The sequence below is a fragment of the Mustela putorius genome, unplaced genomic scaffold, assembly GCF_011764305.1.
Source record: "Mustela putorius furo isolate JIRA1106 unplaced genomic scaffold, ASM1176430v1.1 tig00000083_pilon_pilon_pilon, whole genome shotgun sequence".
Taxonomy (NCBI): domain Eukaryota; kingdom Metazoa; phylum Chordata; class Mammalia; order Carnivora; family Mustelidae; genus Mustela; species Mustela putorius.
The window spans coordinates 13,335,660-13,394,419 of NW_025421273.1; the positions used below are offsets into that span (position 1 = coordinate 13,335,660).

Genomic DNA, 58,760 nt, shown 5'->3' on the forward strand with positions numbered 1-58,760 from the left:
ATTTTATAGATGAGAAAACTGAGGAATGAGAAGTCACCTGGCCAGAAAGAAAGTCGTAAAGTGGAAATGCAGGTTGCAAATGCAGGTTGTCTGGTCCCAACTCCAAACCCAGTGTGCAGCATCACCTAAAAGGATTTCCAGAAAAAACAACCTGAGTGGGCAGCTGAAATGGCATCAGGGGGAAGTCCGACTTTCTAGCACATATATTGAAAAATGGGGGAGGTCAATGAAACCCAAAAAACAGAGTAGAAATTATAAGGGTAAGAGCAGAAATGAAATAGGAATTATAAGGGTAAGAGCAGAAATGAAATAGGAAACAAAACAAATACACAATGGAAAGGATCAACAAAACCAAATCTTGTCCTGTGTGTGTGTGTGTGTGTGTGTGTGTGTGTGTGTGTATGTTTTAAGTAATAAAATTTATAACCTCCTGGCAAGACTAAGCAAGAAAAAAAGAGAGAAGACACAAATAGTGATGTCAAGAATAAAAATGGGGACATAACTATAGAAACTGAAGATAGTCAAGAAATAAAAAGAGGAGGGGCACCTATCTGGCTCAGTTGGTGGAGCATGTGACCCTTGATCTTAGGGTCACAAGTTCGAGCCTCATGCTGGATTTAGAAACTACTAAAAAAATTTTAAAAATATAAAAAAATAAAAAAGAGGAAATTATGAATAATTTTATGCCAATACTTTGAAAATTTAGATGAAATGAACACACTTTCAGAGAAATACAACTTATCTTAGCTGACACAAGAAGAAATAGAAAATCAAAACAGTCCTATAGCTATTAAAGAAAATGAAACCATTATTTAAGCTTTCTCACAAATGTAACTCCAGGAATAGATTTTATCACCATTTAGGAGAGAAATGCCAATCTTACACAAAACTTTTCCAAAGAAGAGAAAGGGAGTAGGAACTGCCCAAGTCATAGAAGGCTGTTTTACGAGCAAAGTCCTTTGTGGACTTTAGGAAAAAGGGATTGCAGACCTAGTACATTTATGAACACAAAACCTCAAGCAAAATATTAGCAAGAATATAAAAAAGGATAAGATATCACAATAAAATTCTGTTTTGTCCAGTCATTCAAGGCTGGTAAAGTATTTCTAAATCAATGCATTTCTCCACATTAACAGAACAAGGGAGGAAATCATTTAATCATGTTAGTAGGAGCAGAAAAGTCTTGGTTAACATCAGCATTCATGCATAATAAATCCCTTAGCAAACTAGGAATAGAAGGGAACTTTATTAAGCTGACAAAGCATAACTACAACACACCTACAGCAAACATTATTTTTAATGGTGAAATGTCGAAAGATTTCCCATTGAGATCAGGAACAAGATTAAAATGTCCATTCTCATTATTTCTGCATGACATTGAACTAGAGGTTTAGCCAGCGCAGTGAGGCAAGAAGAAGTAAAAGGATTGAAAAGGATTAAATTTTGAAAAGGGTTGAAAAGGATTAGGATTGAAAAGGAGTAAATAAAATTTTTTTATTTCATTATTTGTATGTGATATGACTGAGTATGTAGAAAATCCAAAATAATCTACTGTGAGAATTAACAGGTGATTTTGGCTAGATCATTGTCTATAAGGCCAGCATAAAACATGATAAAAAATAAGAAATCTTAAAAACAAGCTGATACACCAGCAAAGTGGAAAATTAAAACAAAAATTAAAGGATACCATTCTTAATATCAAATGGAAGCTATTTACACAGAAAACTATACATCATCTGGAGAAATCAGTGAAAATGTAAATAAATGTGGGGGACCCACGTTCATGTATTAGAAGCCTGAAGCTCATGTCACCTTTCTCAGAACTGATGTATAGATTCAATGTCTTTCTAGCCAAGTTCACAAGGGGTGGGACTTGGTAAATTTATTCTAAAACGTATGCAGAAAAGCTAAGAATCAAGGATAGTGATGCACTCTTGAAGTACAGCATGGAAGCTTTATGGCACTGGATAAGAAATTCCATCATAAAGCTGAAATAACTAGGATGGGGTGGCATTGGGGCAAGGACACAGAAAAAGATCAGTCCAGACACACATCTACATGCATATGGGAGCTTGGTTATGGCAAAGGAGGAAGGACGTGCCTTTCAAGTAAATGGCTTATGGGATAGTTAGATATCCATAGATCCACATGGAACAAGTGAAACTTACCTCTCCTATGCTCGGCACCCTAGTGTCATCTTGTGTAAAACATGAAATAGTCAAGCGTCAGGAAGCTAACAGGAAGGTAGGGAGCTGGGCCAGGAAGACATTTTCTAGATCAGACATGAAGACATGAGCCATAAAGGAAAAGATTGGTCAGTCGGGCTATTGAAACCAACCTCTCTGTTCATCAAGGGACACCATTTGGAGAGAGCAATGCAAGCAGCAGAGAGGAGGAAGGCATTTTCAGGGCATAAAACAGAAAAAAGCTCATTTCCATGGTGTGTAAGAGAGCTAGCCAGCAATGAGGAAGAGGCAGGTATAGGGAACAACCTTGACTTGAAGGGTATGCCCAAGGACGGGTGCCTAGAGGTTGATGAGCACTTGGGAACTCGCCCGAGCTCTGAGGGGCCATGGAATTGCACACTGAAATCACCCTGCTCTGTACCCACAGACTCTCAACCTCCAGGCTGATCACACACCTTGTGGCCGCTTAGTAAAACCACTCTGAAAACCTTGTGTTTCCACCAAAGCTGGGTACCCACATACCCAATGACCGACAGCTTCGCTCCCAGGCACACGCCCAACAAACCCTCACACAAGACACTGGACCTGTACACAGAGTTGGGCATGTCTTCACAGCGTGGCCATGGTCCCCTGCTGGGGCAGCCCGGATGGCTGTCAACCAGAGGCCGGGGGGACGTGGGCTGGATGTCACCCAATGATGAAAAGCAACACTCCACCGTGACACACAGCAGTGTGGACAAATCTCAGGCTGAGAAGCCGAACCTCCGTGAGGACATGCTACGTGACTCCATTCACAGCTGTAAGAAACAGGCAAACCCCCCGCTCATGAGGAGTGTTGGGCACACCGGCCATGGAACACGAAGGGGCCTGAGGGGTGATTACCAACGAGCGGGGCTGCTGGGAGCCTCGGAGGGGGGGATGTGGCAGTGGGGAGGGTGCTGTCAGCACCACACCTCTCGACTTGGGGGTCATGATGAGCACGTTGGCTTTCTGATGACCCTTAACAACATGGGTCCGACTGCAAGGGTCTGCCTAGACACGGAGTTTCTTTGAAAGACACGGAGCAGCGCTGTAAATGTATTTTCTCCTCCCTGCGACTGTCTCAGTAATATTTTTTCCCTCTAGCTTATTTTATTATCCGGTATAAGACATGTGTAACGTACAAAATATGTGTTCATCTCTGTGTTCTGTTATTGTCAGGCTTCCGATCAACAGTAGACTATCAGTAGTTACGTTTTGGGGAATCGGCGCCTCTCACACCCACTATGTCCGAGGGTCAACTGTACATTCACAGGTTCGGTTTGGGCGCTTTTCTGTGCGTGGGTCACACTTCACAGTAAAAATGATTTTGAAGAAAACAAAAACGTTGTGCGCATGTCAGCCCTTCCCTCATCATCCCGCCCCCACGCTCCTTTGTGAAAACATTTCCTGGAGGAGACATTTCAACCCAAATGAAAAAGAAATGTATAAAAGAGGAGGAAATTGAATCCAGGAAACGTAGGTATCATCCTGATGTGCGGAGTGAAAAGAAATGTCCCCAGGTAGGTGTCACACCAAAAATGGGTACAGCTGAGAGCCGAACAGTTTTGTGGATATGTGTCATGTACGCGCAAATGTGCCACGTGCTGACGTCAGTTTTGGAAGGTTTGGCTCCTGCTGGAGGCTACAGGGCAGAACCCTTTCCTCCAGCTTCTAGAGGCTCCCTATGTTCCCCAGCCCCTTCCTCACATCCCGCCAGCTTCTGCTTCTGTCCCTACGTCTTCTGCTCTGACCATCCTGTCTCCCTCCAGTCGGGACCCTGTGACCCCGGGTCCTGCTTGGATCATCCAGGATAAGCTCCCGTGTCAGGAGCCTTCACTTGACCATGGTTGTAAGGTCTCCCTGGCTGTGGATTGTTATACAGACAGATGGTCAGTGAGAACAGAGCCTGGGAAGCGTCCAGGTAACGGCTGGAGAAAGCAGGTGGAGTGGAAGGAGAGAGTGCAGAGCTGGATTCCAGAAGACCTGAAGACTGTGGACCAAGAGCAGGGCAGCTGGGGGACAGGCGTGTCCACATAGACATGGGGCCAGAGCAGGTGTCCCCAGGCACTGTTCAAGCCAGGGTAACAGTGGCAGGTGTCCTGCTGTTTCCCTGGTTCTGACCCATTCCAGAGCTTCCATCTCTGTCATCCGTGTTCTGGATCCAGTAATCCCCTTGGGGGTGGGGAGGGGCCCTGGAAGGAGGAGGAGGCCGTGACCCTCAAGACCAGCCCCTCCTGGAGATCCTGGCCCAGCCCCACGCACTCAGGCAGCGGATGTTGTCCTGTGCAGCTGTGGCCACAGCTGTCTGCTCCAGCCCAGCCCTGGTCCCCCAGAGGCCAGCCGGGAGCTCACATGTGATCCCATGTCCTACTCTCTGGGGCTCAGTTCCCACCCCTGTCCAATGGGGCATTTGGAGCCAGGGACGTGTGATACTCCTTCTGGTCCTGTCCTTCCTGGGTTCCAGGTGTTTACAGGGGCCCCCGAAGCTGGAACGGTTGCTTCTCCCTGAGGGCCCTGCCCTTGTCAGCACCCCGTTTACAGCTCCCAGGACAGAGAGTGGAGGGGTGGCCTGTAAATCCAGCCACTGGGGCTTGCGTCAGGAGCCTGCAGGTTGCACAACATCTCTTGGCAGCTGGCAAGGTCTGGAAAAGTTGTTTTTAGCTGGGTGCAGCTGGAGGACCATCAGGGAAGTCGGCTTCTCCCAGCTGGGGGGTGGGGGCAGGGCTGGGTGGCTGGCGGAGGACAGAGGGCTTGAACACCACAGAGCCCAATTCCACTGCTGCAGGCCCCGCATCAGGGGAGGGCGCCTTCCTCCCCAGGGAGCGGCAGGCATAGGCCTCCCTGAGTGCAGCAGCCCAGAGCTGGAGTCCCCAACACGGGTTGGCCAGAAAGGGCAAAGCCAAGACCACAGCCCAGGCCTGGCTGACTCCTGAGCTCAGAGACCCCCACATCCCACTTCCCACTTCCCAGATGGATAATCTGAGACTAGGGGGGATGGCCCTGGTCATCCATGGGGCTGATGGCAGGGAGTGAGAGGGTGGGAAGTGACATTTTGGGACACCTTGAGTGTCCCTGACACTCAGACCCTGAGTCGGGAGCCTTGATGTGACTTTTAATTCAGTGTTAATTGCAGCAAAGCAAGTGCCTTCTGGCCGAGCCCCGTTCTTCTCTGGGCAGTGGCCACCCCCTTTCTGGGTCCTGCTCCTGCCCCCTTTCTTTCCTTCCCCTCCAGACTCAAGCGTTTCAGGGTGGCAGCAGTTGGGGAGGGGTGAGGCTGACAGTTTAATTGCCACTGAGGCCATTTTCAGGGAGCCCAGTCCATCCCAGGTGCAGACCTTGGGGCCAAGGTCCTGAAATGCCCGAGATCCCCAACAGCCAGGGATGTTGGTGCCCTGCCTGCAACCCACCCCTCTGCCACCTCTGAGGTCTCCTACAGCTGCAAGGGACAGTTGTGGGCTCGCTATCCGCGGTAGCTCATGTGCCCGGGGCTCTCTGCCCCCCAGCCTGAGGGTTTTCCTCAGCACAGCACAAGGTGGCTAAGCCTTGCACAGGCCAGCCGGGTGCAAGGACCTCACTCCCCCCACAGTAGACCCGCAGCCTCATGGTAGCCTGGGTGTGGAGAGAAGTGCTCAGTGCACATGGTAATTGGAGCCCAAGGATTGCGAAACTGGGGTGTTGAACCACAGCACAGTGTCCTCATTAAAAGCTGCTTGCGACAGTTCCTGGTCCTTTTCTGGGTGTGGATGCCACGTGCCCTTTGGTCTGATTCTCCCCATCTCACTGGCCCACCGCGGGGCACACACGCGCAGCCTCACAGATGCCTGGTATGCCCATCTCCAGGAATGTCCCATGAGCCCCTCTAGGTACCACACGGAATTCCCACTGCTGCCACGCTAGCTTAGGCCACCTTCCAAAACTTCCCTGTGGGGGGCCCATTTAAATCTGGACCTGTCAAGCCTCAGGCTCTCAAAGTGTGGAAGGGCATGAAGACTGGCAATTGTCCACCCCTCCCTAAGGGGAAGGTGGCCAGTGGTCACACGGCTCACTGGGGACAGACCCTGTCACCCTGTGAGGCTTAGATCAGGGAGTTCTCTATCTTCCTGGACTCGAGGGTCCAGAACCCAGGCCTGGGCCTCTCCCTCTCAGATCAGCTAGGTGCCCCTCACCCTCACCCTGGCACTCCCACTTGCTTCCCCGGGGGTGGGGGCAAGCGCTTGCCCTGGGCAAGTCAGAACTCTCAATGCCCCCTGCCCCTGGCTGGGTCCTGGGCAATCCACTTTGTCTCTTCCTGCCTTGTTTCCCCATCGCTGGGTGAGGTGACCTGTAGCAGACACAGAGAAGCTTTGGGGGACATGGAGCACGGCTTAGCTGGGGCTCGCTGCAAGCCGGGCACCTTTTCAAGCACCCCCCACCTCCCGCCTTGGGGGCGGTGCTATCTGCGTCCTGTCTACACCCGCAAGAGGATAAGGCCAGGGCAGGAAAGCATCTTGCCTGAGACCACAGACCAGGAGAAAGTTGGGGAGCTGGCCCGATGCCCCTGTGCTCAGCGTGGTTTCCCCTGGCCCTCAGCGGGCTGATGTGTCAGTTCTCCATTCAAGAGAAGCTGTGGCTGGTGGGGGTGGGCTTCCCGGAGCGCCCCTGCTGGCTAAGGGCCATGTGCTTGTAAACTTTAATTTCCATACAGTAGAGAAACATACAGTACAAGCAACACAGGGAATCCATTGTACAGCAAAGCTCACATGTACACCTCAACACACACATGCCCCCCTGCCGCTCTAGGGGTGATTCCGTGAGTCCATGCCCCTGCACAGAGCGGCACAGGGGAGGCGAAGCCGGCTCAGTCCTTGCAACCCCACCCCTGTCAGGAGGCATCCTCTGCCCAGCACCCTCTGGTCACCTCTGGCGGGGGACGAGCAGCCTTCCAGATGGTGTCAGACACTCTGCTCCTGGCCAGTCTCTGTTCCACCCCAGAAGGTGACATCATCACCAGCCACAGGGCTTGGCTTGGGAAGCCAGGGGACATGCCCTCGGGGCCTGCTCTGAGCCAGGTGCCCACATTTGATTCCCCAAGGTGGTCAGACATGGCCGCCCTCCAGGGCTTCCAGCTGGTGGATGCCACAGCCCTGGTCATTCAGTGTGATGGGCACCATGGGGTCTGGGGCAGGAGCTGGGAGGCCTTCCAAGGGGAGGATGGGTTGGGGCACTGACCTGAGCAGGAGACTCGGAGGGGAGGGTGGGGTAGGAGCAGGTTGGGCATTTAGACAGAGGTTGGACAGGTGTAAAGGCTGGGACTTGCGGGGAGCTCCAAAGGAATGTTCAAAATATCCTGGGCACTTGGAAGGTGGCCCTCAGGAGCATCTGTATGAGGGGGATATCCTGCTGCCCCATGGTACTGTGATCTGGAAGCCAACTTTCCCGAAGGCTGAGGTGGGTCCCTGGCCAAACCCTGCCTGTGACTCTGCCCCTGGACAGCCAGGAGGAGGCCAGCGGCTCTGTTGAGGACCATCCATGGTCCTTCGTCCTGACCCTGTGGGAGGCAGCAGCTCTGGATGGGACCTCTGGGTTAGCACCTGTCCTGGAATGCAGGCTCTGGCACTCAGCGACGTGGGCTCCCACACTCACAGGACCACCTCTGGCGCGATGCTGAACAGGAGGTCATCATTGCCCCTCCGCACCTCCAGCAGCAGAGGGGACTCAGTCAGGACGGCCTCCTGCAGCTCGCTCGAGTCTGACAGAGGGCGCCCGTTGACCTTGACAATGATGTCGCCATCTTGGATTCCCCCTCTGCCAATGGAGAGACACCCAGTCACTGCACATCCCTGCGAGGCCCAGACCCCGCTCAGGGGACAATCTGATCGAACAGGAGTGGTTTAAGAAAAATCACTTCAATGGGTAAGAATAACATCCTGACTGCAAGGTGTTTATACCAGCCGGAAACCCATGTCCTACCATAGGCTAGTGCTTTGTAAGCCTGCTTCTTCTCTACATTATGAGGGTTGGGTTCAAGTTCTGGCTGCAGTCTTTTTGGCTGGGCTGCCGCAGGGCAGGCCTTGGCCCCTTTGAGCCTTAGTTTCCACCTCTACAGTCCCACGTGGGAACACGCTGCAGATTCCAAGGTCCAGGCTGCAGTGAGGGCTGACTCATTAGGCAGCCTTGGTTGGCAGCGGCCACCCTTGCCACTGAGCCCACCGCTCTGGCTCTTAAGGAAGCCTCCCATGGTCCCTCCCCATAACTGCTGAAACCCTGAATAAGGGGACTGAGTTTGGTGGCTATTCATTGGTTCACAGACCTATGTTTCAACAACTCTACTACAGGCCAGCTGCGGACCGAGCACCTGTGCTCCAGGGTCCACCTCTCCCCATACAACCTCTGAAGCAGCACCACAGAAAACAGGAAGAGGGGTCCTGCTTGGTGGAGGGGGCCCTGTGAGGCTGGAGGCCGGCCTGCCTGGCTCCTCTCTACCCCACTCCCTGCCCTCGCCCTTCACGGACCCCCGAGCACGACCTCCAGCTCCGGGGATCTCTATGAAGACTGCTAACTGCAGCCCACCCACCATTCAGACACAGAGCTGGGGCCTGGATCAGCTGTACAAGCATGAAGTATCTGCACTCCATGGGCTGCCTCAGCTCATGGTGCTGCAGACAGTCAGCTGTTCTCTGGCAGTTTCAAAGAACATGGTACTTTGTCTCATTTGATCTTGACAAAGCCTCCTCAGTGGAGGAAGAGTAGGCCAACTGCCCATTTTGCAGATGGGGAAACAGGCATAGGAAGACCCAGGTGGGCCCACTGCGCTGGTGGAAGTTGGGCTGGATTGGGTTTGAGCTCTAGGAGGGGGGTGCTCTCCAGTACTCTGTCTCTCAAGACCCAAAGGAAAGGACATGCTGGGCTAAGGAAGGGCACTGCCAATTCTCTAAGGGGGTACATCATCTCTCCAGCCTGACTCTGGCTTAGGTGATAGACCAGAATCCCACCTGCCATTTCTGTGCCATGTCATGTGCTGGGACGGGGCTCAAGGTCATGCAAGGTCACCGAAGTGGGCCCACCCTAGGCCTCATGCCCACGAAACCCCACCCTCCTCCTGTCCAGTGTCCATGCTTCCCATAGGGAGGCCTACCTCTGGGAAGGTGAGTTTGGAACAACCTCTTGCACGTAAATCCCACTGCTGACTGATGGGAAGTCTGGATTGCTGGCCTTTAGTTCTTCCACCAAACTGAAAAAGAAGTTTCACAATGAATGCACTTTTTCTGAGCCTCTAAACTAACTCTGTGGCACAAAACTCTGCCGTTCTCCCCGCAACCACCCAGGCCAGAAGAGGCATCTCCTTTGGACCCTGACACTACTCTGTTTTACCACTGACCACTCTGGGTTGTCACTTGTTCTTCTCAGTGTTGCCCACTTGACATGGGCTCCTCAAGAGAAAGTCTACTGAAGGTGGTTGATTAGAAATGTGGATAGGGGAGGGTGTTGGATAGATGGGAGGGTGGGTGGAAGGAGGGATGAGAAAGAAGGAAAGGTAGAAGAATGGATGAACTAATGGATGGATGGATGGAGAGATGGGTGGATGGATGGATGGACGGACGGTGTGATGCATGCATAGACAGATGGTGTGATGGGTGAATGGATGAAAAGACAGAAAGAAAGAACACATTTAATAGAAAGTTTGGTATATTGGTCTGGATTACAAATGGCTGTCAAATTTAATTTCTAGATTAAGAGTTGATTAAATGGGAAGAATGATCATTTTAGGGACTGTATAGTTTTGAGGGTATAATCAATTGAGCATGCTTTAGTTCTCCCCACAGTGCACAATGCTCCTCCTCCTTCTCCAAATCCTTGGACTTGACTTGGCAAATTTTTCTCGCCTTGCTTCCCTTCCTTCTCCCTCTCACACTCCACCCTTTATTTTACTATCAGTGTTTCCAGCCACCCACTCTGCTACAGAGGTGATACCAATGAGTAGGACACAGTTCTCACTCCCAAGGAGTTCAGATTCAAAGTTGAGGGGAGCAGGGCACAACAGGTAATTCTGTCCCCTGGGACCAGTGCAATGCTTCGAAGGGAAGCACAGTTATACAGGGGGGAAAGGTGGTACTCCTCCCACTTGAGTTTCAAGGGGAGTAGAACAGTGTTCCCCCAAAATTCGTGTCCACTGAGAACCTCAGAATGTGACTTTGTGTAGAAATACGGTCTTTAAAGTTCTATTGGTTATGGATATCTAAGTAGTATCATCCTGACTTAGGGTGAGACCTAAATCCAAGAACTGGTGTTTTTATAAGAGAAAGAGGCCACGTGTGGATGATTGGGGTGGTGTGACTACAAGCCAAGAAACACCTGGAACCCCCAGAAGCAGTGAGAGGCAAGGAAGGACTCTCCCCACAGAGCCTCCAGTGGGAGCACTGACCTGCTGATGCCCTGATTTTGGACGACTAGCTTCCAGAATGTCAAAAGAATGGATTCCTATTGTCTAAAGCCACCAAGTCCATGGTAATTTGTTATGGTAGCCACAAAGGCTTGCTTCCTGGAGGAAGGGGCACCTGAATGGATTCCTGAGGGAACTGAAGGAACCTATTAGACAAAGTGGGGAAAGGTATTGCAGGCAGAGGGCTGGCCTGAGCAGAGGCTTGGGAATCTGAGTGTTCTGGCCCACAGAAACACCTGTAGGCAGCTGGACATAGCTGGGCGGGGTCTGGGAGGAGAGGGGAGGGATGAGGGTGGATGGGCAGCAAGGCTGCATCCTCAGACACTCACTTCGATGTGATGGTCCGCATCCGTATGCCGATGAATCGCTTCTTCCAATCTGGGAACAAAACATGACAGGACCCTGTTAGAGGTACTATTAAAGCCTCTGCCCTCCCTGAGGGGCCAGGTGGGATGGGAACCCCCCCCCCCAGGAGCAAAAAGCAGCAGGATCCATCCCATGTGGTCACAGGCATAGAACCGTCTTTGTCCTCCAGGCTGCTGTTGATGGGCTCAGAGATGTCCTGCCTAGTCTGGTGACTTCCTGCTCACCCTTGCCCACAGGCCCCATGCAACCACAGCAGCTCCCTCAGCTGCTCTGCCACTGAACCCCACACCCAAACCCCAGCAGCCATTGGAGGTCTCCTCTCCAGCCTCCATCTCGCAGGCTCCCCAAACTTGCCTGTTCAGATATGAACTTGTTACCTTCTCCTGCCTTCCCCATAAATGATAACATTAGCCAGTAATGCCCAGTGAGCACTGGCCATGTGCCAAGCCCTCCAGTTGGGAGACTTAAACACACAACTTCCTAAGCTGGCAGCTCTATCCCCTTGGCTCTGCCAGTCTGTGACTTAGGAGGTGTCTCAGCCCCAGAAATAACATTTTCATATTTGGAACCACAAAACAAGTCTCAACACAATTAAAATGGCTTATCATGAAAATCAGTAATAGAAGGGTATCTAGAAAATTTCCAATAACTTAGAAATGAAATAACACACTTCTGAATACCTCATCTTCAAAGAAGAAATCAAAAAGGAAATTAGAAAGTATTTAAAACTATATAAAAATGAGAAAACAACATATCAACATTTGTGAGGTGCAGGTAAAGCAGCACATGGCGGAAATTAATAGTACCAGAGCGCCAATATCAGAGAAGAAGAAAGGTCTCACATCAGTGATTTCAGCTTTCACCATAAGAACTAGAAAGAGAAGACTGAATGAACCCAGTGTAAGCAGAAGAAAGGGAATAATAAAGACTAGAAATCAATGAGATAGAAAACAAATTCAAAACAGAAAATAAATGAAAGGCAGAAGCTTATTCTTGGAGATCAATAAAATCAATAAGGATTCAACCAGACTGATTAGCCAAAAGAAGAAAAAATAAAAAGACAAGACAATTATCCATTTCAGGATCAGGCATGGGAGAAGAGACATCACCACAGAGGCTACAGTATTGCAAGGGTAAAAAGATGTAATTATGAAAAACTGGATGCCAACACATTTGACAACTCAGATAAAATGCACACATTTCTTGAATTTTCCAAACTGCCAAACCTCACTCAAGAAGAAGCAGATAACCGCAGAAGCCCCATCTCTATTTTGTAGTTAAAAATCTTCCCACAAAGAAAATGTCAGGGCCAGGTTGTCCCACGGGAGAACTCTACCTAATGTTTAGGAAAGAAATAGTATCAGCTTTGCAGAAACTCTTCTGGAAAACTGAAAATGAGTGAATACTTCTGTGATGCTGTGATTTATAATAAGAAATATATGTTTTGGTTTTCATTTATGGTTCCCAGCACATGGCCCCTAAAACTTCTGTAATTCCCTGTGACAAGCACTCTGGGGACATATGTTTGCTGCCAGCTCCTGAAATAGCCTCACGGTGATAAATGTGCAAAGGGTGTCTTCTGTTACTCATAACACAAGCCCCTTTCAACCACTCCCAAGTGTATGTTACTGAGGTGATTTTGAGAAGACCTTAAGGTTGGGGCTGGTTGCCAGGAAGCCTACAATGTGATTAGGGGGTTGAACTTTCAGCCCCAACCTCCATGCCACCTCTGGGGAGAGGTGAGGGACTGGAGGTGAACATAATCACAAATGGCAGTGATTGAACCAATCATGCCTACACAGTGAAGCCTCCATACAACCCCAAGAGGGAGAGTCAGAGAGCTTTCAGGTTGGTGGACATGGAGGAGCTCTTTGTCCTTTCCCAGACCTACCCTGTACACCTCTCCTATTGTTCTTGAATTCTACCTCTTTACACACAAACTGACAATGTAGCAAGTAAACTGTTTTCCTGAGCTGTGTGAACTACTCCAGCAAATGATCAAAACCAAGGAGGAGGCTGTGGGAACCCCACATCTCCAGCTGTTGGGCCAGAAGCACAGACGAAAGGCTGGACTTGTAATTGGCACCTGAAGTGGGGGTGGTTTTGTGCAACCTTAGCCACAGGTTCTGACACCCTCTCCACGTAGACAGTGCCAGACTTGGGTGAAATGGTAGGACAGACTGCTGGTGCAGGGGATCCTTTTGCATTTGGTCACCAGAATGTCAGAAGTGAAGCTGTGTTATAGCAGAGAACTGAGGACAGACAAGAGGCACAGGAGGGGTGTTCTTCCTAAAAACCACCCAACCATCATCCTGTACCCAAAACTGCGAAAGAATACTAGACCAACACCCCTCATGAAGATGGCTGCAAAAAACACTTAAACATTTTCAGCAAATCAAATCCAGCAATATATACTAATGACAATACATCAATATGGGGGAGCTTTATCGCAGAAATGCAAGGATGGTTTAACATTCAAAAATCAGCCAACGCAATTCACATTAACAGACTACAAAGGAAAGCCATCATCTCAAATGGCGCAGAAAAGTGTCTGACAAAATCTTCTAACCCCATCTGTTCCTAGGAAAAACTATGAATTCAAGGGGACTTTTTCCATCTGATGAAGGACACCTTCAAGAGACATTGAGTGAGCATCCTACTTGTGGGTAAGAGTCTCGAGACTTCTCCCCCAAGGGCAAGAAGGACGCCAGGCATCCACTCTCACCACCTTCCTATTCAATATCTTAGGAAGACTCCAGCCAGTCTAGAAAAGGCATCTAGACTGGAAAGAAAGATGCAAAACTCTTTCTGTGCGCAGACTGCAGAACCATCTGTGTGCAAAATCTGACGGAACCCACAGGAATTCCTACCAGCATAATCTGTCAACATCATGGGATCTCTTATGATTAACTGATATATGAAAATCAACTTTACTTGTATATCCTGGTAACGAACAATCGGAAATTGAACTTTAACATTGAACAACTAAAACAATTGAAATCGAAATCAGGAATTGATAAGCTGATTCTAAAATCCATTTGGAAATGCAAAACCAAAACAATGTTGGAGGCAGGACAAAGCGGGAGGACTGTTGTCGCCTGACCTGAAAACACAGCAGAGAGGTGATATTCAGGACAGACAGACAATTGGGACAGAAAGGGCTCATTCTACTTTCTACAAAGGAGCAAAAGCAATTCAGTGGAGAAAAACACATGATGTTGGAATTGACTCTCCAAGGCAGAAAAAAAAAAAAAAAAAGAAGGAGAACTTTGATTCATACTTCGCACTCTTAAAAAATTAGTTAAAAATGCATCATTGTCCTAATGTGAAGACCTCAGAAAGTAAACTGCTGGAAGAAAACGTAGAATATAGTCCTGACCTTTGGCTAGCCAAGAATTCTTAGATAGAATTCCACACACATTAAAAAAAATTGGCAATGGAGACTTCATAGAAATTGACAAAACACCCCTCTTTGAAGGCTCCATCAGGAGAATGAAAAGTTAAGCAGCAGGAGGAGACATTTCAGCTCATCTCTCTGACAAAGGCTCCCATCCAGAATGCATCCAGACCCTTCTCAAAACCTGGGAAAAACACAAACAACTCAACTTTTTAAAGTGGGCAAAATCTCAACTGACATTTTCGCACAGAAAATCGATGGTCGATGGTTGGGATCGATGGCCCCGAGTGAGAGGAGGCTAGGAGGTTTGGGGGTGGGGAGGGAGGGGAAGCTGCCAGCTGGCGGCTCTGCTGGATTGGTGGCTCTGGTGTTTACCCCCAGCAGGTACAGCCCCAGGACACTTCCCAGCAGAGATGGGCCCATGGTCTGCCCTATATTTTGAAAGGACCCCTTGGCTGGGAAGGGTCTTTGAAGCAAAGGCAGCTGCATAACCTGGTGTAACACTCCGCGATGGGGCCAGGCTGGAGATTGGAATCTGGGAGTCACTCCCTAAATGGCATTTTCATCCACAGTTAGGGTGAGGTCCTCAGAGGTAGGAAAAAGACCCGGGCAGAAGCCTTGGTGCTGGCCCCTGGTCAGCATTGCCCAGAGCCCCAAGGTCACGCTTCAGAACAGGAAGGAGCCTGAGCTTCCAGTGCTTGTGCGTGAGCAGCACCCTGGCCAGGCCAAGGTGCAGTCCTGCCCCCTGTGAGGCAGAAGCCATCCCATTAGGGCCTTTGTTTGGAAGCCCACTGCACACCCCGGAACCAGCAGGTTTGGCCAGATGTGGCTTCTCCAGAAACCCTGGGCAGTAGGGCTGGGGCACGGTGGCCTGATGGAGTTTCTGGGTCAGCAGACAACCTTGCATCTCCTCCTTCACAGGGAGATCACCCAAATGTGGAGGGTCCCGCATGCTGGGCTGGGAGCCTGGAGGTGGTGGGCTGGGGGGCCTGACTTTGTTTCCTGTTCCACATGCTAGGGACTGGTGTGTGGTTCACAAAGCCAGGGAACGCTTGCCACTGGTCCCGACTGCTGGGCTGGGGCGAGCCAAGCTCAGGAGAGCCTCCGGCACCTTGGAGAAGAGACAGTGGGCTTCCAAGCATGGGTGCTGTCCCCTCACACCCGTGCCTCTGGCTGCTGCCTCCTGGTCCAGGGGAAACAATCTCACCCGCAGGTGTCCCCAGTCTGCCCGATCCTGGAGGCCAGGGAATGTGCTTTCCAGTGCCTCCCCACAGCTCTCCCTGGGCACACATGCCACAGAGACCCCCAGGGCAGGAGACAAGTCATGTTTCCACTCCCCAGGTTGGATGAGACCCCACTGTTCACAGAGGGCCTGACATCCATAACCACCCAGCCCCACTGACCCAAACGCCCCCGGGGGTGAACCCCCAAACCCTCCTGGAGCCTGAAGCTGAGGTTCCCTTGGACCATCATGGTGTTCCCTCTCCCCTCCAGAGACCCCCGGAGCCCTCTGTGCTCCATAGCCCTACACAGGAACAAGAAACCCCCCTTAATGTCTCCTTGGTTTAACTTAAGCATGCCTTGTTTTAAAGAACTTTAGATTAACCTGGTTTAAGTATTTTGATGATTTTATTAAGACAAAACAGCAGAAGCGAACACCAACTTCAGAAGGGCTTTAAATTATAGATTCAGTCGTCCAGCTAAGATTTGTTGGGCTCTCTGACCAGTCCACATGTCCTGGGGGAGGAGACAGCTCTGGGAACAGGGGCTGAGTCTCCCAGGGTGTCTGGGGTGAGGTCAGCACTGACAGGGAGAGTCTCTGCCCAACAAAGGAATGGGCCCTGCTGGCCCCTGGTGGGTTCTAAGAGGGGAGAGGAAGTGAGGCAAGAAGCCAGGGGATGCTATCATCTGATTTCTAACAAATAGTCACCCAACATCTCAGTCTGTACAAAAGGCAGAGCCACCAATTTCCTGGAAGGGAGCCAAAGTCAAGGACACCCTTATGGGGGAGGATAATTACACTAGAAAAGCTCAGTTATTAGAGAAAGCACCAAGGCTATGACAGGTAGGAAGATGCAACCCTGGGTTAAGTTCTGAGCTTCCTAGCAGCCAAGGAGAAAAGATGTGGGGTTAGATGCCCCTCCCCCACCCGTCCAAGAGAAGAAACGTTCAGCTTCTGCAGGGAAGACTGGCTCTCCAGGCCATCTTCACATGAGGGACACCGATGAGCCCAATGGAGTTCTCAACAGGGGTTCTTCACGTGACCAGTCCTCACGGCACTGGTTTTGGCTGCACTGGGCTCCATGCGCTTGGCTGGTGGGATCCTGGAGGATCAGGCAAGCATGGGGAAGCCCCCTGCTCTCAGTGAACTGCTGGTGAAGGGGCTGGGAGAAGACATGGAAGCAATCTGAAGGTGGCACTAGTGGAGTGGCCCAGGTCTGGACGCTGGCCAGGTGGGCACGGGATACAAAATGGTGGGAGGGAGACATTCACTTGGGCTAGAATGAAAGGCAGGAAAGTGGAGGGCAACAGGACAGCTCCTGAGATCAGGAGACATAGGACCCTCCTCTGGAAGGCAGCTGTGACCACCAACCTTAAGAAGGTGATGGGCAGGCCCTCACTGGGGAGAGTCAGCCATGCCGGCCTAAGCCTCCCCTCAGGTGGGTGCTCACGGCCATCCAGGCCTGGCTAGGGAGAGCCGGACATCCCTACGTGGACAGGGAGATGGAGCTGAGTGGAAGATGCTTTCCAAGGACTGGGGGCTTGGGTTCCACTCCCCTGGAGGAGAGACTGTCCTCCTGGACAGGCTGTATGACCAGCAGGCGGAAAGGGGGAGTTCTTGGGGATGAGCAGAGTGTCGGGTGGTAGGAAGGAAGGAGGGAGGGGCGACGGGTGAGGGGCTGGTAGAAGGGTGGGAAAAAGGGCAGATGGGTAGGTGCATGCGTGGATAGAGGGAAGGGTGGGTTGATAGGTGGATGGATGGAAGGAAGGAAGGGAGGAGGGAGAGAGGGAGGAAGGACACACCAATTCTGTCTGCAGCAGCCCAGAGAAGTGGAGCCTGGTGGCCCAAGCCACTGGAGGTGGGAGGTGGGTGGGAGGTGGGTGGGAGACCCCTCCCTTCCCCGCTAGAAAGGGAGCATCGGGAGGGACAGGGGTGCCCGGGGCCAAGAGGTAAGGGGAGGAAGACAGAGGCCACAGCTGAGAGGTACGGGCTTCTGGGGACTTCAGGACGGGCATGGGGTGGGCAGGGAAGGAAGGGGTTCCCAGCCTCAGCAGCTCCCAGAGCACCACTCTACCTTTGACGTGCTTATCCTGGAACTCTGCGAGGAAGCGCGTGATGCGGTCGGAGGGGATGGCGAAGGAGATGCCGGCGGCCACCTTGAGCGTGTTGATGCCAATGACCTCGCCGTCCTGGGCGGGGAGGTCAGAGGAGCCGTCACCCCGGAGCCCGAGTACCGAGTACTGTGTCCACCCCCGGCTCCCAGGGCCGAGCCGGTCATCACTGCCCCTGGAGGAGGGGCTCCCAGGGCAGTGCTGAATCTGACCTGGAAAGGCCCTCTGGGGTTCACCTCACTTCTCTCTCCAAACCCGGCCCGTCCTCTCCCTGGCTCAGGGAGCTCATGGTCTGCCCCTCAAGTAGTGCCCACTGAGGAGGACACCCCCAACCCAGGGAGGGGGTGATGAGGCCCCTGGGACCGGAGCTTCTCTCATCCATCCTTCTAGAAGTGGGGCTAGGAGTGTGTGGCCAGGACAGCTCCCCAGTCCCCCACCCTCTCTGTCCCCCAGGAACTGGCCTCCCACTCCACACTTACCTTGCACCCCCTCAATGCCACAGCCTGGGTCACCAGACATAGCCTGGTGTGCACCCGTTTTCCGTCCTCCAGCATGAAGCCCAGGCACAGAGAACACCCATGCTGGGGCTGTGGTTCCCACTCAGCGCCTGCAGGCCGCTCGGGGACAGGGTGAAGCACCCTCTGAACCCTCCCACTCTGGCTATGCCTTCTCCCCAGACTTGCTTTCTCCTGCATGTCCCTTCTCCATGGCCCAAATGAGGTGTTCCCGCCTCCAGGAAGCCTTCCCTGCCTGGGTTCCTCCAGAATCCCCTCATTGTTCTGCATGTCATGTGGGCATGCTCACATCTGACACGCTGCAGCATGGACAGGAGCTCCCGGGGTGGGGATGGCACACGAGATTTTGGGGCCCCAGGAGCTGAATGGATTTCTGACCTGAACTCCTGGTATATTCTAGAAATCTCACCTGGGATGAGAATGAGCCTGACCTGGCACCCAGGGTGGGCATGGGATCATTGCGGGGGGGGGGGACCCAAGGGGACTGGGGAAGGACAAGGATACCCCTCAGCACACACGTAAATGCAAGAATGGGGGACCCAGAACAGTGAGCAAGCCTGACCTGTGTGTCCCCTGCCCCAGGTCCTTACTGAGCCCGTGGCCCTGCCTGGCCACAGTTCTGGGTCATCCTCCTTCCTTGGGCAGCCCAGCTGCTCTGGGGGCCTCAGGGGGCCAGGGCAGCATGTGCATGGGGACACATCCTCCTCCCGGGCCTCCAGCCCAGCCATTGGGTGTACAGATCCAAGGCCCCTCTTTAGGGTTCCATCCCTGCCTTGAGGCTGTGCTGTCATGTGAGCAGAGCCCCAGAAAAATAGAGGCTTCTGCCCTTGGGGACACTTACCAGGTTCACCAGTGGTCCCCCGGAGTTCCCGTACTGCAAGGGGAGGAAACTTGATGTGAGCTGATCCCTGAGCCCACCCGAGGGTGCCTGAAGTTCTGTCTTCTGATCCTCGTTCCAACCGGCACAGAGATGGGTCATCGAATTTCACCCCCAATGGCAGGGAAAGGCCTCACTTCACCCCCATTTCACAGGTAAGGGAGCTGAGGCCCTAGAGGCCACATGGATGGCTGTGGGGTGACCTGTGCGCCCCACACAGACTAACAGGCTCACTCCAGGCTCAGCCACGAGGGGCCTCTGCAAAGGCTCCCATTTCCAGAAGGGCCCAGAGCTCGGCAAACCCACAAGGCTTGGCACTCTGTGAGCTACAGTGACGATAATAACAGCAACAAAAGGAATGCTGGGGTTTTGGGGGTGACTTGGGCAGAGAATCTGCATCTCTGAATGTCTCAGCTCAGGGCAGCAGCTTCTAATGCCTCTGGCAAACCTGGCACCCCCGTGCAGAAGTCACAGGGAGCCCGAGATCTGCTGAACTTAAAGAAGGAGCGTGGTAGCAAGCGGAAGTGCCAAGTGATGGGTCAGTCTCTGGGGACAGGGACTCACGTTGATGATGGCGTCCGTCTGGATGTAGTCCATGTCTGAGTCCCGGAGGCCCAGCTCCTTGCCGTCCCGCTGGGCCGTGCTGACGATGCCTGTGGTCACGGTGTTCTGCAGGGCAAAGGGGCTGCCGATGGCCACCACGAACTCGCCGGGCCGCAGGTCTGCAGAACGGCCCAGCAGCAGTGCCGGCAGCTTTTTCTGGAGGGGAGACATGGGGAGGGAGGCTCAGCTGTCAGCCTTCACTGGGGCCAGAGCCAGATCGACGCCAGGCCCCCAGCAGGGTGGTCCCAGGATGGCGGGAGCAGCTGGACAGAGCTGTCAGGGGCCAAGGCCAAGGCAAGTTGCCAACTCAGAGAGAGGCCGGGCTGGCCTCCAGCTGACCCACAGTAGGAGAGACCCAGGCCAGGGTCCTTGCAATGGAGGCTCAGCTGCTCTGTGACTGACCATGGGTTCCCCAGGCAGCTGTAGGGGTCACACACAGGGAGGGTGCCCGGAGGGTCCAGCTGGGCATGGCCTCTGAGGTGATGGAGCCTAGTGGTTCGGTGGTCACAGGTCCCTCTGAAATCTGATGAGCTCTGTGAATACCATCCAAAACGTATCACACACAGATTGAAGCGTAAGACTGAAAGTCCGGCAGGAAGTCTGGAGCCCAGGTGAGGACATGGAACCCTACTGCTGGAATCCTTGATTCAACTCAACCTGATCTCTCAGGGGCCGAGAGGCAGATCCTGCTTCAAGAAGAAGTGTTAGCTGCTGATGGTGCCTGCGGGCACCAGGGTGCATGGGCCTTACTGATTCCACCGGAATCTGTGGCCCCCGAGGAAGGCCGGGGTGCACCCCGCCCTAGGATTCGGCCACAGCCCTGGGAACGGGAGAGACCTAGCAGCAGCCAGACCCAGGGTCCTCGGTGGGGGAAGGAGGGGGTATGCTGCATTCTGTGGCCCTTGGGGTGTTTTGTAAATAAAGTTTTATTGGCACACAACCCTGTGTTTGTATCACCTGTGGTTGCCACAGAGCTGGAAGGTGTCCACATAGCGCTCAGGCCCCACAAAGCCCAAGAGCATTTCCTACCTGGAGCCTCACTGCAAATACTGCCATGGCCTGTCCTTGAGCATACTGTCCCCCCCCCACACACACACAGCCTGACTACCCTTATCCCTAGAACAGGCATGGCGTCCCCCGGCTCAGTAACTACTGTCAAAGTGTCAAATGTGGGGAAGGGTCCATGCTGGGGTAAATCTCTTCTCCCTCCATCAGGTAAGAAGGAAACTCCTCATAAATGATTCATTATCACCAAAACTCTCTGGTTTCATTCAGAAAGAGCAGAAGCCAGATTCAAGGTCATGCCAAAGTCACCAGCACAGACGGCCTCACGGGTTGCCGACCTCGTGGCGGGGCTGGCCTGTAGCGGCCCTGTCCAATGGTCCTAAGTACGACACTGGACAAGCTCTGTCTCAGGTCAGCATGATCTTGGGAAGTGGCCTAACCTCTCTGAGCCTTTCCCTTCTGAAATTGAAGGACACTGACATCCCTTCTGCCAAGGGCTGTGGGACCTTCTGGAACAGCCGGTGGCATGGATGGGGGATGATGGTGGCCCCGCTGGGGGCTGCCTAGCCAGCTGGGGGGACTGGATATAGGGGGACCAGGGGCCTATGTCCCAGTGCTCTCCACAGCCTCTGGTGGCCATGCAGGGACAGTGGCATCTCCCGCAGTAGGCCCAGGAGGGACACTGGGAGTGTCCCTGGGCTTTGGAGGATGCCCATCCTTGTGAAAATGGTAGGAGCACGGCAGCCCAGCTCTGCCTGCACCTGGCAGCTCCGGGAAGCAGGGTGGGGGGCCTACACCCTGTTTCTGATCTGACTTGGGCCCCTTCTTCCCAGTGCCCCCCAGGAAGGCTGGGCTGACACAGCTCTGGGCCCTGGGGTCTGGGGAGGTGCCCCCCACACACTCACTTTTGGGTGGATCTTGATGGTGGCGATGTCCGACTTCTTGTCGATATCCTTGATGGTGGCCTCGTAGCTGTCACCGTTTTGGAGCTGCACCTTGAGCTGCTGCCGGCCAGAGACAGTGTTGGTGCTTGACACCACATGGGCGTTGGTGACGATCAAGCCAGCCTCTGACATGATGAAGCCCGAGCCACTGGACAGGGGCACGTTTCGGCCAAACAGAGGGTGTCTGTGGGGAGGTAAGCACATGCGGGCGGTCAGGGTGGGCGGGGGCCCGGACACAGGAATCTGCACACGGGGCCTGGACGCGGGGACCTGGATGCAGAAACCTAGGGGACCTAGACACAGGGCCAGCTGCAGCCATGCACCAGCTGCTGGGGAGCAGAGCCCAGCGTCGGGTGAAAGATCATGGCTTTGGAGTCTCCGGGCCTGGGGCCAACCCCAGCTCTGCCACCTCCAGCTGTGGCCTTGGCCAGCTCACTGACTCCTGGACTCATTTCACAGCCAGCCAGAGGGGATGACCATCTGTGACTTGCAATTTTCTGGGCGGAGATGGAGGCCCATGCGCATTAGGCCTGTTGGGACAGGCAGGCGTGCTCAGCCCTGACTGCTCAGCTCCGGAGCCAGACAGGCCAGGACTCTAATCTTGGACCCATCCCACTTACTATCTGCGTGGCTGGGGTCAGGCCTCAGTTTCCCAGCTAGGAAACGGGGACTGTACCCTGCTGAGTGTGATGCCTGGAGGCAGGAAGTCACTCAGCAAACAGGATGGCTATTGGCACTAATGGGCACATAGCTTTTGCGGGGGCTGTCCTGCGGCAGGTCCCCATGGGGGTGACTTCCCGGGCGGGAGGACGATCAGCCTACACAGGAAGAAGATGGCACAGGGCAGCGTGTGCCATCCCAGTGTGCTCCCCCAGTGCCTGTGGCAGGCTCCACTCCGTGAATTCTGCACCGGCACCGTCCTCCAGGGGACTCAGGGCAGGGAACACTGGACCGTGGCAGGCACGGTGCACGCTCAGACAGGCGTCTGCTTCCGTTCATGCGATCTAAAGGTCTGAGGTCAGAATTCATGGATGCAGGACAATGCCCGAGCCTCCCCAGAGCCGAGAGAACCCCGGGGCAAGGCCAGGATGCCAGGAAGGAGGGACACCAGGCACAGCTCGGGACCCTCTCCACCATTCCAGAGGGGCCTGGATGGAGCGGGTCCTTAGTGCCTGAGGCCGCTTAGCAGAGGTGAGGGAGAAAGGGTAGCCCAAAGGGCCCGGGACTGTGCAGGGGAGAAAGAACAAGAGATGGGGGGATGTCTCAGAAAAGTGAGGGAGTGCAGAAAGGCTGCCTCGTGGGCAGGACCAGTGGCAGGCTCACATTACCAACTGCTCCGGGCCAGACACAAGTGATTTAGTGCTCACGATCCCCCTATGTGGGAGCAGGCTGTGTGTTTACGTGTGCAGATGCCGTGGCCTGGGACACGAAGGACTGGGCTGGGTCAGGCAGCCGGGCCACTGGGCCCCGGGGGGACCATAGCCTCTGTGCATGCTTGAGCTCAGTTTCCACCCTTGCCCAGCCCTGGGCGGGGCTGCACCTGACCTCCTCCTGCGCCCACGGAGCTGTCACTGTCTGCAGGAGGGGCCCGAGGCAGCCAGCGGCCTCCTCCCCTCAGGTCAGGGGTCACAGTGGAGGCTCCCAGGCTCCGTGAACATCTCATCTGTGTCTAGGATCTGGCCCACTTGGTCTTGCCCACCCGCCCCCTGGGACATGGGCCTCCAAGTCTGATGTGGCAAAGGTATCACCATCTGACCAGGCTGGGCTGTAGTCAGCAATTAGCTGGCTCGGAGCCCGGTGCCCAGAGCCTTCTAGAAAGACACTGGCCCCATCTGAGCCACTGGCAAGGCCAGAGACGTGCCACTTAGTGTGTCCAGTTGTAATTTCCTCAATGACATGTCTCGGGGTCCGGAAAGGGCAGAAAGGGATCAGCTCTGGGGCCTGAGAGACCTGGGGTCAAATTCTAACTGGGCCCTCAGCAGCTCTGGGAGCCTGGAGAGGATCCCCGGCCCTGGGTCCCCACCCAGGAAATGGGAACCTCAAAGCCTAGCATGAGAACCTAGCCATGCATGAGAGTGGAAAGGGCCTTGGAGTGCAGGGTGTCAGTCAGTAAGGAGGGCTGGACCACCCCGGTCCTGACTTGGGGTGAGTCCTGCCTGTGCCTGGCTCTTTCCTCTAAGAGGTGGACACTCACTGAGGCTGTTGGGACACAGTTTGGCACAGCAGCCACCAGGGCTCGGAGCGCACAGTAGGTTCAAGGGCATTGCTGTTCTGACAGGGGACTTGGCTGATGGCCCCATGGAGCACCAGCAGGGGTGAAGACAGTTCCTGCCCTCCAGAGATGGGGGGCGGTGACGCCCCGTGACAAGGGCTCCCACTGCACAAATGCCATGCCCAGTGAGCAGGGAGCCCTGTGCTGGGGCCAGCGATCAGGGCTTGAGTGATTCTGCCCCGTTGCCCTGCACCGCCCCCCCAGGGACGCCCTTGGGCCTCAGTGTCAGCCTTTCAACACGAGCCCACCTCCACCACCCAGGGAAAGAGCTGTGCAAACACACAAGGCCCCAGCACCCTGTCCTGAGGCCGCTGGGTGACCGTCTACTCTGGGGCACGTGGGCCTGGCTCCCTCTGCTCCCCATCAGCGTGGAGGGGTTCAGACCCTGCACGCCTCATCAGGGTGGTTTGGCGGCTCCCTCCTCACACATAGGGGCCAACACGTGAGGTCAGCCAGAAGGAAGCAGCACTCTTAACTTGAGACGTCTTGCTGCCCGTGTCTTCTCTTTGGGGAGTAGATGTCGTGCTGGGAGGGAACTCCAGGATTCCACGGCCGATCGGGCTCCAGGGCAGTGGTGCTTCCCAGCTCAGACACGCACCCCCTCCCCTCCCCCATGGGACACCCTTGTTTAGCAAACCTGCAGCCCAGGGGGCCTCCCCTTGGTGAGCAGACCAGAGGCAGAGAGGGGCGTCCCTCCCCAGGGGGAGAGGGATATCCACAAGGCCCACCCGCACCACGTGCACCTGGCTTCGCCCACCCTAGGGCTAGAATGGGGGGCCGCTGGGAGGGGCTCATGCACCTCAGGAAGAGCTCTATGTGGACCACGGCCGGCGCGATCTTCTCCACCACGTCCGCGATGAAGTTGAACTTGTACCGCGGGCTGGTCAGCTGGTGGAGACCTGCACTAGCAGAAAGAACCAGGTACCTCACTGAGACACGGACACCGCCAACAGCACCCTGAACCCCCACCCTGGGGGGGCACTCCACCAGGGAATGACCCCACTGGACTCAGAACCCCTCAGGGACACCCCACACTCAGCAGCACAGTGACACCCGGACATTCAGGAGAGGCCTTCCTGCTGAGCTCCCTCTTGTTACCTCCCTGATGCCACCAGGAGGGCTGGGACACTCGCCCTCAGCTGCCAGCTGCGACCTGACATTCTGACATTGGAGCTAGATCTTGGCCAGCCCCTGGGGCCCTGCCCCTCCTTTCTCAGATAGACAGCAGTGCCGTGGCATGAGGCAACCATCCTCTCCCTCGTCCCCTGCGGCTCTGGCCGGTCCCTCTAGCCCTTGGGCTAGAGCAGTGATCGGGCAAGGGTCCAGCAGAGGCCCCTGGCTTGTCCCCCAGTCTGGCCACAGCGTGACCCCCTCCTGGGCCCTGCGGGACTCCGGATGTCTGAGTCGCCAGGGCCCCTCATCCAACTTGGCCATGCCCCAGTGCGACTTGCCGGGCGGTTCATGAACTCCCCTGGAACCCTCACGGGCTCAGATTTCTGCTGCTGTCAGCAGCAGGGGTAGCGCCTGCCAGGACCGCAGGCCTGAGAGATGTGGGTGGCACGGGGCCTACACCCCTTTGGTCTCCCTTGTTCGGGAATGTGCCGAGGACTCTTGGGTCCCCAGCGGAGACTGGTGCCCCCTGGAATCCACGCTGCCCAGCGCTGCTTGTGATTGGTCCCCGCATGAGTGGACGGCTGGAGGTGGACTGGGCTTGGCCGGGCACCCTGCCTCCAACTGTGTGGCTTTAGGCAAGCCACTCACCCTCTCTGAGCCTTGACTACTGGTCTACAAACAAGATGGAGGATGCCCCCCTCCCCAACCGCCCCCACTGACCCATGGGAACTGGGTATGAGTGTGACTTGCAGGGGTGAGGCTTCTGCCTGGGGGGGCCCACCATGCCCCCAGCACCCGTGTTGGGGAGCCAGCAAGGCTCAGCCTGCGAAGTCTATTTCTGCAGCTGAGGCTGTTCTCAGTCTCTGGGAGGCATGAGGATCTAGTGAGACTCTAGTTGTTGGTTTTGTCCAGAGGCTTGGTAGCATGCCCACCCCATGTGTCCCATAAACATGTGTGGGTACATGCAGGCCCCCCACATCCCGACCATTCTCCCCATATTGAGGGGGGCAGCCAGGGCGGGGGTCCATGCCTCCCCCTCACAGGTGGGGTGACTGTGTGGCTCACTGAGATGCATCCTCCTGCTCGAGGATGCAGGTCGAGTTGGAGAAGCATGTTGTGAACTCTGGCCAGAGGCTCTTCCCTTTAGGGGCCCCTCACCCATCCCCAGTGCCCACCCCCATGCCCGACTCCCCATTATGCCCAGACTGGGACTCTGGGTGGGTCAGGAGAGGGTTCCCCTTGGGCTCCAAGGTCAGGGGTGGAAAGGAGACCCCATCCACCTATTCTGTGACATCTGCCTCTCAGCTAGGGACTCACACACAGGGGCCCAGGCCACCGCGGTCAGCCTAAACCAAAGGTGGCCTGTGCGGGAGTGGCAGAATCCTGTCTGGGAGATGGGACCTGTTGTCAGCCAGCCCCTCGCCCACCCAACTGCAGGCGGCCAGGGGCTACTCTGCCTGGGAGCCTTCCCCCACAGTTGGCAAAACCCTTGGAGGGGCGGGATCTGCGCTTCAGGGCTCACAGTAACAAGGGCTCCAGGGGCTGTCCCACGCATTGATTTCCACGCAGGACTGCCAATCGTCCCCGAAACTCTGCAGGCGAAGCTACCCATCAGCTGTGGGGGCTAAGGCCAGCTCTGTCCCCCTACCCCGAGGCCCCTGGAAGCCCAAGTCCTGGTCTTGCTTCCAGGCAGAGGGAAGGAAACCAGCCGCAGAAACTGCTGGCTTGTCCGGGTTCTGGTCTCTGACGGGACCGGGACACTCCTCACCAGGTCATTCCTATGGCCTCAGGCACAGAGGATCCCTGCCCCGGGCCTTTCTCCCTTCCATGGGTGGGCGCTTGGCAGGGTCTGCATCTCTCCCGTGTGTGCTGGGCTCACCCTGGTGGAGGCGCGTGCCCACCATGCTGTGTTGGGGCGGGCAGTCCCCGAGGGCCACGTCAGATGTCACCCATCCCCTGCCCCTTCTGTGTAACCCGTTGAGCCATTTACTCTAAGTCTCTGCTCCATCACCTGCCTCCCTGTGCCTCACCCACACAGACCCTTCCCCATTGCTCCCTAGCAAGATGCTCCAGCTTGTCTGGGGGAACAACTCAAATCCCACCTCCTCCAGGCAGGCCCCCAGCACAATGAGTTTCTCCCTCCCAGAGGGTTTCCCAGCACAATGCCCTGCCCATGGCACGCCCTCTCATGTGGGGCATTCAAGTGACCAGCCAGGCACAGCCCAAGGGTGACCGAATGGGGCAGAGGGAAGCCCAGCGACGCCTTGAGCCAAGTTCCAGGGACTTCAGAGCCTGAGCCTGACCTGAGCCAGGGCCTGGGGCACCCCGGTGGGGCTCCAGGGTCAGCCAGCTGGGGACCTGGGCCCAGCCAGGTTCTGTCCCTTTAAGCAGACCTACCGTGGTGGGCGGTGGGGAGGGGGGTGGTGGGGCGGGGCCTGGCCTGTTTCCTGGTCCTCCTCAACACACGCAGATGAATCACCCCATGAATCAGTGGGCAGGGAGGACTCGGTTCCCACCGCTTCTTTCCACATGAAAACCTTAGGCCCCACGGCTGGAAAGCAGACTCTGTTTATTTGGGGTTTTGACAATCCCTCCCCCACCCCATCCTCCAGCCAAAGTTTTGAAGTCAACAGTCAGTCCCGACCAGATTCAGCTGTTAGCATTTTGTTTTGTTTTGTTTTCAAAAATAAACTGTAATTCACAGGCTTTGGAAGTTCTAGTCGGGAGGAATTTGACACAGGGTGAAGCAATCAAGGCCAGGTGTCCTGTGGCGCCTCTGGGGGAGAGGAAGGGGCACAGCCAGGATGGGAGAGAGCCTGGGACCAGGGGCGGCAGGGAGAGAAGCTGGGCTTCTGGGCTCCGCCCCAACATTCTTGCACCCGCAGAGCTCAGGGATAGGCTGTGCACTGCGCAAAACCATTCTTAACAAAGATCACAGTGTGACTGGCTTCCCTTGGAGTTGTGCAGTGCACAGCCTGCCCAACTGTATGCACTAGCCCTCCAGCTCATAATCCACAGCATGGACTAAGACCCAATTCTGTTACTCTAATTCTGAGGTAACTGCCCTTATTCTATCAGAAAAAGCCCCCACCTGTCTAACCAAGTAGTTAGCTATGAACTGGGATGGGAGGGCCGTCTGCAGATGACCGCAAAGCCCCACCTGTGCCCATCTGTCCATAATGCTAAACAGCCTGCACACCAGATGACAACATCTTATCAGTGTGTTGAGGGACCCAGGCATCTGGCTTCCATCTGCATCTGCAGCCTCCCCTGCTGCCCCTCTCCCCCAGACCCCCAACTCCGGTTCCCTCTGTCAGGAATGTCCCTTCCCTCATCCTTCAAGCCGGGGCCAGCACACCTTGTCTGGGGAGACTGCCCCGACTTGGCAGGCTCAGTGACCACTCTCACTCCTCTGGGTCTCACAGCCCCTCATGACCCCTCCCAAGGCGTGTCCCTCTGACGGTCCCCATGGCCTGGACACCCCCATTCCAAAGCACTGAGCAGGGAGCAGCAAGAGAACACATGAATAAGCAAGGAGTGCATGAAGGCTCTGTGGGAACAAATGCACCATCTCGGGGCCCCTCCATGGCCCCCAGCGCCCCCCGCAAAGGCCCTACTCGCCCACCAGGGGCAGGCTTTGAAGCCCCAGGAGCCGCCTCCCGGGTTTAACTAGTTCCCAGAACAGTTCCCTGTGTTTTTCTTGCTCTTGAAAACTTGCCTGGCCCAGGTGACAGTCTCCCCACCCAGCCAGGAACAGGGGCCTCAGATCCCACTGTGGCTCCCAGGGGGCAAGGTGCTGCTGTCTGTGGCCCTCGGCCCCAGGCTCTGGCCCTTGGATGCAGGGCTCCACCAGCATGAGTCCCACCCAGCAGCCACATACAGGGAGCTCCGGGCATTTATGAGACCAGTGAAGTCTCAAAGCACTTATGCGAGGCAGGATCTTTGCCCATTTCACAGACCAAGAGACCCACACCCTAAGGCCCAGAGCCAGGTCCTTTGATGCTGACCCCAGGTGCCTCCTCTGCTCCGGGCTGGTCCTCTTTAGTCAGTGATGGGTTGTCCTGCCCAGGGGCGCCCAGCTTGTCCAGACTTCGACTTGGGGTCGGTCTGGATCTTCTAATGTGCCAGCCGCATGGAGGAGGGGCTCTGCCACCAGCTTATCTGACCTTTATCGAAAGGGTACCCAGGACTCTGGGTAACCTGGAAGCCAAGGTGGGGTCAGCCTGTGGCTCTCCTCTAACAAGAAACCCTCCCTGCCCTAACTGGTCCAGTGGCTGACTCTACTGGGCCCAGGCTCCCCGGCTGGGTCGTGCACTGAACAAGGTCCGTGGAATTCCCTTGGACACAGGGCAGGGGCAGCCCTTCCACGAACACTGCCTTCCAGCACATTCCTTCCTCTGCTATTTCTCCTCTCCCACAAATTCCATTTATGTCAGAAACACCCACTCATCAGTATTGAGGTCTATTCGTACTCAAGTCTGTTAGCTTTAATGCCTCACCTCACTGATTGTCCAGTGACCCAGCCAGAAAGGTCCCATTTCACAGATGAATCTGAGGTGCAGAGAGCTTAGGAGACTTGCAGATGGGGTAGCTGGGACTCACTGCTGAGCACTTGGACATGAGAACAGAACTGAGTCTCAGTTCTGGCTCTGCCTACCATGCACTACAGGGGCTGAAGCATATAGTTGGGCACGCTGGGCACTACATAACTCCAAGGGTTCTCTGGCTCCTTCTCACACTAGACATGGTGTTCGGTTTAAGGCACATTCATGTATGTCCCAGCCACATCTTCACTGCGCTGAGGACAAGGTGTCTGTGACTTTATTCTCTTTCTTTCCATTTATCTAACACGGTTATCAAAATCAAACAGGAAAGCCACTTCCTCAAGGTGCTGGAGGTTGGCCCTGTGTACAGAGCCGCAGATGGAGACTCAGGGGGCCTGGGCTCCGGCAAAGCTGTCCCTCCCCACCTGGGGTAGGACTGGCCCCGGCTGAGCTTTTTCTTATAGAGGGCCATGACAACAAGACCTAAATAATGCACATGTAAGGTTTTGACGGCCCGAAGACAAGCCTGGTGTCTCCCCCTTGACCTTGGTAAACCTGACGGCTTTTCTTCCTCAAAGCAAGGCCCGGGAGGAGGTAATACTCAGACCCTAGGGCAGGACATGCCACCCACTTAACTAGGTGCCTGCCACGGACACGTGGACGTGGTCGCTCACCAGCCAGTCTGTTGCCACGGACCCCAGGGTGCCCCCCCGTATCTGATCAGCCCCCCGACCAGCCCCTGTCAGACATCCTCAGGTCTCATCAGCTCTCCCCCCCAGGGCACTGGCCTCCCTCCCACTGGCTGGGCCCATCTGTATTCTGCACACCTATTACCCATAAACCTTCAGTGGCTCTTCGCCCCCTGAGAATGGGTCACCCTCACAGCGTTTCCTGCCATCCTTCTCTGCACAGGTGCTCTTTGTACCCACCTCTAAATGGCTGTCTATATGCCACCTCCTCCAGGAAGCCCTTTCCCCTTCTGGAGGTGGTGTCTCCCTCAGTGAGGTTCTGCACATAGTCATCTGTCCCTCACAAGACAGGAGTGGGGATTTCATAGGGACCTGCTAACAGGGATGAAGCCAGGCAGGAAGGGGAGGCCAGGTGGCATCAGAAGTCTGTACCTGGTTGGTCTTGAAAGCAGTGGGAGCCATGGCTGGGCTTTGAGCAGGGAGATCTAAGTCTTACGACACTCCCCTTGGACTGCTGTGTGGAGGTGCAGGGCCCGGGAAGAAGTCTGAGCAGGCAGACCCCAGGGGTCATTGTGGGACCCTGGCCACCCCTCCAGGCTGATATCAGGAGCACAGAAGGTTGGGGTGCTCCCTGGGCCCCACCCCGGTCAGAGAATCCAGCTGCTCAGCACTGTGGTCTCCGCTCCCCTCTCTGATGGGGCTCCTGTCTCTGCCCTCCAGCATGTGGGCAGGCGGAGAAGGATGGGAAGCATCACACTGCCTGGTCCCCGTGGCTGAAATTCAAGACAAGTGTAGGAAGCTACGAAGGGGATTATAACACAAAAACTGTGCAAAGCTCTTAAATAAATAAAACAGGGAGAGACGCTGTCGGAACCTGCATTGGGCTTGCACAATCCAGGCAGATTATCGAACACCAGTTGTGAACTGCCCTCGGGCTCTAAGTTTTGAATTAATTGTGTGTGCGGAGACCTATGTGTCTGCAGTTGGGAGCAGGGAGGTTTTGTGGGTCACGGGGCTCTGCTTAGGGGAACAAGGAAGCCTCCTCTCCCTACAAACCCGTGGAGCACATTCGTCTCCATGTTTACCCAGCCAGTCGCCAAGCCACCTGTGGAAATGGGGCTCCACAGAGCTCCTGGAAGGGTAGTGAGCCCTCTTCCCTAGGGGGTAGGCAAGGAGGGCTGGAGGGTCGGAGGGTCATAAGGGATTCACCTGTCGCACAATGATCCATTCACTCCACAATCCCTACTGTGTGCCAGGTGCTGGAGCAGGCCTGGTAAAGAATCAAGGCCAGACCCCCACCCTGTGAGGGTCAGAGCTGGTGAGACAGTGATACGACAGAGATGCCTGGTCCCACTGGTGAAGAGAGGGTCTGCAGGGACCCTGGGGTGGGCTCATGGGGCTGAGGATGTGGTTGCCTGGGCATAGTGGTCAGGGAAGGTAGCTAGGGGGTAGTAGGACATCTAGGCCCAGAGAGATGAGGATGTGGTTCCATGAAGGTGAGGGAACAGGCATCTGAGGCTGCATGCACAGCATGTGCAAGGGCCCTGTGGCAGGGAGCAGCTGGGTGGGCAGGAGCACGGAGGGTGAGGTAGCCCTATGGGGTGGGAGGGGCCAGACAGCACAGGGCCTCGTGGGTCATTCAGCACTGGGGAGCTGCTGAGGGTGGTCCTGCTGGGGAATGGCAGAATGGATTGATCTAGGTTATTGGGGCCACTGTGTGGGAGGATGAGGGAGGTGGGGCAAGAACGGCTTGGCATCAGGTTCCAGGGGCAGCTGAGGGCTCGCCTGTGGGTGGAAGTAAGGAGCCAGGGAAAGGTGACATGACAAATACGTCTGGCCTAAACTTGCCGGCTGAGGACCACAGCCAGCAGAGAACAGGATTCCTGCCCAGAGACAAGCCAGGCACTGGGGACTGGACCCCCATCATCAGCGCCTGGACACCCAAAGGTAGGCCAAGGTGAAGGATGGTGAGCCGGTGGGAGTTCTATGCGGGAAACCCCTGGGATGGGCAGCCCCTGCTGGACACTACCTGTGATATGACCCACCGACCTCCGGCCAGACCCTCGGGAGGGCAGGGGCAGAGTGGACGATGCTGCCAGTGATACTTGATGGAGGTTGAACCCCATGGAGCCAGCGACCCCGGCCTAACCAGGACTCTGGAGCTTGGGGATCCTGCTGCCCCCATCTGCAGAAGAAAGCCTGGGCCCCGTGATAGTGCAGCTTTCAGAGCCAGCCAGAGCAGGGTCCTGGCCTAACTCGGTTGCTTCCTGGCCCGGTGACCTCACACCGATCACCTGACTGCTCTTTTCCTCCCTGAGTGCATCTGTGCTGTGCAAAGGGCCAGACTGGCAAAGGTAGGTAAACAGCGCAAGCCAGAGACCCCGGTGCAGCAACCATTCCCTACAGACTGGGTTTAGTGCAGGGAACTGGCAGAAACCTGGTATCTGTGGTCCTCGAGCATGGGTGATGCTGACAGCACAGGCCCCAGGAGTGAGGGTGGGCCCACAGAGACCAGAACGTGCCCCACCAGCCTCTCGCAGGCCCCAGATCCCTCCCAGGGCCCTTGCCCCTGGGGCTCTGGCCAGGTCAGGGCTGCGGCCTCCTATGCCTGTGAGGCTGGTCTTTCTGTCTCTGCTTTGCTCCGGTCCCTCCTATCCGCCCCATCCTCTGCCGGGAGAGCTCCAGCTCACCTTCCGCAGCTCAGCACAGAAGCCAACCTGGCTGGGTAGACCAGACACGGTGGGGGTCACAGATAAGTCATCTGCCAAGGGTGCTAATGTACCCACAGGGCTCATGGTCCCTGCCACGGTTCTCCCCGGCACCTGTCACTGCAGGAGAGGAAACCGGGGTGCACAGCGTGTCTAAGGCCCCACGTGAGAGCCCCAGCCCTTGACCTTGTGCTGTCAGCCCCCTCCTGCTTGCCGAATGACCTATGCACTTGTCTGGGGTCAGGCTCCTCCCGGCTTCTTACCGCCCCCACGTTGAGGTTGTCCCAGGCACGGATGGGGCCCTGTGTCGCCAGCTGGACACACAGACAAGGTGCTTTACAAATGGGGCCTCTATCTTTAAGAAATGTGGGTTCTGAAATGCTTGGGACCTTCCCTTCCCCAGCCCTGGAGCCTTATTCTAGTAGTGTCCCTCACATGAAGGAGTCAGGGTTGGGGGCCCCATGGACACAAGCAAGCTGTCTCTCGGAGCCACTTGCCTGAAGTGGGGCAGCCGGTGCCAAGCCCCTGGGCAGATGGGCCACAGCGGGCGCTCATTCAATGCCAACGCCCATCTCAGACACTCCGCAGGGCACCCCGCCTCCACCCCTCGCTCTCCAGGGCACAGTCTAAACACAGATCTGACCCTATCACCCTCAACTTCCTCAAAGCCCTTCACTGGCTCCCCCAAATAATCACACTTAATCCTACACAGTCTTCCCATACCGGGCTCCCCAGAACCCCAGGGTCCCCAGAGGAGGGCATACACGTTTTGCCAGCAAAACCCTGGGTTTTATGATTCTCTGTGTGTGTCTGTGTGTTTTCCTCACTGCAGGTTCTCTCAGAACTTCTGACAGACTCAAAGCTAGTGTGAATCAGTACCGCATGGATGGTGTTTATGCTCCCAAACTTTTCGGGCTGTGAGACACTCATTTTCAGAATACCAGACCCAACCCGGGGAATTCTGGCCTACTGGATGGAGTCTAAGCCAATGACAGGACACTCGTGGCCGCTCGTCCCCCCATCCCCACCAGCTTGCCCAGCCGTGGCTGTTGCCCCCCAACCCCCACCCCCACTCCACGCCAGCTGTTCCTGGCTCCATGCTCTCCACATGGGGCCTCACGCTCTCCCCCCTTCCTAGAGAACCGTTCCCTACCACTACCTGGAGGACCTGTCCCCCCTCATCCGTGGGATTCAGTTCAGATGTTCTTCACCCCCGAAGTCTTCTCAGCACCCCAGGCAGCTAGGCTCCCCACGGTGCTCCGGGGGCCCGGCAGAGCCAGGCCTCATAGTCAGCGTCTCCCCCCAGCGGCTGTAAACTGAGGGCACACACAGGGCTCTACTCATCTTCATGAACTTGGGTCCCTATTGAACTGACTTCCTAAGAGGTGCCCTCAACCAATAAAGGGGCAGCAGTGTTTTCTAGCATTTTCTTCCAGGCTCAGGGTCCAGCGGTGCGGCAAGAAGCAGTCCTGGGTGAGCTGTGGGTGGGGGGAGGCTGTCCCAGGGTCTGAAGGGAAAAAGGAAGTCCCCCCTCAGCAGCCTCAGTCCCAGGAGGCACGAAGCCACCCAGAGACCCCACACAGCCTTGCTCACCATTCCCAGGCAGCCCCCTGGAGACTTGAACTCTAAGTGCGCTAAAAAGAAAGGAAACACTGGATGCTGCTCAAGAGAACATCCGCTCTGGGTTAGATTCAAGCCCAGGAAAGATTTTTTCCCAGCCAGCACCCGGACAGAGCAGGAATATGGGACCAGCCAAAACCAGACACAAGACAGGTATGTTTTGACCAGGCCAGAGACACACAGGGAAGGAAGGAGCTAGACCAGACCCCTTGGGTGATCAGGAGGGCACCGGGTTTCACCCTTTAGGACTTCTGTGACTTTGGGCCTCAGTTTCCCCACTCGCAAGGCCAGGGATCTGGTTAGATAATTTCTGCCCATCCTGCACAGCCAGCGCGGACCTCGAGGTTCCTCCCCAGCTCTGCGCCTCAGTTTCCTCGGGGGGCACGTTTAGTCCCCCCCGCCCCCCCCCGCCCGTTTCCCCCCGCAGAGCGCTTACCCGATGGGCAGGCGCCCTTCTGCAGCTGGCGCACGGGGGTCCCCGAGAGCTCCAGCGCGCGCCGGCTGGCCGCCTGCAGCGCGCATACGTTGGCGTAGGTGTGCCCGTCGGTGCCACACACAGCGTGTGCCCAGCGGCAGCGGCACACGCCCCGCGTGCACTCCAGGCTCTCCCCGCAGGGCGAGTCGAGAGGGCGGCCACACGGCTCGCCCTCGCTGGCCGCACACACCAGGCAGCAGTTGCACAGATCGGGGACGTAGCCGCCGGGGCAGCGGGGACTCGGGCACCGCGACACGTCGCAGCGCGCAGGACACGGCGCCGCTGGGGGCTCCCGGGCCAGCGCCAGCGCAGCCAGCGCGGTCAGGAGCAGTGCGCGCGCCGGCATAGCGGCGGCACCGGGGGCGGGCGGCAGCACTGGGGACCGGTCGGGGCCGGGCGACAGCCGCTTGCGGAGGGGACAGGGCCGGGCGCGCGGCCACATGCGCGGGCGGCTCAGGCGGGCGGGCCGCGGGGCCACAGGGACATACCCGGCGCGCGGACCTCTGAGGCGCCCGCTCCTTCTCGGCAGCTCTCGGGCCCCAGCGCATTTAAAGGCGCGCGCGGCCCGCCCTCGCTGAGAGGGGCGGCTTGGCCCCTCCGCCAGCCACGCCCCGGGCCTTCCCGGCCTGGACCCACCCGCCCAGAGGCAGTGGCGGGACTGGCCTGCCTGGTCTGGGAAAGGCGGGATATAGGTCAGCTGGCGGGCCCTAGGGGCGCGGCGGCGGGGCTGAGGGGACCCCAAGGCACAGGCCTCGGCCCCTCCCAGAGTCCTTATGCCGCCCTTTCCGTGTCCAGGGTTCCAAGGACTGGAGCTACTCCACTCCCCAGGGACCTGGGCAAGTCAGTTCTCCCTGCTCCTCCTCCCCAGTGCGCTCTCCTCCCCCAGCACCAGCACTGGAGGGCAGATGTCACCCCTCCTGGCTTCCCACCTCCACTGGGGACAAAGTTTCCAGAAGGAACGACCTTGTGCCTGACTTTTGTCCTCACTCTTTACAGCTTGGAGGATGTGGCCGTCTGTCTGCCGTGTCTCACAGTTCTGTCTGCCTGGGGATTCTAGTTCCAGCTCTCTCTGCCCCTGGGAGTGGGTTGCAGCTCTGTGCCTCGGTTTCCCCCTGCACAGAAGGGCAATGAAGAGGGCTTAGCTCCTTCCCAGGATTGCTGGGAGGACCCCAGGGAAGGGGTGGGCGATGCAGGCAGCAATGAGGCTGGGGACTGGCAGAGGGCACCCCAGGAACTGGCCACCACCTGGTTAGAGGCTCCGAAAGCAGAGGCAAATCAGAGTGGCGACTCATTGCACGAGAGAAAACGTATATGTGCAGACCCTGGACTTGGGGGTCCTCACCCTGTAATGCCTGGGAAGACTGGCTCGCAGCATGCTTTTTATTTTTTAAATGCTTAAAACAAACTGCACAGCGTTAGAAGGGATACAATACTACCAGAACACGGGAATTAAGTACACAGAACAACAAATCAGTCCGTGATATATACACGGGCTTCTCGGTGAGTGTGTTCAGTGACAACATCTGGCCAGTGACGGGTCACCAGCCAAGATTTCCAGGCAGTGCTGAGCAGAAGGGATTCTTGGGGGGAGGGGGTGCTGCAGCAGCCAGCATGGCCTGGACATAAGCATTCTCTCGGTGACAGTCCCGGGTGGCTCTGTGGCTTGAGCCTCCTTTGCCAGTGAAGGAAATGAGATTCAGGGGGAGGCGTTGGTGAAAATAAGGACATGTGTTCTCATCCAGGTTATGGACACCCAGGTTAGGAACCTCCTCCCAAAGGAGGGACAGGCAGCAGGGGGACAGGGATGGGGCTGGGGGTGGGTCCCATCCCTAAGGACTGGGCACCGCAGACAGGTCAGGAGGGATGAGGCCCTGCCAGACAGGTGTGTTGGAGGGAGTGGCTCCGACTGTGAAGATCGTGGGGGCAAGAGCTGGGGGACCCAGGGCATGAGCACCCAAGGGGTCTGGAAGAGGCAGTGGCCTTAACCATGGAGGTGAAGGACAACAGGGCAGCGGGTGCGAAGGGAGGTGGGGCTTCTCCTAGTATAAGAGCAATACGACACATATATTCTGCTTCAAGAAACCTGGAAATGCATTTTGCCTTAAAGACGTGGAGCACCTCGGGCCCTTCCCTGGAATAAGCTAGAATGCCAGGGGTTGGGGACCCCAGGCTGGACTGGGCCCAGCTGGCCCCACCCCTGGCCAGGGCTCCTGGTTTGCATCTCCTGCAGGGTGGACTCAGGTCTCAGAGGTAGAAGGAGAGGCCCATACAAGGGAGACATCATGACCCAGAGTGCGCCCTTTGGGGAGTTGGGGGACATATCACACTGTAGACGCCCACCCCTCAGGGCAGGGCTCTTGGGTGCCTGGATACCACGGTGCCCAGAAGAGCAGAGACCTTCAGGTGGGGCCAAGAACTCATTTCTCCTCTCTCTTTTGTGTATAGATGGAGAAACCGAGTCTCCAGAGGGGCTCCAGGGCTGGCTACTGCTGCAGACTGGAGTTGTATGACCTCCCTGTGGCTTACAAGTGACAGCCACTGGTTCTTCTGGGCCCTGGAGGACCGTGCCTGCCTCCATTGATTCAATATTCACACACCTAGGAGACTGGTATTAAGGTCCTTTGGGAAGGCTGCAGAAGGTAAAGGTCACAGCAGGCTCGGACTCAGCTCTGGGCCTTTCTGCCAGTCGGGTCCAAGCTCTTCCCTCGAGACCACACTGCCCCCAATGGCCACCTATGTCCTTTACAACCACCTGGCCCATGGGCTATTACTTGTCCAGATGGGGAAACTGAAGGCCTGAGCTGAAGGACACATACAAACTTCCCTCCCGCACTTGGAAGCAGGATGTGGTCCCCGGGGTTGTCTTTATTCTCCCCTGATGTGGCTGGGCTCCCGGAGGCCACAGTGAGCAGGCGCTGGCGGGGGGCCCAGAGTGCTCTGCAGGCTTACAGCGGGAAGTCCATTTCCAGATGTCAGGGGCAGCTGCCAGGGAGACGGTGCGAGCAGCGCCCCCTGCTGCTCCCTCTGCTTCCCGCCTCCTGCTCCACAGACCAGGACTGTGGAGTGTCTGCGCTGTCTTGGGAACCCCCTCCCCAGAATTTGAGTCTCTCCCGGAGCCCTGTTCTCCTATGGGTGCATGTTTCTTGAAAGGGGACGCTCTGAGGGTTGGCGGAGGCTCTGCTGCCATCAGGACATACGTGGGACGGGAGGCTCCTTTCCTTAGCCCAGGTTTCTGGACTGTCGGGCCCGGGCACCCAGCCAGGCCCTCTGCTTCGCTCCGGCCGGCCCCTCCAACATCTCCTGCAAGGGCTGGGAGGCCATTTTTTCTGCGTAAATTTATCATCTGTTCATGTCTATTTATTCCTCCTTACCCATGCTTAAGGCTCTTTACAAACAGGGACAAATAAAAAGGAGAAGAGACACAAAGCAAAGCAAAGCAAACCAAAACCAAAACAAAAACAAAGGGTGGAAAAATAATGGAGAGCCAGAAGTGAGATTGTACAATTGATGCAAATTCTTACCATGAAATGATATTTTTTGGTGTGGGCGCATAAACGTGGCTCTGAGCTTCCTAGTAGCCAGGGCAAAGAGGGAAATATGGTGTCCATATGATTGAAAACAAGCCCATTGCTTCAAAGCAGCCCATCATTTCTCACCATTGGGAGGAGAGAAGGGTTTCCAGGGAGCCTCAGAAAGAAGATGTGCAGCCAGTGTCCTGACAGCAAGTCCTTTGTGGCTCCCCATAAAATACTCCTTGGAGGGGACCCAGGGTAAGATGGCCTGGGGCTTCCACAAGAAGCTCTGCTAGTCAGCAGGTGTGCGTTCGCTCTTCTGTCAGGTACGGGGCAGGGGAGCAACTGCTTCGGCACTAGTGCCTGAGCTTGGCAGAAAGTCCTGGAGCCTAATTCGGGAGCAGGGGCCGAGATACTGAAGTAGGTGGAGAGCTGCCTGACCCGCTCACTCGTGAGCGAGCCTGCCACACACCAGGCCTCCCCGGAGAGCATGACCACAGGCAGAGAGCTCAATGAACCTTTGAATCCAGTGACTGGGCTGGGGTCAGCCCATGTGACATGGGACACACAACACAGCAGGGCCAGAGGGTTATAGAAGGGGGGGGATAGGATCTGTGGGGACTGGAGGCCCTCAGAACCATGTAACGAGGACCCCAGACCCTGCCATGGGCGCCTCTAACAAAACATAGCCCAGGAACAGAGGCATGTCAGCTTCTCGAGGGAGGGGGGCCCGGCATCATGGCAGGCCAGGACAGCAAGAGCCAGCAGAGCGCATTCTGGTGCTGCACCCTGCCTTATCCATGCATTCAGCACCAGCACCTGCTGGGGGACACCCCAATATTCTGAAGCAAAGGGGATACTTTCCGTGGAGCTCCAGGTCCTGCACCTATGCGTGGGGCTCTGGCTGTGAATGGTGTCCTTGCTCTGGGTTATACTCTGACTGCCATCTAGGTCATGCCTGACCCGGCTCCAGATGGCAGCCCCTTGCCAAGAGGGGACAGTCTCATCTCCCCAGGGTTGGTGCACACTGGGTGTCAGACAATGTCATCTACAGGGATCTGAATGGAATTGAGTGCATCCGGGCCGGATCTGGGCTGGGCCGGGGTCGGCCTCCCCTGGGGTACCCCCACCCCACATCTTCACCTCTGCGGGGAGCCGAACGGTGACGCTGGGCCCTGGGCCTCAGGTCAAGCTGTTCAGACTCTGGGCAGGCTCTACCTTGTCACCTGACCCTTTTTCAGGCCCAGGCTTCCCATCGGATGAGGTCAGAACTGATGTCACCCGGGGACCTCAAAGACCATCCCTGGCCACACCTAAGCCTGCAATAAGGCTCATCGGCCCGCATCAGTGGGTGACTCAGAGGATGGGGTGTGAGGGGGCAGTGACGTGGGCCACATCTCTCTTCAGCCCCTTCCCCTGGGCATTCATCGCCCTTGGAGGCTGTGAGTCCCTCCAAGGGGGAGACTTCCCTCCTCACCCCTGCCCGCTTCCTTCTTCCTCCTGTGACATGTGGGGCCTCCTGGCCTCCATGGGGAGAAAGGGGATGGGCAGTGGCGGCCAGCACCCAATACTGCCCTTGGGGACCCTGTGACATCGGTGCCATTAGGATCCCATTTGGCAGGTGCAGCAGCCAAGTCACAGGGAGGTGGAGTAACATGTTCAAGGCCACACAGCCTGACTGAGGCAGGCCCATGGCAAGCGTGCTGGGCCATGAGAACAGTTACAACAGGGACGCCTGGGCAATGTGGGGACAGAGGGGAGCCTGGGTCCTAGCAGGGGGCCGCTCCAGGGCCCACGGAATGCAGGGCCTTCCCCTGTGGGGGCGTCCGAGAGCTGCTCTGACAGCTAGAAAAGGGTTTGCGGGACAGAGCAGAAGACAGAGAGCCCAAGGAGATGGTGCAGGGGTGCAGAGGGGCCTCTTCAGGCAAAGGAGGGCAGAACTTTTCCCCAACGAATGGGGTCAGCTGTGCTAAGACAGCTTGTGCTGACACACGAAGGCTGGGGCTAAGTGGAAGGGGTGCACAGAAGGTGGGGGACCCTGAGGGACGGCTGCTAGCATTCAGGAGCAAGACAGTGCCTCAGCTCCAGGTGCTTTGGCACAAGTGACAGAAAGCCCAGCTTATAATGTCCTCAGCAGCAGGGGGTTTCCCTCCCTGACTGGCACAGAGTCCTGGCATCAGGTGTGGCCTGATCCAGGGACCCTGATGTCCTCTGGCCCCACAAACCAGATGGACTGTGCTCCCATAGTGCTGGTTGTGGGATGGCCGCCAGCAGTACCAGGTGGCCCCCTTAGAGCGGATTCCTCCAGCAACCCAGCAAAGTCTAAGCGCATCTTACAGGCCCTGGTGGTTCTCACATCCATCCCAGACCCAGTCACGGAGGCCACGGAGTCAGGAGCTGCGTCTGGGCCAGCTCTGATCCCCTGCTGGGCTCCGCATTTTCCAGCAGGATGATATGACGGAAAGGCGTGTCTGAGAGACTGAGCTAAAAGAAGACTCATGGGGACTGGCACCAGCAGACCTGGGCTCCCCTTCACAGGCTTCCCAATGGGCCAGCCAGCCTTCACTCATACACCTCTGATGATGGGACGCTCACTACCCATCAGTGCAATCCCTTCAGTTGCTAGAATGTTCTTCCTTTGAGTTAAATTCTGCCTCTGTGACTCTCCACTGTGGACTCTGGTAGACCCCAGAAGGCTATAGAGAATACAGCAGTCCCCTCATCTATAAAAGAAGGCTGTGCACATCTGAGGCTGGCCCCCAGTTGTTTCTTCTCTAGGCATTTGCTGTGTGACCTGGAGCCCCAGTTTCCTATCTACTGGAGGGTGAGAAAGAGACTTCCTCCTGGGGCTCCCAAGGGCCCCAGGAGGCAGGATGCTAGGATGTCCCCCAAGATTCCTGACGCCCTGGTATGCACACTCCACATAATCCCTTCCTGAGTGTGGGTGGGCCTGGCCTAATCAAGTGAGCCCTTAACAGAGACTAGTCCCTTCCTGAAGTCAGATGCTTGAAGTGTAGAGAGCATGGAAGTGTGAAGGGCCCATGAAGTGGGGCCATGGGGCAAGAACTTGGGGCGATGTCTTGGAGTTGAGGGGCCCCCGCCTGACAGCCAGCAAGGAAATGGGAACCTTAGTCCTACAGCCATAAGAAGAGAATTCTTTTGACACCATAAGTGAATTCAGTGACACCCCTGTCACTGAACCTCCAGTCCGGGGTGCCGCCAGCCAACCCCCTGAGACTGTGCGTGAGGACCAGCCAAGTGTGCCACCCCTTGATCTGTGAGACAGTGAAACACTAATTGGGTGTTGTTTTAAGCCACGGGGTTTGTGACCATTTGTGACATGGCACAGAAGACCAACATGGGGTGAGGGCTGAGTGAGCATATGGTAACCCTACAGGCACAGGGGAGTGAGTTGGGGGAGGTATGGGGGGCAATGGCCCAGCAAGGGTGGGGACAAGGCCTGGAGGAGGGGAGGGGCCCCAATGCCATCAGGATGGGTCGATCCACTCATCCAGATCTGCCCTCTCTTGGGACATATCCTTAAATTCTGGGAACAACATCATAAGGGGTGCTGGTTATACCCATTTAGTGGATGCAGGAAACTGAGCTAGGAGAGTTTGAGCAGCTTTCCCAAGGCCCCTAAGCCCCTGGGTGATGGAGTCAGGACTAGAAAGCAGTTGAGTCTGACCCCAAAGTCCATGCTCTCTTCCCAGCGCTATACCCCTGCTCATACCCATTCTACAGAAGGGGAATCGAGGCTCAGGAAGGAGAGATGGGTTGCTAAGACAACCAGGTTTGTGGACAGGTCACCTTGACCGAGCCTCTGCCACATAGCAGCACAAACCATTACCAGGTCCTTTGAAGAGGCTGCTATTACTGACATGCTCATTTCACACATTTAGAAAACAGGGCACAGAGAGGTGCAGTGACTCACCCAGGGTCACACAGCAAGTGAGCCACAGAATCAGGATTAGAACTCAGGCAGCGGGACTTGTGCCTCCTATGCAAAAGCTGGTTTGGGACTCAGCTGGCTGGGAGGCTCGGTCGGGAGAGCTGAGACAAGATGGGTGGGGAAGGGGTCTGGCTGATTGAAATGATGAGATCAGGACTGCCGGGACAGCAGGGCTTGGTTTCTGTTAAGACAACAACCTTCAGCTTTGACTGTCTGCAGCCCAGGATCTTCTTGGAAATCGCTGCACCCCACCCCATCTCCGATGGGGGAAGTTGGACGTGACTTCTCTCTTGGGAGGGGACATCCTGTCTGCTCAGTCTCAGGATGGCCAGCCCTACCCACTCAGCTGGCCGCACCACAGCTCGGAGAAGCAGCCAGTCCTTCAGTCCCCGAGGCCCTGTCCCATCTTCACAGGACCTGGGGGCCAGTTGATGTCCCCAAATGGTTGCTCTGGCCATCCAGGCTGTGAAGCATAAGCCAGCTTGTCAGGAACAATGGGCAGGGGTCCGGAGCCCCTTTCTTCTTGCCATGGGCCAAGCTGTCCTTCGGGTCCCCTAAGCGGTGTCCTCAGGGTCCCAGGTACCTGCTGTGCCTCAGATCTGAGGGTGATGAGGGCACTAATGGCTATCTGGGGCTCCCCTCCAAGACTTCATGCTGTGAGGGGACACAGGTGTCCCCAGGCCTGGCCCCCCACAACGGTCCCAGAGCCAGGACATGTCTGGGCACCTGCCATGTCTCCTGTAGTTTGAGTCCTCATGTACCCCCTTGGAGGATTTCTCACCAGCCCCATGTCACAGGGAAGAACATGGAGGTTCAGAGAGATGAAGTGACTTGCCCCAGGTCACACAGCGGGCCCTGGTTTGGGGGGTGGTGTGGGCTGGGAATGTGAAAGATGTCCATTTGGAGGTTTTGGCCACACAGTCAGGAGGAGCCAGAGCTAGAAGCCCGCCAGGCGTCATCCCAGTGGGCTTGCACAGCTTCCGGGAGGGGCACCCCTTTCACACACCCACCGGGGTAGCCTTCCCGCTCTGTCCCTCCAACCTCCTCTGTCGGCCGCATCCCACACTCCATGTGGCCCCTGCCAGGCTGTGACCCCACAGTGACCTGGGCTTCTCAGGCTGCACCCAGAGCAGACCTCCCAGCCAGCGTCTACCCTGCATTGGTGTCTGGCTCCGGACACAGATCCTGCTATCTTCCTGGAATTGCTCACCATTTTCCCAATCAAGAGGCACCAAGTTTCACGGCCTTCTTGAAGCTCCAGGGAACTGACCCCAGCACCACTGGAGGGTGAGCTCTGAGTGACCCAGCCCATCAACAGGTCCCACCCCCTTCCAAGGTGATCGGTTCAGGGGTGGGTCCTCTAACCCATGAGAGCCAATTTCACATAAGGACCTGTTTGCTGGCACTGTGGAAGAGATATTTTTTCCTCCAATTCAGCTTTTTTCTTTCCTTGGCTTTGAGAGACAGGAAAAGCTGTGACCAGCAGCGTCTGATGATCTTGAAGGGACTGTCTATCTTGGAATGAAGTCATGTGAAAAGTGGAACTGAGAGAAGGAGAGAAAACAAGCAGGTCTGGAACCTGGATCATGCCATGCCTGAAGCTGTACTCTGTTCTCAGTAGATTAAGCCAGCAAACTCTTCTGCCACTGAAATGTGCAGGGTTGGGTTTCCTGTGGTTATCTGCAGCTTACACTGTTGTGCAGAGGCTGTCCTCAGCCAGACCCCTACAGTAAACTTCGATGAGAAGCTTTCAGCCCAGGAGTGGGAATTATGCACCTATTATTTAAAGAGTTCCCATAATGTGCCTTGTACAGGTCCTTCATGCCCACACAAAGTCCCCACCTCACAGGTGGGACATGCAGGTAAGAGCAGTGGAGTGGCTCTCCCAAGGCCCATGGCTGGGATTGGAACTCTGGTGTGTCTCTCCCAGGGCCGGTGATGTTCCCTCTCTGCAGGCAGCCCCTCCCCAGCGCTGCACGTGCCTGGAGCCCAGAGCCTGGCCTCCCTGGACATCTGGACTCGGGGAGCCTCTGGCTGCAGGTGAGGAGCCTGGGTGTGACTGCTGCCTGGTGCTCTGAGGGAGTACACAGTAGAACCATGAGTGAGCTTTGTGACCCCAAGGGCTTAGGCTCTGCCTTGTCTTACCATGAGATTGTTGCAGCCCTGTTGTTCCTCCTTCACGTGGACACTCTTGGCTCCTTCCCTCTGGTGTTCTGCTCCTTTCCAGCCCAGTGGCTGACAGGGGATCAGCTGACCAAGATCTGGGACCCTCCCCCCCACTCACAGTCTGAGCCCCTCCCTCCTTAGGGCAGATGTACCCCATGCTGCCCACCCTCCTGGATGACGGTCTCTGCCCTCCACCCACCTGCTCTCCCTTTGGCTCTCACCCATTTCCCTGCCAACACCTCCTGCCCCGACAAGTCCTAGGCAGCTCATCCAGTGTCCCTGCTCCCAGGACCCTCCCCACAGGGACTTCCTCCTCCATCCCTGCTCGGTTCTGGATCCACACCCCAGTGCTGGCATCTCCAGAAATGACTGCACTTCCAAAACTCAGCCTCCAACAATTGACCCCCATTCCGTTTTGAAAATGATCACAGCTTCACTGACATACAATTCATGGGTCATACAATCCTCATGACAAAGCATATGATCCCATGATTTTTTGTAAATTCACGGAGATGGGCGACTGTCACCAGAATTGGTTTTAGAATGTTTGTATCTCCCCCAAACAAACCCTGTACCTGTTAGCAGTCATGGTCCTTTTCCCTTCTCCCAGCCCCGGCAACCAGTAATGTGCTTTCTGTCTCCCTAGGTCTGCCCATTGTGGACATTTCATGCAAACAGAATCCTATGAGAGTGGCCTTCTGTGACTGGTTTCTTTCACTCAGGGTGATGTTTTTGAGGCTCACCCACGTGGATGGACCTGTCCATGCTTTGTTCCTTTCTAGAGCTGAGTCACATCCCGTGGTGTGGACACACCACACTGTTTACCCAGCTGTCCCTTGGTGAACGTTTGGGTGGTTTACAAGTTTCATTTTTCCAATGTTCATTTATTATGAACGTTTCTGTACAAGCTGTACATGGTCATAAGCTCATAGTTCTCTGGAGCACAGACCTAGGAGCGGAATTGCTGGGCCATGTGGTGCCTCTGAGTTCAACCATTGGAGGAACCACCATGCCGTCTGCCCAGGTGATGACAGAGCCTTGCCTTCCCACCAGCAGCAGATGTATATGGCTCCTGTTTCTCTGCATTCTTGCCCACTCTCATTATTTCCACTCTTTAAAAAATTATTAAATAGTCGTCCTAACACATATGCGGGGGCATCTCTTTGTAGCTTCAATTTGCATTTCCTGGTGATGTACCATGTGGAGCACATTTCCACACACTCTTTGGCCACTTGTGCGTCTTCCTTGGAGAAGCATCTTTCTGATCCTCTGCCCATATTTAACTAGGGTTGTCTTTTTAAATTACTGAATTGCAAGTGTTACTGGTATATTCTGGATAAAAGCCCCTTCATCAAATATATGATTTCCCAATATTTTTCTCCCACTCTATGAGTGGTCTGTTAACTGGTGTCCTTTGAAGCACAAGAGTCTGATTGTGATGAAGTCCAATCTGTTTCTGTGTTTATTGCCTGTGTTTTTTGGGTTCATCCCTAGAAGGCCTCACCTAACGCAAGGTCACAAAGACTTACTCCTGCGTTCTCCCCTAAGAGCTTTATGGCTTGAGCTCTTCCCTTTGGGTCTGTGACACCTTCTGGGTCATTCCCGTGTGTGGTGTGAGGTAGGGGTCTGGCCGCACTCAGCTGTATGGAGACATCCAGTTGTCCCAGCACTGCCTTCTGAGGACATTGTCCCTTCCCCCACTGAACGGTCCTGGAGACCTCCCCTCTCCCCACATGGATTAACACTCTGTCTCTCCACCAGCATGCTCACATGACCCCTGCATGTGTCCCAACTCTCTGACCCACCTTCTGGGTGGCAGGCCTCACTGCACTCTGCCTGCCTTTCCACAGGTGGCTCAGATCTTAGCCATCAAGACGTCCTTGCAATTCAGCTCCTTTCTTCCACTTTCTGTGTCTCTCTGTCTGTCTCTGTCATGGTCATCTGGTAACCCCTACCCCAAGAACCCTGACCTGCCTCCCTTTCTTGCTGTCTCTCTCTGTGACTGGGAACTGAAGACCACCCAGGATGGTCACCTTGTTGAAGCCCCCCAGAGTGCTCATCTCCCCATCTGCCCCAAGCCTCCCCACTCTAGCCACTCGCTCAGTGGATGGCCCTGCCTCCCTCTTGTCACAACTCAGGGACTCACGCCAAAGGTGACCCCATTATTCCTCAAGCCTCTCTTGCTGGGCTAGACCTGTCCTTCTAGACACTCACCTTGCCTGATACCCCACAGAGGTGTAGAGGCAAACACTCTCTGCCCCCAACTTCTCACCAGCTTTGTACCACCCTTGGAGCACCCCACACCCTGCCCCACTGAGCACCTGCACTCCTGTGGCCCCCTTGCCCCGACCGCCGAGCAGGGGTCCCCGACTCCCAGCCAAAGCCTACTCCCACTGCATTTCCTTCTGGTGATGCCACCTTCATCCACGTTTATGGGCTTCTTATTTTGAGACTATTAGATTTGAAGAAAAGTTGTAAGAACAACATGAAGGACACTGCACACCTGGCCCAGATTCCCCCAGTGTTTCCACCTCTCTCCCTCCTGCACATCTTCTGAACTGTTTGAGGGTAAGTTGCAGACACATTGTCCCTTTATCCCTAAATTCCTTAGTAGGCATGTCCCAAGTACACCCCCGTACAGATCCAAACACAAGACCAAAGTCAGACTCAGCTCTGCTTTGGAGGAAGCCAAACAAGGTGGGGTGAGGTCAGGCAAGTGCACGGCCTGAGAGCCTGCAGTCAGGCCGGAACCCAGGTAGGAAGGAGCCATGGAGACCAGGACACGTCTGGCCCTTCTGCGGCTGTGGCTGCAGCCAGCACGGAGGAGGCTGGCTCATCATGGGTTCAAGGCTTACAGAGTGCTGCCCTGGAGGGGACGTGGGTCCAGAGCAGGTTCTCTTCCCAGGTCCAGCCAGAGGGCATGGCCCCACCCGCTAGCCCTCAACACATTTGGAATGTCCCAGCCCTGGGAAGGCGAAACGGGCTAGCCAGGAGGGAGCAGCTGAGGGAGACTCTCTGTGGCTGGAGTCTGGGAGGAAGACGTGCAGGGAAGGGTGGGTGGGCTCAGACCAAGGATGCCAGACCCCAGTGGGGGGCTTGGATTTGATTCTAAGAGTGATGGGGCCACTGTGGGGCTGGTGAGCGAGCTGTGTGTCCATCAGCTTGGCACTGGCTGCGGGCAGGGGACGGCGAGGCCAGAGCCCAGAGAGGACAGCATCCACCGTGGGTGAGATCCTCTGTGGGCCTTAGGGTTTCTGGAACAATGCCCCCTCAGTCTTCATTGCTCCTGCGTGGATGTGCTCCCTGGAAGCCCCCCAGGCAAGTCCCGGGAGGCAGCCCATGAAGGATCGTGCCCGTGGCATGTTTCCAGCCAGCATGTGGCAGGGCCCCTGTAATTACCCTGCACCGTGGGCAGGAGGGTTCAACCACCGGCCACCACGGTTCCATGCCCCAGGGAGGCCCAGCCATGTCACCCCCAGCCCAGCCATGGCTTTGTGCAGACATGGTACTTCCGTCCCTGCCCTGGCTACAGCCTGCCTCGGTGACCTCACCCCGGAGCCTGTCCCTTGCCACACTCTTACTGCACCCGTGTTGTACCCCTGCTGACAGGTCTACACGAGGCTACCCCAATGACCCCGTCTCTACCCTGGGCCTCGCTGGGCTCCCTGCGTGGACATTTCCGTCTCCTCCTGCCTCCAGGCCTTGATCTTGCGACTGTCTCCTAGGATGCACTCTTTTTTGTAGACGGGTGGGGGCGTTGCCTGTATTTTCCCGGCCACCGCAGCCAGGCCTGAAAACTGGCCCACGGTCAGTGGACCCGAATCCATACTTTGCAGATGCTGACTCAGAGGACACGTCTGGAGGTCTGGGGACAGACACCCTGCCACCTGTCTCCCCTGAGCCTGCGGGACAAAGCCAAGACTGAGCCCGGGACACAGGGTGTGTGTCCTCGCTCTTGGAGGACGGGGTGTCCACCCCTGAGACAAGGATGTGCAGGAGGAGCAGGTGGGGACTCCTGCCTCCCTTGTGACCCGCTGTCTCTACAGTGAGGATGTCGGATCTCTCTGCAGCTCACATGTGTGGGACTATGTCGTCACCCTGAGCCATCATTCCTCTCTGAACCAAGGTTCCTGCCCTTCCACTGGCATCTCCCTACATACCCCTCCCAGCCCTGCAGCCTCTGCTCTGGTCTCTGTTTCTGGAGCTCAGCTGCTTTGGATCCTGCATGAAAACCTGTAGTACCCGTCTGTGCCTGACTCACTTCATCCACGTGGTGCCCCCAGACTCATCCGTGTGACTGCGAATGGCAGGATTTGGCTCTTGCTAATGGCTGAAGAACACTCCCTTGTCGGCACACACTGCATCTTCTGGAGTCCCTCATCTCTCGGTGGACACTTGGGGTGTTTTCTACGTGTTGGCTGTTGTACAGACACAGCCGTGAATGTGGGGGTGCCTGTGACTCCTCTGTACCCTGTTTGCGTGCCCTTGGCCTCGACACCCGAAGCGGGATCATAGGGAATCTCTATCTTTAGTTTTCTGAGGAGCCTCCATCCTATTCTTCAGAGTGGCCGCACCAGCTGCGTTCCCACCAAAGTGCTCGAGGGGCACTTTCCTTCACGTCCTTGCCGAATACCTTTCTTCTTGTCCTGGATACCAACCCTTCTGACAGAGGAGAGGGGAGAGCTCCGCGTCATTTGGGTTTGCATTCCTGATGAATAATGACGTGAGCAACCCTTCTCATGCCCATTGATCATGCGCATGTCTTCTTCAGAAGTTGTAGGAGTTCCTTTTCTATGTTGGATATAAACATCTTATCAGATAAGTGCGTGGGAAATATCTTCTCCCACTCTGTAGGCTACCTTTCATTTTGGGGATGGCTTTTACATTTTCCTCTTTGTGTCATCTTGTCAGATGGAAGCACAGGGGCGGCTGGGATGTGTGCAGATGCTCAGCAGCCAAATGCACACCGTGTGCTGGTTGGTAAATGATTCTCTGACCTGCTCTGCGAGGCTGGGCTAGTGTTCCACAGGTGGAGGCTCTGCACACTGGGGTTCTTCACATAGGGCTTTGCACTCACCTTCTCTGACCTGCTCTGTGAGGCTGGGCCAGGGCTCCACAGACAGGGGCTCTGCACACAGTGTTCTGCACACAGGGCTCTGCACTCACCTTCTCTGACCTGCTCTGTGAGGCTGGGCCAGGGCTCCATAGGTAGGGGTTCTGCACACTGGGGCTCTGCACACAGAGCTCTGCACTCACCTTCTCTGACCTGCTCTGTGAGGCTGGGCCAGGGCTCCACAGGCAGGGGCTCTGCACACAGTGTTCTGCACACAGGGGCCTGCACTCACCTTCTCTGACCTGCTCAGTGAGGCTGGGCCACGGCTCCGCAGGTAGGGCTCTGCACACTGGAGGCAGGTGGGTCTGGGGTTGGGGATATGTTGGAGCAGGGCATGTCACAAGGAATCCTGGATGCAGAGATGGTGTTTGAATCTGTGTGGCTGCTGGAATCTGCCCAGGAAGGCAGTGTAGACAGAGAGGATGGGAAGTCCATGGATCACAGAGGGGCCTCCACTACCAGAGATTGGACAGGCATCTCAGCCGCTGTACAAAGCACTCAGGCCAGGCTTCAACATTAGACATTTCTCCTCCCACATTCTGGAGACTGCCAGTATGGGATCTGGGTGATCTGGGTGTGGACGAGTTGAGACCTCCCTCCTTAGTGTGTATATGACAGTATTCTCCCTGTGTCCTCACGTGGCTATCCCTCTGTGCATGTCCATGTCCTGATCCTACCCTTTTATAAGGGTCCCAGCCATCACGGATCAGGGTCCACCCTGCTGATCTCCTTTTACCTTGATTCCCTCTTGAAAGGCCTCCTTTCCACACACAGTCACATCTGAGGTCCTGGTGGTGCTGGGGGTAGGACATCACATCTGGATTTGGGGTGGACACAACCCAGCTCATCATGGCAGGTAAAGACTAGGGGCACAGGGGATAGATGGGGACAGCAGGAGATGGGGAGACAGGAGGGTATGGGCCAGAGGTCCAGTGATAGGAACATGTCCCACAGGGGCAGCAGGGCTGGGCCGCTCAGAGGTTACCTGTCCACCAACCACACAGCCTGGCTGGGGGTCTGGGAGCTGAGAGGGAGGTCGAGGAGGCAGAGAGAAGAGACAGTGCTTTCCTGCAGTTTTTCTCTAAAGAGGAGCAGTAAGAAAACTAAGAAGAGAGTAAACCAACAGCACATCTCAAGAAGGGAGGGGGCAGGTGGAGGGAGGTATGTGGGAGCCACTGAGAGTTTGCGGGGACCAGACCCTGGTTTACAGGACATGGAGCTCGGGAGATGCATGGAAGCCCTTGCCAGATGCTGCAGGAAGAGAGAAGGATTTGGAAACAATGCACCTGTATGATTCCAACATAAACACACATGCACACACACACACACACACACACACACACAGTTTTTGAAAGTTAATGTTTAAAGTTGCCACTTCTTTGTAGATGATTTGTGGCTTTAATGTTTTTTGTTTTTTGTTTTTTGTTTTTGAGCAGTTTCCTATACAACAAGTGTTTATTAACTGCTTCTGTGGTCAGCATATACATCCTAAATTTCCTTTTCAAAAGTCCTGGTTACATCCCCAGGCAAAGAATGGAGTGGGACCATGACCTCACATCATATCCAAACATTCACACAAATGGATCAAAGACCGAAACATAAGAGGAAGAGTCTAAAACTGTTGGGAGAAAACATTACGGAAAAGCTTCCTGATGTTGGATTTGGTGATGATTTCTCAGCCATGACACCAAAGGCACAGGTCTGCATCAATATGAAAAATCCTGTGTGACAAGGACACAGCGAAGCGTGTGGAGAGGCACCCATAGCTGGGGAGACAGTGCCTGCCAGTCATAGGTCCGATATGGGGCGAACGTCCAGAATAGATGGAAAACTTCGCAGCTCAGCAACAACACACAGTTTACAAATGGGCAGAGGACCCGAGTCAACATTTCTCTGAAGAAGACAGACAGACAGCCAAGAGACACAGGAAGAGATGCTCCACATCCCTCATCCTCAGGGAAACACAAACCAGAAGAACAACGAGATCCCCCCTGATGCCCTTTAAGATGTCTGGTATTTATGTTAAGTAAGTAACTAGACAGAAAGCAAGCCTCGGTGAGAACGTGGGGGGATCTAGGAGCGAGTGCGCTGTAGGTGCAAGTCGGACACGGGGCCGTGTCGCTGCAGGAACCAGTGCGGCAGGTCCTCAAAGTCATAGGCAGGATTGCTGTATGTTCCAGTCATTCCACTTTCGGGGTAAATGCCACATAGAATTGAAAACAGGGCTTCAGACCAACATGTACACACTCGTGTTTGCAGCAGCCATGTAAGAAGAGCCATGTGCAGTGGTTCAAGGTGGGCACCGTGCAATGAGAGCTATGTGCAAAGGTTCAGGGTGGGCACCATGTGAGGAGAACCATGTGATCTCTTGAACCAAACCACAGGAGGCTTTAGGGAAGGTCCCTGCCCACTCACCTATGGCCCGTTGCGTTCTCTGGGGTGTGCCTCTGTGCTGGGCGCCTTTTGGGGTGAGGCAGGGATAGCTGGACAGACAGGGACAGATTCTCCTTCAAAGACAGGCCCTCACTACCAGCCCTGCAGTTCCCAGGAGCTTATCCTGAGGAAAGAGTCAAGTTTCCGCACAAACATTCAGCCCTGGACCCTTCCCACGGTTCTCTCAGGATGTGGAGGGATCCGGATGCTTTGTGTACTACCCGGCAAACCATCCGAGGAAGCAGCGCCCCTCGGGGCACAAAGCCCAAAGCCTCCTCCACAGTCTCCAGGAAAGGTATCCCCACGCCTCCTGGGGAGGCGTGTGCAACACAGTCATGAGTGTGTGCATACAGGCGTGCACGTGTGTGTGTGCGTTGTGTGAGTGCAAGTGGCGCGTGTGTATCACTTTGTCTTGGTGTGTATTGTGTGTGCTTGTGTAAGTGTTGCTCTGTGTGGGTGTGTTAGTGTCTACACTGCAGGCACCATTCTGTCCAGCAGACAGTCCTGGTCCCCAGGGCCATTCCCAGGGCCAGGATGAGACTTCTTCCTAGACTTGTGGTCCTGGGATTCTTTCCGGATGGCGGAGGGGGGCTTGCTGCCTCCAGCTGGGTGCAGGCGGGGCCCAGGACGCTCAGAGCTCGGCACTGACCTCCGGCTCCTGGACGGCGGAAGGCGGAAGCCCAGGGCCACCAATAGCCTCGGGGAAGAACATTTACTTTCCCATCTGCTGCTGCTGACAGGAGGGACAGAGCTTGGCAAGGCCTGAGATGCATCTGCCTTTGCCATACAGATGGGAAAACTGAGGCCCAGGGAGAGCGTGAAACGGGCCCGAATCACAGCAAATGGGCATCCCCATGGGGCACGGACTCCTGGACTCAGAGGTGGCCACCCTGCTGCTGGCCACCCTGCCTCTGGGGTGCCTCCTCCTGGCCCCTCTACTGGCCATGTGGAGCCAAGCAGATGTGAGCCCTGCCCTCAAGGAGACGTAGTCCAGGAGCATTGAGTGAGCACTACTGCATACAGCCAGGACTGACAAAGGGACTTGATTTCCAGTCTATGTTCAGCCAAGTGCTTCCAAGTGTTGGAAAGTGCACTGGTGACACACATGCCCCTCTCCGAGTCACCCCAGCCACACCCCAGCTGTGAGCCTTGAGCAAACAATCCAAGTGTCTGAGATACCGTTTCCTCATCCATAAAGTGGAGGTGATGGCGCTGACCTGGCCAGTGAGGCTCAGTGACCAGCACGGGGTCTGCCACACAGTGTCTGGTGAACAGCAGCCCAGGGTTCACAACTACAGGAATGTGTGCTCTCCCCCACTCAGTCTGGGGGCCGGGAGTCTACACCAGCGTGTCAGCACGGGCTCAGGGTGGGGCCTTCCCTGCCTCTGCAGGCTCCTGGGGCCACGGCCATCCCACCCAGCCTCGGGCCTCATCCCTCTGCCTTCTCTCGTGTGTCCTCTCTTCTCTCTCTCTAGGGACCAGCCACTGGATTTCGGGCCCCTCTGGATGATGACCCAGGAGGATCTCACCTCCAGATCTGTAATGAATTCCATCTGCAAACACCCTGTTTCCAATTAGGTCACCTTCTGAGGCTCCAGGCAGACATGATTTTGGGGACACCAATTCACCCCATTACCTGTCCTCAGACTCTCCCCAGGCTCCTGGAGTCCCAAGCTAGATTTTCAGCTTGCTGGCTAATAGCACGTGCCATTGATTCCCTGACCCCAAATCCCTCTGCCACTTCTGTCCCCCAGCTGCAGGCCAAGGGGCCTCATGACCATTAAAGAAATAAATCATCCACGAGTAAGCAAAGTATGGACAGACACAGGTGATGAGGGGTGGGATCTGGGACTCCAAGCATTCCCACTGGACATTGTCCCAGGGAGGGGCAGCCCCACCACCTGCCTGTAGGCCACCCCCAGGGTTACCATGGAAACGCTCTCCCAGGTGAGTGGAGTTGGGCAGCTGGGAGTGGCGGGAGGGTCTGAGTCCTGCTATTCCTTTCTCTCAGCTGTGCAAAGGGGCTGTGGTCACGTGGTCTCTGCCCACCTGGAATATGAGTGGCGCTTCAGAGCAGGGACTCAATGACAGGCATCTGTCGAACAAGCAGTTGACAACAGCATCCGGACAGAGTTCTCCATGTCAGAAATCCAACAGATACTTGCTTTGCTTGTCCTCAGTGGAGAAAATATACAACAACAACTCATGGCAAATCATAGGGCCCCGGAAAGGGGCGCTTAAGGGTTGTTTGAGAAGAGAAAAGAACATCTGGTTCAATGCAGAGATTCCCGTCTTCCTCTGCGGGGTTCTGGAGCTCATTCCCAATCTTGTAGGATGCACCTGTCCCACCATGTCCCAGGGAGGCCGGGACCTTCCCCAGTGCCAGCCCCTGGGGGGACTTCTGGCTGCGTCTCCCTCTCCAGGGAGGGCTCCTCACTCCTCCCGAGCCACCTTCGTTCACAACATCTCACACACACTCTCCCCTCTGGCGTTCATTTGCTCAACAGACACCCGCCAAGCTTTTGAGCCCAGTGCCGGTAGCGGCACAGATGGTAGATGAGACCCAGGGCAGGCCAGCGGGGCTCACAGTGAGCGGGGATTGGGGGGACCGGGCAGCAGGTGCACAGGCAGCAACAACCTGGCATGATGCGAGGTGCACACAGAGGAGGAGAGGGAAGACTTTACAAAAGGGGCCTGTCACAGTGGGTCCTGCCTGCTGGGTAGGAGTCCTCCAGGTAGAGGGAGCATGAGCAAGGGGCCATGTGGTAGACTTTTGCCTGGGGCCTGTGGTCCACCCCAAGACGATCTTTCCCAGTAAAAGCAGAACAGTAGTGGCACCATTTACTGAGGGCAGGTCCTTGAAACACACTCTCACAAAGCAACGTCGCATCCCCACTTCACCGAAGTGGAAACCAAGACTCCAAGGGGTTGACGCCCATGACTGTGAGCTCTGACCCCTCTTGGCTGTGTGGCCTTGGTCACTCCCATCATGACCCTGGGTCCCCTCAGTGCCTGGTGGGATTGTGCCAGACAGGCATCAAGGGATGGATGGCTTTACGGAAGGGCCGATCTCCCGAATGCCCCTGAACGGCTCCCGTCTGCCCCCTCCCCCGTCACCCCTCCTGAAGGAAAAGACACTCGGCTCTCAGAATCCAGGCCCTCGACCCAGAATGAAGGAGCTTTGAAGGACAGAGGGAGTCACACACACCGTGGAGGCCCTCCAGCTTTCCCGGAGGAAACCACCAGCTCCCGTCTGGGATCCTGCCTCCCACAGTGCCCCGGAGCTCACACAGACCAGCCTTCCCAGGGGGCCAGTCCCCTTCCCAGGCTCCAGGCCATCCTTCATTCACTGTCGCTGCCGGATGGCATTTCCCCATACAGACATGACATCCTTGCTCCTGCCATTGGACCTGGAGGAGATTTGCCTCCGTCCGCTCCCACCACACACAAGCCAGCCCCACACTTCGCCGGGCCAAACTGTAGCCATTCAACGAAGTCAGTCCCTGGGCCAGTGTGGCCGGTGACCACCGAGCTGTCCTGTGTCTGGGCGCCCAGCTGCTGCCTGAGTAACTGCATGACCTGGGATGGCCACACTCACATGGACATCGGGGACACCTGGCTTCTCCTGCTGGCGGCCTCATTGTTCTCCAGGAGGCGCAGCCAGGTCTCACGGAGGTTCAGGGCTCCCGGTGCACAGGAGGCAGCCTATATCCATGTGGCCATGGTTTCCAGGCCTTCTCCTATGTGCCGAGCAGGAATGTCTATCAGCCAGAGCTGTGCAGGGAAGAGCAGTGTCCATTACCTTCTGCCACACCTGCCATCAAAGGGGGTTTCCATGCAATCGGGCGCATCTCCAGGGCTCGTGCCTGATGCTCGCTGTGGACGGAGACGTGCACACCTGAACACTGTGCACGGGAAGGGGAGCTCATTTCTGGGTTTTCTAGATGACGCCGGACAGTGCTGGGTGACTGCTATCTCCAGGGGTCAGCCCAGCCCAGCAGTGTCTGGAGCTCCCGCGTCTGCGTCCTCACCTCCCCTCCCTTGCTCGGGGATGAGCGAGCATCTGCCGAGGCTGGACCTCAAGGTGGCCAGCCACAGGTCGGCTCTCTGGGCGCCATGTCCACGCATCTATGAACTCAGTTCTGGGCATTTCTGTTTTTCCATATTTATTTTCTTACCCCGTCCTGATAGTGCCCTACAGTCTGAAGCGGTTTTACAACCAACCATCCGCTCTAACAGGAAAAGGGCCCCCGCTGCAACGTGTCTTCTTCAGGAGAGTGCGGTCAGCTCGCCTGACATCTGTTCCTCCTGCCTTTCCAGAGTCCGTGTGCGAAGGTTACATCCACTCTGTGGGACTGTATTTTGCAGTCGTCACGAAGCTGCGGATGTCCTTACCAGACTGACATTTCCCGCATAGGAACGCAGGAAATACTGGGTTAGGCCTATTCCCCGATATCTGTGTATATTCTTGATACTGTGAACTGCAGGGGTTTTAAAGTGCATTTCCCAGCTCAGTGCTGCGGGTCTGTAAGATCGGGGTTCAGCAGGACCATTTGCTGGGAAGCCTTCCTGTTCATCCCAGAGGCTGCGGGGACTGGGGATTTCTGTGCTAGTGATCGGACCATCTGCGGATAACGTCTGCTCCTTTCTTCTTTATCAACCCTTTGAACCTGTCTTTTTTCCTTGGTTTGCTGCTTTTCCAGGACCTTCAGGATCATGTGGACGGGAAGTGGGGGGCCCCGCCCAGCCCCCTCCTCGGACTCACAGGGACCCTGCTCGGGCTCCACGGTGGGCAAAAAGCCCTTGTCCACTGAGGCGGGTCTGTTCCTCACTTGCTGGGAATGTTTATCCCCGATGTCCATGGGAGGGCGCGGAGGCCTCCCCACATCTACTCCGTGGGCCTTGGGGTTCTCTTTGGGTCTGCCCCATGGTGTCGGTGGAGATCGGGGTGCAGACACATGAGCGGCTGAGCTCACAGCACTTCGCCCTCCCAGCAGGACCCTCCTGGCACAGGGTGGCCTGTGCCCCAGTACCCAGCCGAGATGGGAGAGGACCCTCTGGGCATGTCCAGGAATGCAGACGTCCTTTCAGTTGGGGCCCGTCCAACCTCTCACTGAGCTCCAGGATCCAGGCCGGGTAGGGAACGGGTGTGTCTGCCGTGCTGGACAGAGAAGCCCGGGGTGCGCCAAAGGGGGCGACACCCTGCAGAGTCCTCCGTGCTGGCCCGCAGGCCTCGGGCCTGGGTAGGAGCTGGCTCAGAGCACGCTGCATGCGGGAGCTGCCCCACGGGGTGGGGGCTGGGTGGGATGTGAGGAGAGGGGCCTGCTTCCGGCCTGGCCAGTCCTGGAAAGAGATCTGCCGCCCCCGCCCTCCTTCCCCAGGGGTGGGGCCCATTCCCGAGCCTGACACAGCATCGTATCCCTCCCTTGGACTTCTTTGGAAGCCCAGCCCTGTCCTCCCCTAGCCTCACCACCTCCCCAAATTGATAGGTCCCCAGAGATGTCTCCCCCACCCTGCAGACAGCAAGGCCAGACCCATCACAGACACGGAGCCCACCCTGTGTGTTCTGGAAGGGACATGCTCTTTCCCGGAGACACCCCTAGCGCCACATTCCCTCTTCCCGGGAGGCTGTGTGAACGCTGACCAAAGCCACAGAGGTTGTGAAATGTTCCTGGTTCTGGCTGGAGGTGAGGGCTGGCCTGGGGAGCCCAGCAGTGAATAGAAGAGGGAACGAGGCTCTGCAGAGCTGCCCAGGGATGCAAACCCGTCCAGGAGATTGCCCTCTGCTAGGGAAGGGAAAACCTGCAGCTGTGCGGGAGGCTGGCCCAGAGTCTAGGCTCCTGATGTCTGGATTTCCCTCTCTCCATCCTCCCACATGCCAGGAAACCGAGCGCACAGGGGACAAGGCCCAGTGGCACAGGAAGGGAGTCCTCGCACTGAAGAGGGCCATGCCTGGAGAGAGCCCAGCTTCCCAACAGGCACACCTATGTCTTGCGCCCCTGCCCGCCCCCCTTTTGGAGGCCGTGGGGCTACTGGTGCTCCACGGAGGTGATGGGGACACATGCTGAGCATCCTTGGGACCATCACCATCCCTCTCTCTGCATTTCCTTGTCCAAAGCCGGAGGCCAACCTGGACTTGGGTGAACATTTGTCACTCGTATGAAGCTTGTGCAGAGAAAGTGGTCTCCAAGGAGGGTGGAGACAGCCATGCTGGGGTGGAGCTCCAGCACCCTGACGTTAGGAAGTGGGGCTGTGTGACCCTGGGCAGGTCACTTTCCTTCTCTGTTTGGGGAGGCAGATGAGAGAGACTCCAGGGACCCCCGAGAAGGGTCAGGGGCTCATCCTAGAGGGTCCATTCCCCCCTCCCCACATGGCTCAGGCCTAAGCAGAGTCTGCAGTGGTTAACGGAGTAAGTGAATAGTTCTGCTCCACTGGGGTCAGGTGAGCCTGCATGGCCTGCATGGCCAGGTTACCTGATGGGCCCAATAGGGCCGCCT

The 58,760-nt window shown here is 56.1% G+C and overlaps 1 protein-coding gene across 3 annotated transcripts; it reads right to left on the bottom strand.

The window, feature by feature from the left end:
* Positions 1-6,862: 6,862 nt before the first annotated feature.
* HTRA3 (HtrA serine peptidase 3) lies at positions 6,863-35,628 on the bottom strand. 3 transcript variants are annotated; one of them, XM_004772220.3, is made up of 9 exons: positions 35,049-35,628; positions 24,738-24,837; positions 21,628-21,850; positions 19,679-19,873; positions 19,079-19,111; positions 17,686-17,800; positions 10,956-11,004; positions 9,322-9,417; positions 6,863-7,991 (listed from the first exon to the last, which is right to left on the bottom strand). In XM_004772220.3, the coding sequence occupies exons 1-9, from the start codon at positions 35,527-35,529 to the stop codon at positions 7,826-7,828; spliced, it is 1,458 nt and encodes a 485-aa protein (XP_004772277.1). In that variant the 5' UTR covers positions 35,530-35,628; the 3' UTR covers positions 6,863-7,825. The 3 variants fall into 3 exon arrangements, with proteins under 3 accessions (XP_004772277.1, XP_044931161.1, XP_004772278.1); XM_045075226.1 differs by lacking the exons at positions 6,863-7,991; positions 9,322-9,417; positions 10,956-11,004 and adding an exon at positions 16,000-16,713; XM_004772221.3 differs by lacking the exons at positions 6,863-7,991; positions 9,322-9,417; positions 10,956-11,004 and adding an exon at positions 16,000-16,773.
* Positions 35,629-58,760: the final 23,132 nt, after the last annotated feature.

Bases quoted from the DNA above. Each gene is read 5' to 3' on its own strand.
- HTRA3 (XM_004772220.3), bottom strand. From the start codon at position 35,529: ATGTGGCCGCGCGCCCGGCCCTGTCCCCTCCGCAAGCGGCTGTCGCCC. The intron at 24,838-35,048 runs GTAAGCGCTCTG...CTGCTAGTGCAG, and splicing joins GAAGGGCGCCTGCCCATCGG to GTCTCCACCAGCTGACCAGC. The intron at 19,874-21,627 runs GTGAGTGTGTGG...TCTCCCCTCCAG, and splicing joins CCATCAAGATCCACCCAAAA to AAAAAGCTGCCGGCACTGCT.